The sequence below is a fragment of the Puntigrus tetrazona genome, chromosome 13, assembly GCF_018831695.1.
Source record: "Puntigrus tetrazona isolate hp1 chromosome 13, ASM1883169v1, whole genome shotgun sequence".
NCBI classification, from domain to species: Eukaryota; Metazoa; Chordata; class Actinopteri; order Cypriniformes; family Cyprinidae; genus Puntigrus; species Puntigrus tetrazona.
The window spans coordinates 1,986,780-2,047,727 of NC_056711.1; the positions used below are offsets into that span (position 1 = coordinate 1,986,780).

The 60,948-nt window shown below is 42.8% G+C and overlaps 4 protein-coding genes and 1 long non-coding RNA gene across 11 annotated transcripts; 3 read left to right on the forward strand and 2 right to left on the reverse strand.

Moving 5' to 3' along the window:
• The first annotated feature begins 4,472 nt into the window (after nt 1-4,472).
• On the forward strand, nt 4,473-10,531 carry lgi1a (leucine-rich, glioma inactivated 1a). The gene is made up of 8 exons (XM_043255184.1): nt 4,473-5,973; nt 6,056-6,127; nt 7,005-7,076; nt 7,156-7,227; nt 7,434-7,505; nt 7,606-7,775; nt 7,854-8,018; nt 8,610-10,531. The coding sequence occupies exons 1-8, from the start codon at nt 5,798-5,800 to the stop codon at nt 9,425-9,427; spliced, it is 1,617 nt and encodes a 538-aa protein (XP_043111119.1). The 5' UTR covers nt 4,473-5,797; the 3' UTR covers nt 9,428-10,531.
• A 44-nt stretch (nt 10,532-10,575) lies between these two features.
• On the reverse strand, nt 10,576-24,615 carry efemp1 (EGF containing fibulin extracellular matrix protein 1). Of its 3 annotated transcripts, none has more exons than XM_043255188.1 (12): nt 24,597-24,615; nt 23,195-23,411; nt 22,693-22,780; nt 22,556-22,601; nt 22,180-22,428; nt 18,523-18,645; nt 17,794-17,913; nt 14,962-15,081; nt 14,353-14,472; nt 13,756-13,879; nt 13,491-13,683; nt 10,576-12,444 (listed from the first exon to the last, which is right to left on the reverse strand). In XM_043255188.1, exons 1-12 carry the CDS (start codon nt 24,598-24,600, stop codon nt 12,283-12,285), a joined length of 1,566 nt encoding a protein of 521 aa, XP_043111123.1. In that variant the 5' UTR covers nt 24,601-24,615; the 3' UTR covers nt 10,576-12,282. The 3 variants fall into 3 exon arrangements, with proteins under 3 accessions (XP_043111123.1, XP_043111122.1, XP_043111124.1); XM_043255187.1 differs by having other exon boundaries at nt 22,556-22,604; XM_043255189.1 differs by lacking the exons at nt 23,195-23,411; nt 24,597-24,615 and adding an exon at nt 22,887-23,100 and having other exon boundaries at nt 22,556-22,604.
• LOC122356496 lies at nt 23,417-26,206 on the forward strand. The gene is made up of 2 exons (XR_006252341.1): nt 23,417-24,224; nt 24,407-26,206. It is a non-coding gene; the product is annotated as an uncharacterized LOC122356496 (long non-coding RNA).
• heatr5b (HEAT repeat containing 5B) lies at nt 25,916-50,332 on the reverse strand. Of its 5 annotated transcripts, none has more exons than XM_043255108.1 (36): nt 50,227-50,332; nt 49,942-50,114; nt 48,555-48,766; nt 47,699-47,807; nt 47,108-47,257; nt 46,470-46,641; nt 45,073-45,227; nt 44,744-44,993; nt 43,699-43,854; nt 42,492-42,742; nt 41,034-41,145; nt 40,641-40,793; nt 40,462-40,561; nt 40,024-40,133; nt 39,772-39,935; nt 38,750-38,925; nt 37,748-37,853; nt 37,193-37,383; nt 36,472-36,631; nt 36,107-36,296; nt 35,492-35,661; nt 34,990-35,137; nt 34,474-34,653; nt 33,038-33,297; nt 32,508-32,729; nt 31,696-31,764; nt 31,383-31,562; nt 30,807-31,038; nt 30,404-30,631; nt 30,189-30,316; nt 29,901-30,045; nt 29,026-29,265; nt 28,711-28,929; nt 28,494-28,645; nt 27,451-27,664; nt 25,916-26,759 (listed from the first exon to the last, which is right to left on the reverse strand). In XM_043255108.1, the coding sequence occupies exons 2-36, from the start codon at nt 50,065-50,067 to the stop codon at nt 26,452-26,454; spliced, it is 6,138 nt and encodes a 2,045-aa protein (XP_043111043.1). In that variant the 5' UTR covers nt 50,068-50,114; nt 50,227-50,332; the 3' UTR covers nt 25,916-26,451. The 5 variants fall into 5 exon arrangements, with proteins under 5 accessions (XP_043111043.1, XP_043111044.1, XP_043111042.1 ...); XM_043255109.1 differs by having other exon boundaries at nt 49,942-50,139; nt 50,227-50,320; XM_043255107.1 differs by having other exon boundaries at nt 49,942-50,142; nt 50,227-50,300.
• Nucleotides 50,333-52,702: 2,370 nt separating this feature from the next.
• Nucleotides 52,703-59,491, forward strand: fbxo28 (F-box protein 28). The gene is made up of 5 exons (XM_043255204.1): nt 52,703-52,937; nt 53,944-54,053; nt 54,873-55,011; nt 57,781-57,976; nt 58,306-59,491. The coding sequence occupies exons 1-5, from the start codon at nt 52,749-52,751 to the stop codon at nt 58,716-58,718; spliced, it is 1,047 nt and encodes a 348-aa protein (XP_043111139.1). The 5' UTR covers nt 52,703-52,748; the 3' UTR covers nt 58,719-59,491.
• The last annotated feature ends 1,457 nt before the right edge of the window (nt 59,492-60,948 follow it).

Below are 60,948 nucleotides of genomic sequence, written 5' to 3' on the forward strand. Positions count from 1 at the left end.
AATGGCTCCACTTTGAACCTTGTGGAGGATGAGCGCGCAAAAAATGCTTGTTGAGCCTACTACGGCTCTGCTCATTCTTTACCTTGGCTGGCCAATCAATATTTAATTTAGCTATAGCATGAGAAACCACCTCCAAGAGCTCCTCATACTAAGGCGATGACAGGGGGCATAAAGGTAGGTAGACAACACCAGAGGAGTTTCAAACAGAGCCTGTTATGAGTTCATGTTAAGTGTCTATGATAGACTGCCCTCTTGTGTGTGTTATATGTATACCATGTTGCACCACGAGGCATGCCAGACTTTGTGCTATGACTCCAGAGAAGCTGAGATTAACTTTTGTATCTTGTCTCCTTCAGGGAGCTGCGAATGACCGATTAGTCTCATCTTACAAGGCACAGACCCAATGCACCACACTGAGCGAGAGAGAGAGACAGCACATCAGCACCGGGACACAGTTGGACATTTACACCCATTTTATTTCACTCATTGTAAATAAACCCGCAATGAGAGTTCATTGTTTGAACTCTCCTTGTCGTGTGATTCTTCACCCCGTCACACTAGTGGAGAATGCAGGCATTTTTTTTTTGTGTTCTCCGTTTCTCAGTTTTCTGCAGCACAATGACGCGCTCCTCCCCTGAGATAAAGGAGGTACTACAGCGGCTCACCGAGGTCAGCATCTGCCAACAACAGATTGTGGTGCATCTGACCACCCAGCAGGGCGAGATAAAGTTGGAGCTCAGCATGCTCTGTTGCCTGACCACCAAGTTGATGCTGCCGAAAATGTCCGCCCATGATGACATCGAGGCATATTTGCAAATGTTTGAGTCAATGGCCCAAGCGGAAGGATGGCACCCGGATGACTGTATGACTTCTCCCTCCTGCGTGAAGCTGTGGAGAAATACCTGGAGGTATGGAGGGAGATTCTCGCTCGTCTGGGCCTTTCCTTCATCTCTGCAGGCCAACTATTCTATGACTGGCAGTACCAGCCCCATGTCCCAGCCCGTGCCCAAGTGGTCGAACTAACACACCCGACGCAACATTGGCTGCTAGAGGGGGATCCATCAGCCAGTCAGGTAGCGGAGCGCGTCATGGTTGATCAGTTTCTGCGAGTCCTTCCCTGAACACACCGGCAAGCGGTAAGGATGCGAGGATGCCCTGGAGCTCGTCGAGTTGGTGGATGCGGCCCAACATTGGGAGCCTCAGGAGAGAGCGCCGCCGTTTACCCAGAGGGTGGTTCAGGAGTAACACATGCTGGAGGGCCCCCAGCGACCAACAATCAGGCCGGCAGCTCAGCCGCCCACACCCACTGAGGAGCCCCGTGCTTCCAGCAAAGACCTGGCTGGCAAGCTGCACTGTCCATCACGACCCACCAGCTGGAGCCCCTGAAGCCAAGGTAAGAATCAACAGAAAATCGATACTGTCAGTACTGTAAGCTTTGTATGGCCAAATGTCCTTGCCTGTGTGCACAGTGACACACAACAAGTGGCCCCCCGGAGGGTGAACATCTCTGCTGTTTCCGGTTTCTGGACGATGGAGGTGGGGATTCTGAAAGATCTGCCGGTGCCAGTGTTGATCGGAAGGGACTGGCCGGGGTTAGAACGCCTCATGTCCACCGCTATGCATCCTGCCAGCCCCAGAGGGAGCCGCCGCTGACGACCACAACAAAGCCCAACTCTGCTGCCCTCTGATAGCAAGAGAAATGGTGAGTCCCCCTCCCAAAACTCAAACTTGTACTAAGATGAGATTCAACAGGTCACAGGAGGGGGGTCTTTTGCCAAAGAGCAGAAAGAAGATGACCAACTGGAACACTGTTGGGGAAAGATGTTGAGGGGAAAGATGTGATTCTCTCGTGTTCTGATCCCTGCCATCTTGGACACGGTTTGTACCCTGTTTGGATTGACCCTATTAGTCCATATTAGTCCTTAAGTAAAAGCTGTAGCGTTACTGTAGAACTACTTCGTCCTGCATTACTTCCTGTATAGTTACCTATTAATAACGGACCCTTATTCTAAAGTGTTACCCGCCAGCCTTGTCTTTACTCCACTATACTTTAAAGCTATACCATGTGTCATTGAGTTAAAAGTTTATACCTGGATATTCAATCTGTGTTTATGTTTAACTTTGTTGGTTTTCTGCTTGTGAAGTGGATCCGTCAGATTTTTGTTGTTCCACAGTCTGTGACAGCTTTTCAGCATTTAAGTACAGGCCTGGTACTGGGAAAAGGGGAGGTGTGGTTTTCAACCTCTTGCTGGATACGGTCCTATGGTTGAGATAAAAGAGTAAATTATTATATTCATTTAAATTAATATTAGAACTTCAAAGTATGTTTTTTTTGCATACAGCCAAAGTATTTGCAAACTTTTTAATTATAATTAATTTTTAGCATTGTGCTTGATTCTGAATACTATGTTATTACCTCCAAATACTCTAAATATTTAATCTGCATTTCACGCATTCATGTGCACATAAGTCTGACTTTCTAACCGTTACACCACAACTGCCCCATATTTGAACAATCTTATGTCTGCTGAAAGAAATTCTTGTAAGATTCGATGGTTGAACTGTGAGAATAATTCTACCTAATTATACCCCATTTTTAAACCACGTCACTGATTATTTACAGTTAAACACAAGTTACTCCCATTATTTAAAATACAATATTAATGATGTAATTGGTAATTGTAATTAATCACTTTTTGAAAGTAACTTAACCAACACTGACTGCTGCTAGGTTGGTATTTAAACTGAATGGCTAATTTTGTTCAAATAATTCTATACTAAAAATATATAATACACATACATGGACACTCAAATTCTCCTCTCTACATTCAACTAGATTAATGTTATTCAAATATGAACAGGCTATAAAACACTTTTAATGTCCCTTGGAGTATTTTTTTTTTTAAAATGTACAATTGGAGTTCATAAAGATGTAGTGTGTTAAACCTTATGTTCTGTTGAGAATGTTGACTGCATGTGAGTGAGAGAGACAGACTGAGTGTGTGTGAAAGAAGGGATTGTGTGTGTGTGAGAGTGTGATAAAGAGGGGTGATACAAATATCAAGATACAAATAAAAACATAAATTAGAATTCTTTCACCGGCCAAATAGCATTTTATTTGTTTTAATTCAAATCAAGCTACATTTATGCAGTTTTGCTGATAAGGTGAACATAACTGTTATTTTAGTGGAAACAGATAGGCCTATATTTATCGCAGTGAAAAATAATCTGAAAAAACAGATAATGCCCCTCCAAGTCTCTTGTATTCTTAAAGGGACCTTACTATCCCAATGTCTTTAGCCAATATACTACAGCCATTTCAAAATGTTCGTCACTGCTGTCTCATCATAGACTTGTTTCTTGTTGGCTCTTGTGAAAGTACTTACGTAATCATAGTCATCATCATCCCAAACATGTTTGATATGATCTTGGCAGCCCTTGATTTGTTGCTCAAACAGATCTGGATGTGCAAAGTTGCGTAAACTTACTTGGGGAAAATGGCATTTTAATCTACCTGAACTAAAATAAGAGTAATTATTTTTAAGAACATACATATTGTGTTTGATTACAGAGGGTCAGTGACTTTGTAAAATCAACATTCAGAAACAAGTATTAACCCCTTTTTTACATAAAATACAGCACATTATGTCATGGGGACTCAAATGGCAACTGAATAGAAGGAATGATCCTCATGTAATATAAAAGTACATAGGATGAAGATGTTTCTCATGTACAGTGTTCAATCCATTCACTTCATTTCGTTCACTCCTTTCTGATGTAGTCTACTCAACTGCTAGACGTTATGTTTTATTAACAAAGTTCAGGAGGAGCATGTTGAGGACCACAGTCAGAAATCAGCCTAATTACCAAAGATGGACTGTGATGTTGCGTCTCCTTTGTCCCTGTTAGGTTTTCCTGTCTCTGTCCTCGTTTAGTCATTATTAGTTAATTAGTTCCCACTCTTGTCCATTCACCTGTTTAATTTCCCTCGATTGTTTCCATGCCTTTATATTCATTCAGTAACCCTCGTGTCTCTGTCGTGGATTAATGTTGTAACTCTCACTCGTGTTGAAGCCTTTTTTTTTAACTTTTGTATGTTCCTGCGTTGAGCTATTTACTGCTAGCATGGCTCTCCTAGGACAGCACGCCATACACACGTAAACCATTACTCTGCATTTCATCTGAACTCGAGCTTTCGGACACACACAGCTAATAACTTCATACACGGCGCACTTTCAGAAGGAGAACTTTGCGGGTGTTTTCATTCACTGCAATTATTGTGTGACTGAATACAGCTCCAGCACCCACAGAAAGCAGCAGAAAGATCTGAACGCTAATCCTTTTATATTTGACTGAATTTTCATTTCCTCACATCATGTTACGCATGCCCAGCCTAACAAATTCGGTAGTTTTATAATGTCATAATCATAAAAACAATTATAATATTGAAGTATACAGTGTTACTGTGAGGCTAATATTGAGGCTATTGTCAGCTAGCTAACTTCCAACTGAAAAAAAATTGAATGTTTATTATATTAACCTAAGAGTATTAGTAGATTTAGGTAGGGTAGGTAGAACATTCACATATTTCTAAGGTATCCTATACTCAGTATGTCTGTTGAGAAACCATCAAAACAAAGTGTTAGCATGTATTTAGCGACACACTGCTAATACTCTGATGAAGGCTAGCTGACATGTAGTTAAGAGTTACTTATCAACAGCTGTCTAAAGGGTACCATAAAAATGATAAAACTGATATTATATATAAAACATTAAAATTAAAAATCAAAGCAAATGTGTCACACATTCATCTGATGTGATATCTGATCTTATTGCTGTTTAAGGGGGGACATTTTTTATAATAGTATAGTTATTATTATTACTTATAAGTGGTATTTGACCACTTCAGGTAAAGTAACATAAGTAAAATGGCAAGATATGAGAAATATAATCCATTAACTTAAGTGGATAAATGATCATACTATAATCACAAATAAGTAAATATTATAACACATTAAAACCATCCAAGAGATTATACATTCATTATACATGCATTATAAAGCCTTAAGAAACCCCTCATAATGTAAAAATACGTTTCATAGAAAGTGTCACCCCAAGTTCATTCGAAATAGAAAAGAAAGAAATCTTTGTACCACATCTAAGTGTTATGAGTAGACGTGTTCCTGTCAGAGGATTTCTCTCCAGGTGGCGCTGAGGCTCAAGAAGCAGCTCCTCCACCGATTCACATCCAGATCTTTCATTTGCAAGTATAAATTAAAACTTAAAACGTTCAAAATGGCCATTTGATGTGCTTGTTCCTTCCCCTGGAGATCTGCGTCGCAATCATATATTTAATTATTGATTAAAAAGCTCTCGTCGGTAATCAAACGAAGGTTAGTGGTTCGTTCTGCTCAGCGCTGAGGAAAGTAACACGACCCACGTGACTCTGGACGCGCGCTGCTTCACACGTAGCCATGAGAAATAGCTTGATGTCACGGGCAAATTTCACTAGACGATACAATTTAAGGTACACGGCGAGTAAATAAAAATAAATGGAAATCCGCCGTGTCTGACCAGTTTGAAACAAGTGGATGGGCTAAGCCCCGCCCATTCCCCGACTGTGATGCTGATCGCCTTTCTCTGCGCGGAGCGTGTTTTTGTGGATTCTACCTGCTTGTGCGGTTAACACAGTTTTAGACAAACAACGACATCAGCAACACCTTGTCATTCGGTGGATTCCTCTCCGTTATGAGCTCGTTGCTCGCACCGCGTCGGTGAAGGCTCGGGTTCGGTGAAGATGGGTCTCAGGAGGACCGCGCTGCTCTTCTTCTTGTGCTCGCTGACGCTGGTTCTTCACGGCAGCCGCAGGAGACACGCGCGCTGCCCCGCGTCATGCACGTGCAGCAAAGATAACGCCTTGTGCGCCAGCACCGGATCGATACCGAGGAGCTTCCCGCCGGATGTCATCTCACTGTAAGACGAGCGACCACGACATGCTTGTGTGCAGGCTGCCTGGCTTATTCGTTTTGATAAATGTGTTCGTTTGTTTTTACAGATCATTCGTCAAGTCCGGCTTTAATGAAATCCCTAAAGAGAGTTTCATTCACACGCCAGCCCTCCATCTTCTGTAAGACTCATCAACATCCCTACATCTAAATGACACACACACACACACACACACACACACACACACACACACACACACACACACACACACACAAAGAGCGAGAGCGCGCAGATATCATCCCATGATCACACGAAGCGTCTATATATATATAAAATGGGATACAAAACATAATCCCTTGTAAATTATTATATAGTATGAAAGTGAAAGGGCAGTTGTTACCTTACAAGAATCATCCAGATTTTGTTTTTTACTGTGCAATCAAATGTAGTCAAACCTTTTTAAATCATTTTTTATTAAAAGCAATAATAGTCAGACATTCTCATTCAAGCATTATCTAACATTTTAGAGTTGTTGATGTTGTTGTTGTCCAAAATCTCTTTTTTCATCCACATTTAAACTGTTTTACCACATACTGTGGTGTTTTGTCTCAAGCTGTGGTTATGTGGTTATGGTGGTTAGGCCAATTTTAATTATTAGCATTGTTTCAAAATATATTCCCCACACAATGTTGTTTAAATCGCTAAACCTTCACTAAGACTTTCTGGGTCTCGCTAAACTTATTAATAAGAGAACAGCTAGTTCTTGGAATAGATCATTGAAAATATATTCTGTAAAGTATATAATGGAATAATAGTATTTATGTTCACTCCCCTCTGTTAAAATGACATTGGCGTCCCAGTTAGCTAAGAATGCTGTACATTATCCTAAGACGGCCAATAAAGCGTGTGTTTGAAGCACAGCCGTCTGAATGTGGTGACACCTCCTGAAATGAAGTAGAACGCTTCTGTGTGTGACCTCTTACTTTCAGATCAACGTGATTCACAAACCTATAAAGACATACCTCTCATCTGTGTTCACCCTGTATTATATCTCCTAGACTTTTCACAGCAAACAACTTTGATTCCATAAATGAAGATGCGTTCCTCGGTCTTCCTCACCTGGAGTATCTGTAAGTGTCTCTGATGTGTGACGACCGCAGTCTTTTGCATTGTGCATCGAGTTGACTTTGCTGCTTGTTTTTCTTCCAGTTTCATTGAAAATAACCAAATCAAGTCCATATCGCCGTTTGCCTTCAGAGGACTCAAGTCCTTAATACATTTGTGAGTATTTTGTCGATCAGTTCATCCACGTCATCTGTTGTTTGCAAGTGAAACATTGCAGTCATAACAGGAAGATTTTATTCATGTTATTTTACTAATAAATTGAAATCCAGTTTGCATTCTTCATGAGATCTTTGCACGGTGTAAGAATTGGTCATTTCTCGTTACTGATGAAAGCGTTTGGTTCTTTACGAATGTCATTGCAGAAGTTTGGCGTACAATAATTTGGAGACACTACCGAAAGATCTTTTCAAAGGGATGGAAGCTTTGACTAAAGTGTATGTATGCAAGTGTACGACGGTTTAGCAGTGCGACACCATTTCAATAACTAAGCTCTTGATGACACTGTCTAGACATGAACTCTTTGCGTTTGTCCAGGGATCTGAGAGGGAATCTTTTCAGCTGTGACTGTAAGTTAAAGTGGTTAGTCGACTGGATGTTTCACACAAATGCAACTGTAGATCAGATCTTCTGCAATGGCCCTGAAGCTTACCAGGGCAAGAAGATCAATGACCTTGTGGCACAGTCATTTGATTGCATAACAACAGGTTGGTAATTACGGACCGATTGCGCTCCCTTGACTTTAAATGGAAAGAAGGCTTAACATTTGTCTGTTTGATTTACAGATTTTTCATTGCTGAAGTCTCTTGACTTTCAGTCCATTTCCGTCGAGGCCTTTGGGTTTGGCGGAGACCAGTTTGTTGTCTTCGCCCAGCCTTTCATCGGCAGGTGTAGTTTCATGGAATGGGATCACGTACAAATGGAGTTCAGGAACTTTGATAATATCACAAGTAAGCAAACAGCAGTGGAAATGTTGTGTGCATGTTTTTTAGCTCTTTTAGTTGCTTTGGTTTCATTAAACTGTTGTTCAGGAAATCATTTTTGAGGGCTGGCCTGGATTTGTCTGATTCACTAATTAGTCAACTAAATCACAGCTATCTCCGCAGTCAACATCTCCACAGTTAATCTGAAAATATTTCTTTTCCATTTAAAACACAGTTTTGGTTCTTTTTTCCTTTTTTTTGAGGCATATGAGTGTAAGCTATTAGACACATTTGATCTGTCAGAGCAAAAATGACTAAAAACACTTCAGCATCACACCGTTTTCTTGGTTAATGTTAATGTTAGAGAGTTTTACAAATTTTAGATGATAAGCCACGTTTGAGGTCAGCGATTGAAATGAACATTTATGTCCTGACAGATGTACTGTCATGAACACTTTTTTTTCTTCAACAACGTGACTAACAAAATTTTGTTCGACTAAGCCTCTTCTTGTCGACTATTTGGGGGCAGCCCTAATTTCTTTACAGCATAATAAAATATACTGGTACCCCATGGTTTTGCTGGTTTCACACAGCTTTCCTCGAATCTTTCCTCCGTAGGCACCTCCACCGTCATCTGCAAACCTCTAGTCATCGACGGTCAGCTCTTCATTATAGTAGCCCAACTGTTTGGAGGCTCACACATCTTCAAGCGAGATGTCTCCGCAAACAAATTTATCAAAATCCAAGACATCGACATTCTGAAAGTCCGAAAGCCAAATGATGTGGAAATCTTCCACGTCGACGAAGAGTCTTTCTTCATCATAGCCGACAGCTCCAAGGCCGGCTCGACAACTATTTATAAGTGGAACGGCAACGGCTTCTACTCCCATCAGTCTTTGCACCCCTGGCACCGTGACACTGATGTGGAGTATCTGGAGATTTCTGGGAAGCCTCATCTGATCTTGTCCAGCAGCTCTCAGAGGCCGGTCATCTACCAGTGGAACAAGAGCACCAAGCAGTTTGAACGGCGCACGGATATTCCAGAGATGGAGGACGTGTACGCGGTCAAACACTTCACCGTGAAGAGCGAGCTCTACATATGCCTGACCCGCTTCATCGGTGACTCCAAGGTGATGAAATGGGATGGCAACATGTTCACTGAGATCCAGACCATGGCCTCTCGTGGCTCCATGGTCTTCCAGCCGTTCTCGATAGCCAGCTGGCAGTACGCCATCCTAGGCAGCGACTACGCCTTTACTCGGGTCTATCGCTGGGACGCAAAGAAAAGACAGTTCATTCACTTCCAGGAACTGAACATTCAGGCACCCAGGGCTTTTTCTCTGGTGTTTATTGACAACAGGGAGTTCCTTCTTGGCTCTAGTTTTAAGGGGCAGACACGTATATATGAACACCTGGTCCTTGACTTGAGTAGCTGATTTGCTTCATCGGGACGGTTGAGGACTCAGTGGATCTCGCAAAGAACCTGTCCAAAACACGCCCAGGTCATGTTTACTATTGTTTAAAGTAAATGAAGCCTGTTTTAGGCTCTCTATAGTGTTACCTTCTTTTTTGTACTGTACTGCTTAGTGTTCAGGTGAAATATTATCACCATGCCTAAAACTCATAGCTGCCCTAAATGGGCTTCATTTTCTTTCTGCAAAACACTTTTTCCCCTTTTGATTTTGGAGTGAAATATGACTAAGACGTTTTCATCAGATTGACCCTCCTCTTCTCAGCATGAAGACTCTTTGCATGATGGTGCCGTTAAGTAGGTACCGCCATTGAAATTATACAAGGGTTTGGTTTTTTTACATTATGTTCTCATTGCACTCATTCATTTCTGTTGGTGTTTTTACTCTGTGACTACTGTATTTTCATTGAAATACTTGCTATCCTATTTATTAATGTTTATCTCGACTGAAACGGACAACTTGTTTACTGCTTTCTGTGTGGCAGCTGGGTGAAATAATTGATATGCAGATTGGAAATTTGAAATACACAAACAGTTTGACCCTGAGTAGTGTGTAGTGTTACCATTGTTTTTTAGCATTTGCCTGTTTGTTTGAATCTTATTAACTACTAACCAGTGTCAGTACTTTTTTCAACAAGATGAAAATATTTGTAAAGAGATGAAGAGATTCTATATCCCGACATAATGAAACTGATGTTGTTTTACTGGATACGTTTATGCATGCAGTTTCATGCCTACATTTGAGACACTGATAGTAACTTTAAATAAAGACTTTCCAGAATGTTAAATGTTGTATATTGTCAAACTGCGAGAGGTCATTTTTCAGTGATTCAGGATGAAATTACTTTCTTTCCACTTGGAAAAAGAAATTTTGTGGGCTGTTGTTCTGAAAAAAGTTCATGACCATTCAATAATGTGTGTCACTGCCATTAGACACATTTGGCATTAGTTGTAATCCAACACAGCTAAGCCAGCGAAGACTGGAGACTCCAGGAAGGTGTGTTTAACCCGCACCCTGGTTTTTAGATCACCAGGAAGTGATCATAACATTATATGACTATTTGAATGATCAGAAAAAGCTTGAATAAATATATGAAGAATAATAAAAAGTAATTGATGTATTTTCCTTTATTTTCAACTGTTTTTGTTCAGTGTACAAATAATAATGGTCAACTATTACAAAATTTTCATTAAAGTCCAGAAAGTTCTATAACAGGACATTAATGTCATTTTTATCCTTTGTTAAAGGCTCAGAGTGGTTTATATGGATATTTGTGTTTCAGCTAGTAAATAATGTCAGGCTGAACTCTATTTATTTAAAAGCAGATGAATTATGTTGAAATGCAAAGCCAGAATCAGGTTACATTCATGTCATCGGTGCAAAACAGGATAGCAATGTTATAAAACCAACATTCAATACCTATACCAGAGGTTGGAAAACTTTTAACTTGCCGGAGGTCATCACTTTCACTTTCTACAGTATATTTACAGACAAAATACACATTTGAAAGATCTAAAAAGTGTGCTCCAACACGTGACCACTCTTTTATGTCTACTAGTGACCAAACTTTGTTTGTTAGGGTTTGAAAGTAAGGACTTAAAAAAATTAAGTAGATGTAACTCAATATTCACTACTGTCTGCAAACAGTTCAACAGTGAGCATGTGCAGGAACATTACATAAAGACATGGCACTGAAGTAAATGCCTTTTCTTAAAGTCTCTGAACGGGAAGATTGCTTCCATATGGTTACATACTTCCAAGAGAAACAGAATGAGGACATGGTTTTTTCTGCTGTGAACTGATTGGATGTATTAAAGTAGGCGTTTTATTGAGAAACGAACACTGACAGAGGGGCATGGTTAATGATGTCAGGCCCATCACTTCAGAAGGAAGGAGTGTTAACAATTGCAGTTTTATTTTTCTGAAAACTGCAGAATCAGACTTACTAATGTTTGCTAATGCACTCCCATTTAAGAGCTGAGCTACAAACCATCTGACGTCATTTCACTCTAAATAGACCAGACGCCATTATTACTGACATCATAAAAAAAAAAATCTGTTGGTCAGATTGTACATTTAAGCAATTGTTACATAATGTTGATTACAAATGAAAGATTACAATGGAAGTAAAAAGGGGTGGAGTTTAAAAATTCTAATTTTCTGTGAAGCGGTTTGATGAAATTTGCAGATGTGTTGTCAAATTCCTGCATTAAATAATTTTATTATACTCCTAATTTATATTTGATATGAAAAGGCTGCACAACACAACACTGGCAGCTTTTAGTAATGGTTATAGTTTAGTAAAGAAAGTGTCATTTATATTGAAGCACTGCACCAGTGGTGTTACTCCAGTTTATAATGTTGAGGCTGTCCAAGTGTTTGAGAGGTTTGTTCTCAAACCGATTGTTCGCCTAGCACTCTGAAGGAAAACGGTTGTAAAAACTCACGGTTAGATGACACTTCTGTAAGCGTGCTGTACTACCTGTGTGTGACCCATCCATCCTTCATATACTGTAGATGTTCATTCCAAAGCATCCATCAAACTAAATATCCTCTCTAGACCCTCCGCCCTGCTCACGACCCCTCTGCAACTTGGTCTCAGACAATGACGAAATATGACAAAGCAATAAAGTGTTTCGATTTCATACAATTTAAATTTTTTGTCACATTAGCAATCATTTAAGTGTCAGCCGTGAGCCCTGATATAGGAGTCAGCTTATGAAGACACATTAGAACAGTTCGTAACATCTCACCTTTGCTGCGTCTAACTGTAATGCAAGCAGTCTGGATGTGTATAAACGTGAGAAGCAGCAGTATTGTTAGAAGGGGTAGGGTCCCACGATGATGGTGAGCCGTAGTAAAGAGTTTGAGCGATAGTTCATTGCTGTGTGCTGAGTGATCATCTCCAGATCAATGATCAGCTCCTGTGGACCCTCCAGGGACTTGTTCAAGACCAGCATCGCACCAACGCTGCTGAACCGCTAAAGACAAATACACGGACATCAGATGTACTGCTGAATGGATAAAGATCACATTTCCTCGTTGGTTTCCTCCCATAATAACCCCTGGGTGGAACTGGATACAAGATAGCACTCAACGTCAAATGCAGAAATGTTAATTAATGCATTTATGACCTTGAGGTTAGACTATTGTAATGCTTTATTGGGTGCTTGTTCTAGCAACATATCAATCGATCAGCTCTAAATGCGTTGATTAGGACCCTCTGATTGTGTTCTGCTATAAACCAAACTATTTCAGCTGAAAGAAGCCTTTGCAGTAATGCTAAGCAAGGCATGTTACTTAAATGACTTCAGTGTTGTAATTTCAACTATGACCTAATCCTGGCTTAGGCTTAGCCTCGTCTACGAAACCGGTTATACAAGTATTGTGCTTTTAATTTTAATATTTAAAGAAAGCCTGTGCAATTAAGCATCAACTAAACAGATTTTCTCCCATCCTTTTCCCAATGGTTTCCCATCTTCCTCCAGAAATTATTTAAAAGGTGACAGTGACACTGTTTTAAAGTTTATTCAAATCACAGCACTGGCACAAAAATGTATTGAAAAAAAAGAGAAATAAAATAATATTTCTTCACAATGATAAATGTGCTGTCAAATACCCCGGTCTGTGCTTTGGAGAGAGCTTGGGGAAATTATCAGGGTGGATCTCCTGACTAATGTTTTCCTATTTAAATCTGATTATGGGATACCAGAGAGAGCAAAACTGAATTACATGTGTGCTGCACAAACCAGGTGTTATCTTGCCTTACAAGAAACTGTGTTAAAACTGAATGTCTCTAATGACTTGCTATCTACTATCATCACTACAGCCTGAATCTACTAGTGCAGCTCAGTCGTCAAACCACAGAGGTCTGATGTTTTCTTTGTGCTAAAAAAAAAGACATCACTTTAAACATGTTGACCATTGACAGATCATATTTTTGGCAAAGAAATATCAAAAGAAATGGCTTTAACGGATTACTTTCATTCAGCTGTTAAATGCAAAAACACATGGTTCGGTTACTCACCCTAAGGAAGAACTCTCCTCCATCATTGCCAGCTTTAATCCTGAAGGTGTAGTGTGCACTGGAGAAGATGTTTGTGGCTTGAATCTGGAAGATGTCTGCCGGTACGGTGCGCTCTGAATGAATGCTCATGTATTTGTAAACGATAGACTGCGGCAGGCCTCGACACGCTCCCGCAGACTGACACGAACACCGGCTAGGAGAGCAAGGACAGGCTTCAGTGTTAAATCAAAGCGTGTGTCTGTAGTGATGTCTGAGTCTGACTCACTTCTCCGACGTCAGCACGTAAGGCTCCTCGCACGGGTTCTGAGGGTAACAGCGATGACCTCCGTAATAGTTCCAGCACATCTCATCTTCCCTGCAATCGTGGCTCGTGTCACACTCATTGATGTCTACGGCGCCAGAGAAAAGACTTCGATTAGAAATGAGTTACATTTATCTTATAAAGAGCATACAGGCCTTCCAACAAGTCAAGTCACTTGCAAGTGCACAAAGGTTTTCATTTCAGTTGGAAGGGCGTCGAATTACAGAAGTAATATTCTTTCCTATATGTTCAGGAACAGATAAAAAGGAAGGTAACACTTTATTTTTACAGTATTCTTGTTACATGCACTTTAGTAAATCATGCGTGATTACATTCACCTAACCATAAACCTATAGTAAATACATGCTGTTAATTCATTTTAAATGTATAATTACAATGGCAACAAGCGTAACCCATTTGAGCTCTTTCATTGTTTCCATTAGCAAGTGCTTGGGAATTCATGGCCCATCTTGCTCTGATGTGAAATATATGGGTGTGGATGGATAGAGCGGAGGCCAGGCAATGACTAGTGTTATATTTTATGAAGGAGGAGGCTGATACCTTGACACATTCTTGTTCTATGCAGCTGATATCCCTCTGGGCAGATGCAGGAATATCCACCCGGGCTGTTAACACACACATACTGGCACATGTAGCTGGAGAACGTGCACTCGTCGATGTCTAGACACACAGCAGAATGATTACATTCAGGGCCGTCCAATTAAAGATTGAATTTTGTATGAAAAAGCGAGAAATGCAATAACCATGCATTTTACTCTGTTTGACGCTTGGCATGTTTGTCAATGAGTGTTGATAATCTGGAGCGCCAACCCACCCAAACACATCACATACATATAAAAAAACGTCAAGTAATCGATGTGCTCTTTCCGTAAGAGTGCAATGAAGTACAGCTATTAAACAACTAACATGAAGACTTCAGACACTTTATTGTAATACTCTATTCACAAAAGGACCGTTTTTAAATGTTTGTATTTAGTTGTTTTGTGGCTGTGGTTTTCACTTATTTTTATCTGAAACTTTTTTTTTAAATCTGAATGTCATTCCCGCACCCTTCTGATGGCATGTTAAGCACTGAACATGCACAAACTAAAACACTTGGCAACTAGTAAGTGCACTCCAAACAACCACAGGAACAGCATTAGCACGTACCCACACAAGAGACTGAATCCGGCGCAAGTTCATAACCCTGATCACACTGACAGATGTATGAGCCCAGGAGGTTGAAACACTGATGTTGGCACGGCTGAGTCAGATCACACTCGTTCACATCTGAAACAAGCCATACACATACACAATTACACACCTAGCTATCAACAGATCATTTAAAGTTATATTTAGCACAGTTATGCTCTTTACCAATGACAATATTTAAATGGACAGTTTATAATTGTGAAAATATCCAAAACGAGGCAAAGCATCAAGTAGCGGTGTTTAATATCAACTGTCTACAACATGTAATTGTTACTTTTATTATAAGCTGATTAAGCAAGATGTCAGTAACATTACAAAACCCTGACTAAAACATGTCGATAGTGCATGCTTTCACCATCACGACAGTAACAAAGGTATAAAAACAAAAGTATATTTATATCAAAAAAAGAGACGACTTCTTCCCCTGAAAAAGGCTGCAGAACCTCTTTCTGTAGTGGGACACATTGTCATGTCCCCAAAGGCAATGGCGCTCACTGCAACTTCTCCAGAGGTGGCGGGGTGTGCTGCAGAACCTTCCAAGGCAGAGTGGTGGCACCCAGCAACACATTTTTAGGAGGTCATATCACAGCCAAAGGAATGTTAATGAACCCTACACCTGTTCTGTTAGGGAAAATGTTGCTGAACTCTCCCTATATACTGATGGTACTACTGTAGATCCTCCTGAGGTGGCAGCACCCGCTGCAGAGGTATCCACTTATGAACTCTCGTCCTGTCCTGTCCAAACCAAGGAGGCCATCTGTGAACTCTCTGCCTTAATTTGACCTGGCCATGGATGCCAATTATGAACTATTGTCCTGTCCCGACCCAACAAAGGAGGCTGACTTTAGACTCTCAGCCTTATCTGTCACTGCTGAGGAGGCTGTTGTGAACACCTCTGTCTTTTCTGTCCCAGTTATTAAATCTAAACATGAACTCTCTAGATGTGTTGTCTCCACAATGTCTCCATATGTCTACAGAATCATCTGTCTGGCCCATCCTAGTCAGTGAGTTAAATTACAATGTTGTCATTTTAAGTGTGTCAACTGTTGAGCTGTCAGTCTTTTCAGAGTGTCTGATACCAAATCCTCTGCTATACCAGCTTCAGTCAGTGAACTTACTTTTAAACTGTCTGTCTAGCCAATCCAGTTTCAATTGGTGCACGTGACTCTGAATTGTGTGTGAATATGTCTCAGGATGAGGTTTCTGTCTGCCAAAGACCCTGCATGTAAACTGCTAGTCCTTCCAGTTTCAGATTTTGTTTATTAAAAGTCTACTAGTTCAGTTCCAGTCAGTGACCCTAATGTTTGTTACTTCACTGATTCGTCTCTTTAGTCTTGACCACCCAAACCGTGTCTAACTCTGAATCAGCTGTTCCATCGGTTTCAGTGATTCGAATTTTGAGTTCTCTTTTTGTTGAGTTCTGAAGTTAGAGTTTGAACCATCTGCTTCACCAGTGCTAATCAGTGAGTTTAATGGTAAAATGTCTACCTGCCCAGTTTTTCTGTGTGCCTGATTATGAACAGTTTGGACTGTTTTTGTACTCGTCTTGTGGTTTTCCACATGATCGGTGCTTGTGCTTCCGTACTCTGGTCCCATCCACTGGCCTTCTTCACTCGATGGAAAAACTCTTCAATTGTTTATGCAAAGCAGTTTACAGATGAGGAACATCACATGCTGAGATATGATACACAAACCTTAGCACTCTTTTCGCGTCAGTATTAGCAAGAGGCCAAGCACTAATGTTGGGTAAGTGGATCAACTTTTTGGTATGAACTATGCTTTAAACACAACAGGACTTATATTTTGGACAAAAGGATACTACTAAAAACTGATTAAAGAAGAGAAATTTAAATGGTCCAGCATTAAAATCTGAATTTCTTAAATAGAAGTGAATATCCATATATGCTGTAAATATGCAGCTGTTCTGTATCTCTCTATCTTTTGGTTATAGTTGGGCACCGCGTGTGTCAGTTGAGCTGCCTCTAAAAGAAACATTCTTTTGTTCATCATGAGACTTAATAAAATCCTTCCCCGCAGACAGACGTTCAGGAACTTGGACACATATTTGTTGTGCTTGTACCGGTCCTAAGAGCAGTTCTTATCAGTATGTTCTTCAATTTCCAAAGAGTGCATGTGTAAAAATACTTTTACAGGAAACCTTCCTCTCTGAGGAATTCTTTATCATGTTGATCATATTTTATTGGCAACGATCTTCAAGTTTTGATTCAGAAGTCAGGTATTAGGCTAAAGCTTCACATTCCTTACTATCCTCAAAACAGCTGAACAATGTGGAGCTGCAAACCACACCTTTGAAAGACCCCCTTATATCAGCATGTAAGTGGGCACTGCATTCGCCCGTTCCACTGAGCTCTGGGAAATATGAAGCCCTTTTGAAATATGTAGTGATAGCAGATTCACCTTTAATTTGAAGCTCCTCTTACTTCTGTCCACCCTATGAGATGTTATAAATCTTTTATTAAATATTTGAAATCTAATTCTTGGCAGAATTGTGAAGCATGCTAATATGATTATCTATCAGCTAGGCCTTCTTGCCCTTGCACTTCAATTTTTTCAGATTAACTCCAACAATCCCCTTCAACACCTTGCAGTTTTTTAAATTACTGACTTAATATGACATGCTGTTTTCAAAGAGAGAGGTGTAAATTGCTGACCACCAGAGGGTGAGAGCCAATGCAAAGCAGAAGTCTCGAGAGATACTAAAGGATATCTTGAATTCCATTGAAGACACATTCTTGTGCAGATAGAAAGCAGGCTAGGTCTTAGACTCACCTACACAGCTGTGGTTGTTGTTGGCGAGCTGGTAGCCATCTTTACACTCACAGTAATAAGAGCCAGCGGTGTTCACACATCTGTGCATGCAGTAGTGTGACAGCACACACTCATTTCGGTCTGCAAACAGGTTCACACACACACAGTACTTGAATAAGCTAGTATAGTATTCTTAACTATGCAAATACGTAATTGAGAAAATTGGCTTTAAAATTTCTAAATGATTTTTTTAGCAATGCATATCATTAATCAGAAAATACATTTTTCTATATTTATAGTAAGAAATGTACAAAATATCTTCATGGATCCAAATGATTTTTGGCATAAAATATGTATTGTTTTGAACAATGCAATGCATTTTTAGCTCTTGCTAATGTCTGTTTTGAATGCAATGGGAGATTTTTCATATTCTCGGCTGAGAACTTTTTTTTAAACCAACACTTATATCCAGTAAATGTCCAGTAAATCTTTTTTTTTTAATTTTTGGTCAAAAACCCTAATTTCTGTGCCTGATCATTTAGATTTAAAGCCAATTATCATCCATATATACGTTTTGGGGTTTTTTTCACCATTTTCTAGGTTCACCAGCTAAGTTTTGCTTTCTGTAACAACCCAAAACTGTGCTAACTAGGACTTACCAGCATAATTATATATACTTATATACACATAGGATATAATACTTATTGTATATCCGGTAGGCTTGATGACTAAAGTTGAGTGTAAACGTACCCACACACTGTTCTCCACGTTTCTGGTATCCAGGATGACACTGACAGGAGTAGGAGCCTCTTGTGTTGTAGCAGGTCTGATCTGCACTGCAGGTGTGTAGGCCTTGAGAGCATTCATCTACATCTGCCCAAACATACACAATCACACAGACTGATCAATGCAAGGACCATTCACCACTATCAGGAAAGTAAATAACACGAAGCCAGAAACAGAAGCAATCCGATCCTGATCGGTGCCGTGTCACTGATGTGTGACGGTGTACTGCAGATATAGCTATGAAGGATGCCAGTGGGAAAACAACAGCTTGGATTCTGCTCTTCAGCATGTGCCCCGTGTCAAACTCTCTGTCCTGTTGTTAAGTGTCATAGTAAAAAGAAGAAAAAAAAAAATGAAATTGAAATGGTAAGTGCAAAGCAGTCTAGATCTATAGATCTCCTTGCCTGTGCTACATCGTGGGTGGGACACACATCTGTTTGCACATTACTTGTGAGCAGCTTCCAATCAAAATCTTCTGATTCTGGCCTAGGGGTGTCTCGATGTACCGGTACTGACCGTGATATTTTTAAATCATGAAACATCGACACTGCGTTCATTTAGGTTGTGACGATATAACGGTTTTGGCGATAACCATGATATTTTAAATTAGCAGGACTCTTATGATAACACAACACGTAAATTATCAAGAGCTTTGAACTGAACATATACATTTGCTTCAAACTGGAATATCCTGATGTCCACTTCACAGGGAACTTACATTTTGAATAGAACAAACATTTGAAGTGATAAGAGAAAACGTGCAGAGCGGAGGCACACGAGGACTGCCCTTTTACCCACCTCTATGTCTGTCACCCCAGAGATTAGACCGTTTTACAGAAAGTTGTGATTAATTTACTAATCATGGAATGGGAAATGTTACATTAACCCTTTCTCGGCTCTCTCCCATGTGCAACTAAAAATGCATCATTTGTTCATTTATGTGCTCTAACACTTGGGATCCAGGTGTTTGGGATCCAGAAGCCTGCTCCAAGGATTCCAGAATGAGAGCCTAATGAGAGTACTGTTCTCCAATCACTTCTATAGTCTGGAAAAAATACTATAGCAATCGATGAGATCATCAACTGTTTGGTTATGGACCTTCTTTAAAATATCTTCTTTGGTGTTCAACAAGAAATAAATTCAGAATTACAGAATTCACAGCAATCAACTACTGACGTCCCTAATCTCAATGATGATGTACATGATATAAACACCCTTGGAATGCCACCCACTCAATCAACTCAGGCAGCATAGCTGCGTAAATCTAATAGGAAAACTATTACTATTGACATGACAGCGAACTGAGCTTAAATGCAAGTTATTTAGCTGGTCTGGTGTTGGCTTAAAGGTTGTGCAAGGTCAAAAATGCATATATTTACAAACACATTTAAAAAAGTATAACATTTATTCAATAGTAAATGCATTAATGACACCTCTGAGCCACATTAAACAGTCTGCTTAAATGCATCAAAAATAAATGCCCCTTAAAATACAGCTTCTCTGCCATCTCTGGTTTTATTAACTGTAAATGAGTGAGTAGCACTGGTTAAGTATTAATGAAGCAAAGCAATATTGGAGAATGAAGATGTTTACTGTTTCTGCAGATGGAGAGGGAGATTGTGGAACGCACACTGTTCTTCAGGATGAAGACCTGGATGAGCAGATGCATGTGGAGGACATCGGAATCACAGGGAGCATACTGGAAGTAATTGCAAAGGAATAATCGCACAAGAAAACTCTGCTGGTAAGTGGTCTGTACACCAACTAGTAGACCAGACAATGAGCTTGGGAGTGTGTGCTTATGTACATGAAATGATGAAGGTGCTGGTGATCTGTATTCAGGTAACTGGGAATAGAGTGAGGGAGTGACGGTGAAGCCAGGTGATAGTGTGACAGCACCATGGCCCATGAGGGCCGAGGACCCTAATGTTGTGCTGGCCGACCTCTGCTCCTGGATTTAGGACAGTCTGGGTGGGACACATAGAAGTATTAAGGATCAAGCATATCATATCAGGGGACTTAGGATCTTCAGGACCAGATCCACTCTTAGTTCCCTAGATATTTATTTTCACCAGACTGTGTTTGTGTCTCCCAATGCTGTGATGTCACTTGTTTGTTTTTATTTAACCATGAATGCTCCAGGATGATGCCAATGGTGGATTCCTCAAGAACCAGAAAATTCAAGGATTCTTGATTGAGTTGGCCAAGCTGGATAGGTCCCATAGTGATCTTCCGGTTACCAGTTTGACTTGATATGAAGTGTATGTGTATCCCTCCGTCTACAATGATTCCATTATTCTGGAGATTAATTAATTTATTGTAGGCAGACATCCAGCTGCAGCTTGACAGCTCCAGTACAGATGAATCACCAATTGGTCTTCCAAATGCTTCTTGGAAATGAGCTATGAAGCTATTGAACGACCGGGTGAATGGGCTATCCTGGTTCCAAATGATTTCCTTGAACTGGAGCGCTCACACTGAAAACAAAGCGTTGTAAAAAGAAATCTATTGCAGCTTTCCTCCAAACCAGAGTATGGTGCCAAGTTGGCCCTGAGGGACTAACCACATGAAGAGAGGCTGAAGGAGTGACTGGTGTGGTGATCGTTGTTGTTGTGGATGCGAAGGCCAGCCACAGAGAATCCACAACCTTCTAAAATGGGTTCAAATTATGTGGTGATGTTTTGTCTGGTCCACTGTTATGGAAATACCAGAGTCAGAGGCAAGATTAGCAAGCAATACACACATTGATATTATTAACAGAGAAAATGCGCAAGTAACAATGGGTAAGTAGTAAGCGAGCAATGCAGTACTGGAGAACGAAGAGGTTTACTATCTCAGCAGATATAGAGGGAATTTGTGGATTTGCTGGAGCGCACACACTTTTCAGGGATGAAGACTTGGAAGAGAATACCGGAGGATGTTGGAGACAATGGGGAATTTGAGGTAATTGTAGGAAAGAATCGCAGGTGGTAAGTAGGCAGGAAAGTGGAAAGTGGTCCATATACCAACAAGTAGACCACGCAATGAGCTGAGGAGAAGTGTGTGCTTCTATACAGGAGCTGATGAAGATGCTGCTCAGGTGCAAGCAAAGTCATAATAATGAGTCTTTAAGTGTTCATAAAGCTTGCCACAGCATACCAGCAGATATAATGATTATGATCTTTCATGCAGTTTGAGTGCTACTGTTCAGCTTCCACACTCTGCACACTAACACTTTAATAATGCACATTTTCTAGGCTAGCATTAAAGTGAGCAGTCATGTAATTCAAATGATTAGCCACATTTAGGGTTGATGCTTGAATCCTGACCGATGTACTGGAATTACCACTTGGACCAGCTTTTAATGATCTGTCTGTCAGACTGTGCGGCTTTTTGTGAATAATCAGTAATTAGTCAACTTTTGATGGTTGAACATCTATTAGGGGGCAGCCCTACTATATTTTTAGAAATAAAACGGATACCCTTTTTACGCATTTTTAATTTTCTGAAATGTTTCATGACTCAAAATAACTTTAGAACAGTTTCAAATAAAATCTGAAAAAATTTGCCCCAACTGCATCCTTTAATGAAAATCAATGATGGGGAGAAAGTTCATAAATGAGACTAAGAACAATATCTTACCTTGGCAGTAGTTCTGCTCATCCAGTGTAAAACCCAGCAGGCACTGTGAGGCTGCAGCTGCTCGAGGGGTCTGTGGGTTAGCGGGGTTCAGGGGGGTTTGGGGAATAGGGTCTGTGGCCTGGGAGGATTGGTCTTCATGCGTGACAAATATCTGGGCATTCTGAGGGAAGCAGAGGTAGCCTCCGTAGTGGTTCACGCACTTCATGCCTCCTTTGCAGGCATCAGAGACAAGAACACACTCATCAATATCTGTTCATGAACACGGAGAGAAAACTGGCGTTATACTTTAGAATCGCTTTCTCACAAACGTGAAGAGGAAAAAGAAATAACTGTTGGTCAGAGAGAGTGTACTATGGCAGCAATAGTATTTTATTACCTTTGCATACCTCTTTAATTGGATCATATTCATAGCCTTCTGTGCACTGCTGTGAGGAGGAAAAAACATTGTATAAGAACATTTTACAACCTGCTCAGTAATATGCATTATTTATAGTTTCATGTAAATACACTTGCTGTATAAGATACAGGCTCTTCCGCCTCCTGAGAAACAGCACCGGCAGCAACTGTGATCACCAGGTAGATTCCCAACATCATGATGCTTCTACACGGGTGAACACAGAACACCTGTACTTACATCACTGCTCAACATGGGACAACATTTCATCTTGCTTTCATTGGCTCAACTCCAGCCAGAGCGCTGCATTCACCTTCCTCTTTGAAAATGTAAACTTTTAAAACGCAAATCACAAGTAGCCCTCAAACACCGCTTCAGTTCGATCCAGCAGCCCACATATACTTGAGGGAAACCCACACGAGCACCGAAATATAACGCGTATGATTGCGCGGCTTTTAATCGCATTAATTGTGGCGTTCTTGTAAAACGTCACGGGTGAGCAAAACAAAACGAACAGCTCATTTCAAATCATTTCATCAAACACATCAGTAAAAAAAAAAAAAAAAACTAATATTCACGCAGCGCAGAGAGCGAAAAAGCGGAGCGCGAAAGTCGCCTCACCTGCGGCAGAGGACGCGTCGGAGTCTCGCGCGCGCTCCGGCGGATGACGAGGGTTTGATGAGCGATGACGCCATCGCCGCCGCGGGAATGTGGGAGCGGCGGACAGGTTGTTTCCCGCCGCTGGAGTTTGATGGGTTTGTTTTGAGGGCTCGAGGAAGGGCAGGATGTGGCTCCCCCCACAGGTTGTTTAATAAAGTCGTTGATGCCAGGCATTGTGCTTTTATTTAAAAAAATAAGGCCAGGTTGTAAAGTCAACGTCCAGCAGTATATACTTTAGCAAGATTCTGGAACACTCCCTTCACAGCATTTCCTCAGTTTCTGTGTCTGTACTCTGAGCTGCGGGGAAGGAGCGGATGTCAACAAGTCTACAATGAAGGTGACTGATTTCCCATTTGGATTTGATGTAATAAAGAAACCTGCAATTAAGGTTTTGTGATGCATGATGCAAAGCACAAGCAATGTTTTTACTAACAGCCTCATCCTGTGTTTGCTCAACTAGGTTTTGGGTTACATTCTGGAAAAAAACCTTATAATATAAAACCCCTTTACTGTTGAAAAAGGGTTATATAATTACATGCATTTGAATGTATTCATCACATACATACACCTGTAATATCCAAGCAAAAAATATAAAAAGTTTAACTCCAAAAAGAACTAGTTTTAAACCCTAAGAGCAGCCCAAAAAAAAACAGGCAACCAAATCCAAAAAAATGTAGCTTAATCAAACAAACACAAGAACGGGCCATAATCAAACATACAATACCTGGAAACACAGGAAACGCAGCTCAGCTAATGAGACTTATCAGCGAGGGAATGAACGGCCTGCTCATTTGGACATGCAAACAGGACATGAAGCACAGGTGATGGAAATGAGAGCGTGAGAACAAACACTGACTCCTGACACTGAAAACTATTTACTGCGTTCTCCTCTCTCCCCCTCCACCGCTGCCTCCAAAATGGGTCAATCTGAAAATGCAGCTTTCACTCTGTATGAAAACAGCGGTATTCTGAAATGATGACGCATATTACAGTACGTCAAGATGCACATTGTACTCACACTCATTTATGCTGTTCATTTTATTGCTTTATGTCTGATCTCATCAACATCTACACATGTTTCAAGCATTCCTGTTGTCGATTATATTTAAGACCATTTCTGACATCTTCTGACAAGTTCAACTGCCAGAGTTTACAGACAAGTTTCTATTACAGCAACTTCAGGATAAGCCTCAAAGAACCAAACAACAAGACTTGAAGAATAAGGCTTTTCTCTTCTTCCAAGGAAAACTGCACTGCTCCATAGTAGACCCCTAGCAATGGGACATCATTCCCAGAATGCAGTCAGAGCAACGCACTGCAGCAAGCCGTCAACACAGCAGAATGACCTCCCTCCTGAACTTACCCATGTTATCCAAGCTGTCTTGTGTTTTTCTTTCTTTAGTTGCAAAGAAATGACCTTTTTTGAGGAAAAATTCCAGGATTTTTCACCGTTTAGTGACTTCTATGGTGGCCAATGCCTACTTGGATGATTCACTCAGAGGCATTGAAAGATCATCTTGAGCGTCTGCGGAGGGTGCTTTTGGAGCTCCAGAGGGCTGCTCTCACTGACAACCCCCTCAAATGCCATCTTGCCATGTCGGAAGGGGCCTCATCTGGTCCCAAAAGAAGGTGGAAGCGGTGTAGAAGGCTTAGATACCTCACAAAAACCCAGGTACAGGCTTTCTTGGGGTTGGCGGGTTACTATCGCTTCTTTAGGCCCAACTTCTCATCGTTAGCTGCCTCCCTGAAAGATCTGACCAGGAAGGGGTAGCCAGAGAAGATCGGTGGATGACGAGCGTCCCGAGGGATCATCAGCATCGCCCTGGTAGTTCACGAGGAGCACCTGGCTGCCGTACCCATCAGAAGCTGATTGGTCACAGATGCTGCTCCTCATCAAGAACCCTACAAAAGCCCAGAAGACACACCGGTGAATGAGCAATGCCTCCACTACTGACTGCAGCTAATGTTTTCTGTCTTGTTTCCAGCAGACAGCAGCGTGTGACCAATCCGCCTGATTCACTACAGCACCGGGACACAGTTTGGACTCTTTTCACCTGTTTATTTCTTTGTTAATAAATCAACCCTCCGGGGATTTTCACTGAGCTCTACTTGTCGTGTGATTCTTCACCCAGTCACACCTTTTTCAGGTATATAAAGGACCCAGAATTTACTCTGCATTTTCAGGACAAAGCTCAAACCATGAAGTCCAAGGAACTTCCCTTTGATCTCAGAAATTGAGGCAAGTTATAGATGGGCATACAATTATTTTCAAGATTTAGAACCCAGTGGTCATTCTGAAAGATATCTAAAAGTCTTTAGCAGAGATGAAAGAACCTGTTGGACAAAAAAAAACATTAGGCGTTTATGGCAGAGTGGCCTGACATATAAAAAGTATATAACAACTTGCTTAGAGTTTGCTAAACTGCAACACTACCATCTCAGTTGGAAGTTTGCGGGGGTTCATCATTTAAAAGATTAAAAGGAAAAGGAAGCAGAATTTCCCCAGGCATATCAAATGTTTGAGATTATATGCACTTCTGGTTGGATGCTAATTCAGTACTTTTTCCTCTTTCACTAGCCACTTTAAACCGGTTAGTTTACTGCTCAAGCTCATCAAAAAACATGCAGTCTGTTATGGAAAGTTTTTGAAATATTAATACATTATTTGTGGAAAGACAAAGGTTATGTATCATACGGTTTTACTTTAGGAATACACAGCAAAATACAGACACTGCGATGAAATGATTAAAAAGCTCAAACGAAACCTAAAATATACAACATACCTACAGACTGCAAAACATTAAAAACTTCTGATAAGTTCTGTATACACTGACATCCACAGCACAAGTCAAGTAGTTTACACCTTCAATAATCTAGACAGTAGTTTAAAACAATGCTCATCAGTTACCAAAATCACAAGCACAATCTTTGAAAAAGTTGATTTAAATTATAATTAAAAAACAAACAAACACACAACATTGCAGAACATGAACAAAAAACATGGGAATGTGATCAATTAAATATTCAGGTAAATGGGAATTTAGTCATTTTCCACCTGTGTTATGTGAGCTTTGAAAAAGAAGTTCTTCATTTAGATTTTACGTGTATTTAAGGTGCATTTCAAAAGTGCCCAAAAAACAAAGAAGATGCACTAAAGCTTGTAACAGACCCGAAGCCTACGACAATGTCTCTTTAACCTTTACTGACTGAAGCAGCGGCTAGAAGAAGCTGGTCTTGAGTTTGATGGTGGGAGCCGCTTGGACAGTCGGCTGTGTTTGTCTGGCTGCAGTCTTGGCTTTACTGTTGGCTTGTCTGGATCGGATGGCCGCCTCGAGACGCGTCTTGAGTTCAGGTGCCGCTCCGATAACCGTCTTGAAGGCAGCAGGGTACAAGGGACCAGTGTGCATCAGGCTCTGAAGGGCAAACTCATGCAGGCCTTTAGAGGAGCTGGAGGCCGTGGAGAAGGTGGTGTCCTCCAGCAGGTACGAGATGAGGGTCGGGACCAGCAGAGCCAGCAACTGAACTCCTGTTTGAGAAGAGGAAGAAGATGGATCACAAGTCAACATGAATGATTCTGTAGAAATGGTGTTATAGTGGGGTTTTTTTGAGTGAAAATTCATTAGTAAAAAGACTGCATGACTTAGCTTTTAGCTAAAAATTCGGAATATGTGTGTTTGTAATGAACCTTCAGACAAAAAAAAAAACATTTTGAATGCGTTTTGCTGCACATCAAATCATATGCGGCATGATATAGTGAATATAACAGCTCGATTTTATTCAGAGATTCAAGAACATGATTGATGGAGAATCAAGTAAAGCTGAGCTGCTTCAAAAAAGGAAGAGTTCATCTGAAATATGACTGAAATATTCTGACATTTAATTGATGAAAATCAGTCCAGACTTGACACGAGAAGCAGCCACTGAAGCTGGATGTTTCTGCAAAGACACTCAAAGAGCTTTACAAACTATCAGTCAGACGACTGAGGACATGGAGGAGATTGTGTGTGACAGCTTTAACATCATGTTGAACACTTACTTGTCAAAGTGTCACTGTAGCTTTTTACAGCGTGTCTACACAACTATAAAGATTCCAGCAACAAGCAGTTTGTCTCCACACTAGACAATTATCACAGCCAATCAGAAGCGCGAGTGGGCGGGGCCTCTCTGGGAGCATACCGTGTGTAGTTAGGATAAGGTGTAAGGGTAAAAGCTCTTACGGTTCTGTTCTTCTCCCATGGCCACGAGGCCCTCCAACACTTTAACTCCTTCCTGCACAGCCTGTAGTTCAGCAGGAGCGGACGGACGGTTGTGCTCGACGGCCTTCAGCTTCTCCACCAGCACCGGAGCCAGCGAGTGGATGTAGGGGGTGGAGAGACTGCGACACGAGTGCTGGAAGACGGACAGCAGCAGCTGATAACAGCGGGCCTGAGTCTGAAACACACATTTCATTTTTCCAATAATTTTTAAAACACTGTTAAGGTCTGGGTGGGGGCTAGGGTTGGCCACCCCACTCACAACCGCTGCGTCGGACTTTTTTCTTGACTGGAATGGCGTTTGTTTAGATGCTGAGGGTCTGTTAAAGAGGAGACGTCTCTCTCCAGCTTCACCTCAAACAAGACTGTGCTCATAGTGCATGCTCTTTCATTACCGCTGGTACCCCCAACAAACAATTGTCAGCTACACATGTTCTCACACAGTGAAAAATACACTGCAGAGCAAAGAGGAGACATGGCAGCACACCAACAAACACAACATCAAAAGTTATTTCTGATATTAAACAAGGTCTCAGGACTCTCAGCTTTCAAATTTTTTAAGACATTCAAACAACAAAAAGCATTTTGTGGCTCTTTGATGTGTCATGACAGATCACTGTATTGTTCAAACACGTCAACTAATCTTTTCATATGCATTCCAAAAAAGCTAAATAAACATTAATAAACTTAATGAACAGATTTTATTTCAATGGAGGAACACGCCAACTGTCTTTATGCTGTTTCCACATTCATTTGAAGATTAAATGTGAAATTACTGTAATATAAAATATATTTTGAAAACGTAAATTAGTTGGGATTAATCCAGATTAACATCAGTTTAAAATGTGTGCAATTTTTTTTTTTTTTTTTTTTTTTTTGACTGACAGCACTAATTTGCTACTAATCAACGCAAAAGCGCTCTATAATGATTGAAAAGTGCCGCACAAATCCAGACACTGAACTGATCAGATGAGGAGAATGTGATAGCGCATCTGAATAGGTCTCACCCAGGGGTCAGCAGAGTCCAGTCCGTGTCTGAAGCGCTCGATGCAGCCTTTCTGCAGGACGGAGACGCCGAGCAGCTCACTGCTGGCCGACAGCAGGAACAACGTGATGGCCGTCAGCAGACTGACCTCATCCACGCCGGCCCCGCGCGCGTCTGCAGGACACAGAGGGTCAGAAAGCGCCGCTCGCTGATGCTACACACAGACAGAGGCGTCTCACCTGGCTGAGAGTGCTCCAGGACGGTGGCCAGACTGCTCCTGACCAGCGCGCTCCACTGCGTCTGGCTCCTGGGGGCCAGCGGAGAGCTCAAGATGGTTTTGATGGCCTGCAGAGCCGCAGACACGGGCACAGGGACTGAGCAATCAGACGTCTTCACCGCCGTCTCTCTCAGCACACCAGTGATCAGGAAGAGCACCGTGGGCAGGATGGTCATGCTCCCTACAGCAAGAGATGAAGCTTACTTTAGGATCATTTAATCACTCACACTTCTTAGCACTTCTATATCGCTGCTCTTTTGCAAAGCAGTGTGTGTACCTGCAGGAGAGCAGAGCGCTGGCAGCTCGGCGAGGGCCGTGATCGTGGCTGCTACCAGACGGTTGCTGTCGTCAGACAGGTGCTGAGGAGCTCGTCTAACGCCGTCTGCGTCCTTAGCTTTTAGATGAGGCAGGTGACGCACCAAGATAAAAACCAGCAGCTCCATCGCAGCAAACACCAGAGATTTCCCTGGAAGCAGCTCTCCGGTTTCTCCTCCTTCCCCGACACACTCCTCATCAGCTGCCACAACACACACACACAAATGCACACGTACAGATAAACTGCCAGTAGAACACGTGACCGAATTATCAATGTATGCAAATTCAAGCATTATTTGTGGTAGTCTGCAATTATTATAAAATTGCATTTTAATTATAGGCCCCTTTTCTTGACACTCAGGGTCACCGTACATGATTATCAAGACAAACAAAACAGTTGTGATCAAAGGGAGGGTGGGAGTTTGGAGCTGGGTTTGGTAAAAAGGTAGAGCTGGGTGAAAGATAAACAGCATGGGCCCCAAGACAGAGCCCTGAGGCACACCTGAGGTGACAGGGACTGCGTGAGAGTTTAACAACACACATACAACAAACTTATACACATAAACTGACAAAAAAATGGTCAAAGGTTTTTAATAATTAAGATTGTAATGTTTTTAAAACAAGTCTATAATGCTCACCAATGCTACGTTTATTTGATCACAAATACAGTAATTACTGTTATATACTTTTTATAATCTATTACAATTTCAAATAACAGTATTCTACATTCCTTTGACCCATGCACTGTATTTGTTGGTTATTACTACAAGTATAGCTTTCTTTCTTACGCCTGCCTTTGTGCTTCAGGGTTATATAACTGTGTGAATTTCTACTCACTCTTGCTGCTCCTGATATGCTCCAGATGCTCTTGGGCAGCGCGAATGGTTTTCTGCACAAGTGTGGTCACCTGCAGCTGGACGCTGGGAGGGTCACGTGTTAACAGCAGCCGGTGAAGCACATTGAGCAGCTCCACAGCCAGCAACTGACACACAAACAACAGTTCAATGAACAGGAATTTAGACATTTTAGACACCAATGCATTTGTAATTGCAGGTTAAATGCATTCATTTCCTGCATTAAACATGCATCTAGATGTCTTTCCAGTTGTTGAGCAGCTGCTCTGACCTGGTCCTCTGCGATGTGTGTCCGAGCACTAGGAGAGTCCAGCAGTGTGCAGAGGGCAAACAGACACGACATCACATCCTCGATGGGCTCCTCGGCCCGAGGGAAACACAGGAACTCAATACTGATGCCTGAAACAATGCCAGTCACATCAGAGCCCTTTACAAGCCTCAAGAGGAACTGTCAAAATGTCCAAACGAGTCACGCAGACAACTTACCCAAGAGAAGGTGCAGTCTGTCCTTCACTAGGTCATCTGTGTTTTTGCCGGGAGCAGAAGTCACTACAGTTCCTGTGACGGGAGCAGTCTTGCCCTCAACAGAGTCTTCAGCCGAACCGAAGCCTGTGCTGCTGAGCCACAAGGCCTCCGCGTGGAGCACAGACGCCCAGGAGTTACGGTAATGAAGCCTCGCCGTGTCTATGGTCTCGGGAGTGTAGAAAGCCCCTCCTGATCGACACACCATCCATATTAACTGGTGCCACTGGTCCTTTCGTCACTTTTGTTATTTTGGGGCATCAATCTATTTAATTACTTAGTATATAAAACCAGGACCACCAGACCCGGCTGGTGATAAATGTAAAATAAAAGTGCAAGCCAAACCGATTTCTCTTTTGCAGTTTACCTTCAGGCGGCAGCTGACTGGAGAACTCCGCAGGCAGAGTGAGCAGAGCGTAGTCGCTCAACACGGCCAGCCACAGACGGCTGAGAGACGGCAGCTCCGGCTGAACTAACGTCATCAGGCTGTCCGGAGGAAGAGCGTCTCCTTCGTCCCCCACATCCTCATCCTCACCCTTCGGAGGACGCGCCGGCATGGACTGAGACTCCTTCTTTATGTTCATGGCCACGACGAACACCTGAAACCAGACATCCATGCACAGGGACTGATACCACGCATCTATGTCATGCCTCAAGTAAGCACCTTATTCTGGCACGGTTCATATTTTCACGCGATGTCCTTCTATGCATTACCACCAAAGCATGCTCTCTCGTTCGAACTCAGGACTCAGTAACAAGTAGCGACGAGGATCATGTGTAATCAAATTACTTTAAGTAACCAGTAAAGTAACAAATTACTTTTTATGAAGGCACTGATAATCATTTCATAATGATCTGAATTAATTTAAGTAGTAAGCAGTAGCAGTAAGTATTTCCAAAGGTCATTGTTCTTTGTACATGTCGGTGCTGGAGGGTCACTGACCTCGGCCCAAGCTTTCAGCACAGCCAGTTTCTCCATGGTAGTGGCGCTCTCGCTGTACAGCTGGCTGGACTGGCCCTTGCCCGCCTGGACTTTATCCAGAGAGGAGACCAAGAGGTTGTGGACGCGCCGCAGGTCATTGAGGTCGCTGACCACACCGCTGCCTATCCACGCACTGCACACCTGTACAGGGATATATGAGAGGAGCCACTGACGGATCCTTTAACAGCAACTCACCATACGGTGACCAGCGGGTGAGCACAGTAACGTTTGGCATTATCTGATTTAAGACTGGTGTGGATGGGTTGAGGTTTACCTGGCAGGCTTTGGCAGTGATGTCTGAGGGGGTATCTGGAGAAAAGGCAGGTCGGAGCGCAGCGCCAACCTGTGGTTTAAGAAAATACAATAATTATCAGCATGGAAACGGATTGAAAACTCACCCTCATCGATCACCGGTGAAGACACTACACCACTCATTCAGTGCACTTAAACCTGCCTCGAAAAACTCATGTTCATCCTACAGCTCATTGTTTCTCTGGAGAACGCAAACGCAAAAATGAAACGATAGCAAAACAAAATATCAAGAGGACATGGGTTGATGCAGGAGGGGTTCCAGTGATAATATCTACAGCGTCTTTCATTTTAAACCTTTTAACATTTCACTTGAAACAGCAAATGCTAACAAGGGGAAGTCAAGAATTGAAAACAAAAAAAACTTTAAACGTGCTGCATTTGAGGAGGTTCGTTTAAGGCGTGCTTGTGTGTGCCTGCATTAACATTAAAAAAAGTTATTAATGACTAGTTACTAATCACATCTTCAAAAGTGTAATTAGATCGCTGTACAAATAACTAAGTATTTAATTGCTTGCTACCAATTACTTTCAAAATCCAACACCAACCTAGAGTTAATGATACGATGAAATAAAGTATGAATGAACAGGCAACATCCCAATGATTTTCATAGTAATAACCCAGACGTTAACAGTGAGAACTGGACACTAACATGCTACCAATAGACGTATTACCTCAAAGTATGTAAAGTGGGAAAGGTACAGAAAAAGTAATTTAACAAATATAAGAACTTTTTTTAATGAAAAGTACTTGATGCCTTAGTAACTAATTACTGACATTGGCCTGGTACTGCTCCAGGATCACGTGGCCCGGGAACTCGGGCTCCGGCACGGCGGCGAACTTCTTGATGATGTCCTCGAGGGCCTGCAGACCAGCCATGCGCAGCTGGTTACTGTGGTCTGTGGCAGCCATGAAGGCCATGCGGATCAGATCACACAAGTGCAGCACCAGGAAGTCCCCTGCAGACGACACTCTCGTCACGTACAGGCCAATCACACGCTACACTCAAGACATGCATTCAGTGCGTTTCAACTAGGGCTGGGAGACATAGCTAAAAATATATAGGTTTCATATCATTCGATATCGATAATTATGGCATTTTATTGCATTAACAATCATGAACAAAACAGTGTCATGCATAGCTTAACAAAAACGGCCAAAGTAATGAATCTTTTGTGTGCGACGGATATCATGAATATCAAAAAAGCATTCTGTATGAACGCCTTGCTTTGGATAATAGCAGTCAGAAAATATGTGGGGTGTCCACTCTTCCCCCACAGGGAACAACGATCTTTCAGGTTTTGTACCTTGGGGGTTGTTGGCTTGGCGAGGCGCGCAGCGGCCAGGTCAAAGTGGGCCTTGTCTGCGTTCTCACAGAGATGAATGATGCGGCACAGACAGTCGGCGGCAAACACCCGCGTGACCCAGCGAGGAGCCACGGACGGCTTGGACTTGTCATCCTGACCCAGTGACGTGAACATGATGTCATCATCCATCTCGTCCTTCTTCTCGGAGTCTTCCTCCTCTTCCTTCCTTCTGCCACCGGACGCCACGGTCCCACCGACCTCTGCCACAGAAACAAATGAGAAAACACTGCAGATCACAGTAAAGAGGGCTCCGTTTCTAAAACCCAACCAATCAAAACAAAACTCGGTCTGCTTGTGAGACTACAGCCATTATGTCTCTGCACTGAAGTGGATTAAGTCCCTTCTCTCCGACTGCAGGCAGTTCTTGGTGTCCCCCAGGGTTCAGTTTTGGGCCCTTTACTTTTAAGTATTTATATTTCTCCTCTAGGCCAACTTTTACACAAACGGTGTCTTACTTTCACGTGGATGACACTCAGATTTATATACATTCAAAACCTGACGTCTCTTTTTTTTCCCCTCAATGTTTTACTGAGATTAATTAACGTCTCAAATGTTTCTGTTTAAACAGTGACGAGACTAATTGGTTCACCTCTGTTCAGTCTGTAACCTTAGGTCTGGATGGCTCTGCTTACAGTTTCAGACTAACTAAAAAACTGGTGATATTTAACGTCAACTTCAGATCCGCGTGTTTGTTATACAAAGCACCTTTTTTTTTCATCTTAGAAACACAGACAAATTATGTCCCATGTTGACTTTTTCTGTGGCTGAAAAGTTAATCAACACTTTAGTGTTATCAAATTGATTCTTGTAATGCTTTTCTGACTGCAGTTTCAAAAGCTACACAAAAGCTCCAGTAAATTAAAGTTGGTACAAAATTGAGCTGCTAGAAAACTGACTGGGACCAGAGCGAGGGAACACATAAAGCAGTCTTTTATTTTTATCTTTGTGTCTGTAAAATTGCCAAAAGAATGGCAGAACTGCCAAAAGTTTAAAAGCCAAAGTAAAACACACGCACACACTTACAAGCTATTTAAAACTAAAGGAAAGCGAGGAAAAGACCCACCCGACCACAGAGCTAGCGGTCTTACCGGTGTTACCACACACTGATGAACCCGTGAGGACATTTCCTCTCCGTCACAAGCCAACTATTAAAAAAGAAAGACTTACTTCTAAATAGCCCCTAACACTAGTATTCTTTTGACCTTTCTATCTCTGTTAAAATAAGACACTAACATTCTCTGTCCTTTCTCTATCGTATCTGCTTTTCTTATTTATTATTTAAAAAAAACAAAAAAATCATGATAATCCTTGCTACCTGTGCTGCGTCAGGCTACCTGAGGCTTGTCATAGCACTTACAGGAGAAACACGTCTGTACCTGTGCTAGCCGCCAGCACGTCTTTACAGAGCTTGAGCCAGTGAGGGAGTTTCTCCACAGCCAGAGACGAGAGCATGTGACCCAACGTGTCGTGAATGTCCGAGCACAGCTTCCTGTCCGTCTCGCGGTCCAGCATCCCAAACAGAACCCCTTCCAAACCGGTCTCGGTGATGTTCAGATCTGAAAAATGTGAGTATATGGGTAGAATTACAGCAACAGACAAAAATACTGTATCCATAATCTTTAGGGTAAGACCACGAATGAAGATGAATTCTAACTTAACTTACTTCATTACCCTTATGACTGTGCTCACAGCTTCCTGTGTTAGGTCTTCATTATTATAACACACTTAAGAAATGCTGTTCTGTAATATCTTTGGTCTTAAACGTGGTCCTAACTGAAACTAGCATGGTAAGAGATAAGAGGAGATTTAACGTTGTGCCCTCTCTGTAATGAGTCAGGTGTGTGTGTGTGTGTGTGTGTGTGTGTGTGTTCAGAGGAAGGCAGGTTACGCACTGATGCTGGTGTTGTCTTTGCCGTCTCCGGCCCTCCTGGCCAGACTCATGGCGTATTCACAGACCTCTGCCGCCTCGCGCTGAGCCAGCTGCCGGAGACACGCCACCGCGGCCCGCCGTAACAGCAGGTGAGAGCTGCACAGGTGCACCTGAGACACACACACACACACACACCAGGATCACACAACACTGCTAATACTCACCCACATCAATCACACATTCATCATCATCATCATCATTATTATTATAATATGAGCAGAGCTGGTAGATTCAGCTGATCTCGGGGTCTGTAGTAGCACTTTTAGCACAGCTTAGCATAAATCATTGAATCTTATTAGACCGTTAGCATCTTGCTGAAAAATGAACAAAGGCTTTTTTTCTTACTTAAAACTTGACTCTTGTATAGTTACATAGTGGACTAAGACCGGTGAAAAATAAAAGGCTATTCTAGGCTGCTATGATTTGGTCCCCAGCATTAAAAGAGGAGGAAGCGGTGGTCTTACACAGAGGCTGGGCACCAGGCCGGACAGGTTGACGTGTCGCGGAGCAAACATGTGCAGCTGCTGCAGACAGGAGATGGCCGCGGCCTGCACCAGAGAGTCGGAGTGGTCCTGCATGATAGCACAGCCCACCAGACACGACGAGCGGATCGTAGAGATGCTGCCGCCGGTCCCTGACAGACACACACATCTCCTGGTCAATCTCAGCTAACACCGACACTCGGCACTCTTTGGTTGTTTAGACTGCTTCTATTGCCATCACTTTTAAATCACTTTGGATAAAAGTGTCTGCTAAATGACTAAATGTAAATTCTACTTTCTTTTTGAAGGTGATCTTGTTTCATGTTACTATTATTATAATAACAACAAATTATGCATAATTGCATGCAAGCAATCCTAAACCACACCCTAACTATATAGTAAGGGCATGTAGATAATTAATATTACTCAGTTCTTCAGTGTGTAATTACATTGTAACAAGAACAAACTAAAGTGTATTTGTTCATGATAATTAAAGTAATGTCAGCTAATGAAACACTTTACTGACAGTGGCCCAAAACCTAAAGATCTGTTATGCACTGATGAGAAGTCCCCGGGGACCCTGCCGTGTGCGGTTACCCTGCAGCTCCGGGCCCACGGTGGTGATGAGCGCTCCGAGGCAGCGGCCCAGGCACTGATGCACCTCGGTGTGAGACGGAGGCACGGTCAGCAGCAGCGTCAGCACCAGAGACAGCGTGGGCTCCACGTAACCCCGGTACATGGGCCCGCTGGAGTCCACGATCAGAGCCAGCGAGTGCAGAGCCCACGTCTGAAAACACCAGGACAGATCACTAACCTCCGCACGACACGTGTGAACATTTCATTGGTTTTACTTTAGACGTGCTTTCCTTTACTCCGCTCGCAGCGCAGCACATCCCCCTGCTTCTATTAAAATACACAGAACTGAGCGTTGAAAGCGATCGTGATCACACGCCTGAGCTCACCTGGACCTCGTGACACGTGGCGTCCTGAGCCAGGGCCAGCAGGATGCTAACGCTGGTCTTCAGGTGCTGGCCCGAGCCGATGCCGCCCACATAGCGGTGCAGGCAGCCCAGAGCCAGAGAGTGACCCGTCCTGGACACCACGTCCCGCGCCGACTTCAGCCTGGGAGGACGATTCAAGACAGAAGAGGTCAGGATCCTCCACATGCTCCTTTCTCCGTGACATGGCAGAAGGTTTCCTGTCTCTCAGTGGATGCGTATGAATTAGTCATTAATGCCCTTATTGCAATAAATACCAGAAAATATCACCATCCCTAGTTGCTAAAGACCTGAGATATGAAAGAGTTTTTTTGCATATCCGATGACTCAATGTGTGCAATGCCTCTTCATCATTCGGTGCACAAAGATGACGTGATGTTTCCCTCATGAGACGAAAGAAGATGGCTTTAATGCGGAGAAATAACTAAAATATGCATTTAAAGGTGGACATGGTGAATAAGCTGCCGAAATACCTGAATATGAAGCCATTGAAAATGACTGTTTGGAGAATATGAATATGGGTTAGATGGAACCTTCTAAGGTTTCAAAAGCTACTGTACTGTTCTTAAAAATGAAAATATATATTTTTAGAGATCCGTCTGTGCTGGAGTCTCTACAGAGCCGAATATGTATAAAGACTGGCTAAACATTCATGCATTTACGGGTTGAATGTGATGAATCCTACTTGTCAAAGCTGTGCTGTGCCATCCTGGCGATGAAGGACGCTTCTCCCACAACCTGTGCCATCCGGCCCAGAGCCTCTCCAGCAGCGCAGCGCAGGATGGGGTTGGGGTTGTCCAGCGCACCCATCACCAGAGCTAGGGCTGACTTACGCACCTCCTCCGGGCCCAGACTGCTCTTGTTCTCAGCCAGACCCTGCTCACAGACAGACACCACACAACACCGTTAACAACGTATCAACCGTATCAACGTTTCTGATCGCCAGTACAGTGACATCAATTATGACTGTTTTACGGATTATACACCAAAACAATAATATTATCAACTTGCCGTGGCCAGTGATTTCCCAGAGTTACTAGCCACTAAATTACACTTTCTATGACTTAAGACTGCACACAGAAGTCATTCGACCTATTTAAAGGGCATTAAAATATTTAATGCATGCATAAACAGATCGGTTCTGCACACATGTGGCTCGTCTCAATCAAGCCTGTCACAGGTTCAATCAAGCTGAAGATATCACTAGACGTTGACGTGCACAGAGCAGATGAGCGGTCACCTTGAGAGCGCTCAGCACCGCGGTGAAGATGTTCAGCTGCACGGCCTGCTGGCGGACGCCTTTAGCTTGTTTGATGCATTCGGCAAAGTGATCCAGCATTTGCAACCTGGAAGAGACCGAAATCACACGAACCTGTCAGACTAATTCATTTCTTCTTTACTTACCAATCTAAGCCTACGAGGAAATAGATTAGGGTTAATAAGTCTTTGTAATGTTTTGAAAGTAGTGCCTTTCGCTCAAAGGCTGTATTTATTGATTAAAAACTAATTTTTAAATAGTTTTTGAGCAGTTATAAACAGTGTTGGGGAAAGGTACTTTTAAAAGTAATGCATTACAATATTGCGCTACTCTCTTACATTACTTGGCTACTTCTTATGGAAAGTAATGTGTTAGGTTACTTTCTCATTACTTTTTAAATATGAGCAGGGCTTTACTGCTTATTATTAATATAAGAGGTTTTATTTATAGCAAATATAACACTCTTTAACACCAGAAAGTAAGAAAGAAACCTTCGGCTGAATACAGTTTAATACTCTTCAGCCTTTTTTGCTTTATTAGTATTGTTAGACATTGGTAAAGAAAATAGGATTAGATGTGTTTTATTAATATTTAATTATCACAGGTGTGCATCATTTCTTGCATTACACTGTTTTAATCCATTTTGATGAAAATAATGGGAAAATAAAAGTTACTTTTTGGAAAAGGTTACTTTTCTTGTCAAATTAAAAAGTAATGCGTTACTTTAACAGATACCTGAAAAAAGTCATCTGATTACGTAACTTTCATTGCTTTAATGCGTTTCCCCCAACACTGGTCATAACCATATCAATAAGACTGGTGACAGGAACGGACGAGAGGGGCGGGGTCTGCAGTAGCTCATTAGCATTTAAAGGGACATGCACTGAAACAGCTCGCCGTCAAGAGAGCTGTCAAGGTGAAAAGGGTTTTGTTTTACACTAATATACATTAATATACAGATGGATCCCAAGCAAGCAGAAGTACCTGTGTTTGAAGGAGACATGGGGAAAGACGACTCCAAACAGAGCGACGGAGGCATCGATCACAGACACTCCGAGCGGCAGCGGTCCGGGCACGGCCTCGGCGGCGGGGATACGCAGGTAAATGGAGGACGGGTCGTGTTCCAGAGCGCCACTGCCGGACGCACTGTTGGGCTGCAGCTGAGGAACACAAACCGTCATGAACCGATCCTGCTCAGGAGTACTGAATAATCTGAGATGTGAAATGCACGGTTGTCAGAACTGGTGCTCCACAGCGACTCTGAAGAGGACCACTGAGGAGCCAGCACTGAGGAGCCAGCATCTCATGATGCAGGGTAACAACCCCATAACTGCAGCTGTGCCCGGAGTTTTTGCCTGATAGTGATATCACCCCAGCAGCGAGAGCAATATCACAGCAGTGTTGTTTGTGACAAAGATTGCAGATGTTATTTCATACAATATTTTGTTATATTTTAAACAAAATAATGTCTGTTTTTGCTCAGCATTATCAACAACAATACTTTTTAAACCACAGCAGAAGTGTTGTGAGTCGTGAACCGTTTCTGAATGAATCAGTGTTTTGAACAAATCGTATGAATCAGTAATTCAAAGAGAGCTGATTAAACATTTCGATACGTTTCGGCAAACTTTTTTGGGCTGTTTTAAGGCCAGTAATAATTTCACCATCACGACTAAGTTTAATTATTATTATTATTATTCATAATTAATACACTTCTATTAATAGAAATGCTACAGTAATTTCTCTTAAAACTTAATTTCTAACGACCCTTAACCACGGTTTTATCACAGTAAACCACTTAAAGTGATTCCTGAATATAAAAATCAATCAGAAAACTGTATGAAAAGTATCATAGCCATATGTCACTATAGCTGTAATTCTTTACATTTATATTACATTAAAGTTCTATTTTGGTGTTTGTTTTTACTCCCATAGTATTAGAAGAAAGGCGCTCCAGTAGAAGCAATCCTTCACCTCTCTGCAGGGGGTCAAAACTATCAGCCTACCTGATCTTCAATAGACTTATGATCTGTTTCCTGAAGCCAGGAGCCCATCAGCACGCTGTCGTCGTAATGGCAGAGCGAGCGCAGCAGAGACGTGGTGGTGTTGGCCGAGTTATCAGTGAGCGTGAACTCTGCCACCAGCTCCCTCAGGAGAGCGTTAAAGCTGCCTGTCAACGGTGGACAAATCAGAATCATAATCAGCTCTCAGGTCACCAGGGCTGACAGCGGCAGAGCGCCGCTCCGCGAGGGACTTGCCTTCGTAGGTCTTGGGCGGCAGCAGAGCCAGTATGTCGTAGAGCCTGAGTCGGACCATGGCAGCGCTGGCCTTCAGATGAGCTCCGTGAACCTTGATCACCGCAGGAACACTGCACGCCAAAAACACAGGGCTGTGACCCAAAGAAGAAGCACTGCCGCAGCACAAAACATCTCCAAAAATCTAGCTAAAGATATTAAGATCATATTCCATCAAGATATTTAGCACATCTCTTACTGTAAACATAGGAAAACTAAATGTTTGATTAGTAATATTCATTGCTAAGAACTTCATTTGGACAACTTTAAAGGTGGTTTTCTCAGCATTTAGATGTTTATGAATCCTCAGATTGATTTAGTCAGACTGGTTTCATGGTCTAGGGTCACAGATGTGATGATGTCATACACCAGACACTTCTCAGTCCCTAACGCGTCACTCACTGAGACATCATGGTCATGGCACACTCGATGGGCGTCATCAGTCTGCGGATCACGTCCTCCGTCAGCAGCTCGGGACAGTGAGCCACGAAACTGCGCATGGCTGCGAGGAACAGGCATTGTGAGTTTTTCAGGAAGCAGAGCGAAAGGCACAGCAGAGGAGGTGATCTGAGGTGTTTTACCACACAGGGCTCCGGCGCGGCCCTCCAGCATCACCTGCCAGCTGAAGGAGTCTCCTCTGGCCTTCTCGGCCTCCAGCTCCTTCTGAGAGCGAGGGAAGACGTTACGCCACAGCAGCAGCATCTTCGGCAGGTGGTAGCGCACCAGAGACGGCCCTGAGAAATCACACAGTACTTAAAACACAACGCTATGGTGAGTTGACACACGCTACGATTCACTCATCACGTGCTGTAGAGAAGAGGCCGAATATTCAACATTAAGAGGACATTTGAATGGAATGACGTTTATGGATTAGATCGTGCAGTAAAGTAGAAAACAGTCAGTAAGGTGCATTAGCTCTGTAGTTCATCGTACAAGGTGTTTTATCTTCCAGAGGTTCGCGGCTGGAGTCTCACCTAAGGTCATGAGGGCTCCTAGGAGCAGCCAGCCGGCTTGAGTTCTCTGTAGAGACAGACGGCTGTTCTGAGCGGCGGAGCGCAGCAGATCTTCGGCTATACTCACCACCATCTGAAACACATCACAGCTCACTACAGACTACTTTCTTTTGAGTTGAACAGAGTTATAAAGTCAGAACTAGGAAATGTAAAAATAGGTGAATATTATGGAGACCTATTGTTTAAATGAAAGTAGAGCAGGCAGAACTAATTTCTGGCATTATTATTAGTAAATGTGTGTCACATTACTATTTAAGAGAAGAAATATTGTGTTATGGTCTGTTTTCGTATGATGGTGATGATGATACAATATTTTTACTGAATAAAAGGTAAAAAATACATCTATATACAGTGCCTTGCGAAAGTATTCATACATGTTGTTGTTGTTGTTTTCTTAAGTTGCTGCCTTATGTTAAACTGCTTTAAATGACTTTCTTCCACATCAATCTACACTCCATACACCATAACTAGAAAAAAAAGGGGGTTGTAACATAATAAATAAAATGCAAATTTTAAAAAGTGCACTGCATATGTATTCACACCCTAAACTAAATGTCCAAAAACAGCACTTTACTTTTGAGACGTACTCTGCAGGTCACGAGCAGAGCTGTTTCCTTCAAACATGATGAATGAGGTTAATCCAAACAGAGGATCTTTAGGGGCTTTTCTGCACATTTCAAGTGTGTTATCATGTGTCTTCACTGAGGAGAGGATCGAGTCTTTCTGTAGATTTCTTCTACCTCCACATATGACCATGAAGCTCTACTAGAGCGACCGTCAGGTTCTTGGTCACCTCTCTAAACCAAAGCCCTTCTTCATCAGCCGCTCAGTCTGGTCAGGAGACTAGATCAAGGAAGAGTCCTGGTTGTTTCAGACTTCTTTTATTAACGTTAACAGAGACTGCATGCTTCTGTGACCCTTCAGTGAAGCAGTCTTTCACAGATGTGCGGCACAAACCTGCTTCTCAGTTCTTCAGGTAGTTTCTGCTCACATTAATGTATCTTCTTTTTTTTTGCTCTGAAATGCTGTATCAGCGGTTAGACCTTTTATTTATAAATTCAGTTGAATTTGCCACAGGTTCACGTCACCCTAAGTGTAGTAACATCTACAAGCAGTATGAATGCTGCGGAGCTACATTTCAACGGTCCCAAATAGATGCAATGGAATCGGTTTAGGTTTTTATTTGTAATATGTTTCTTTATAGTTATGGTGTATGGAGTGTAGATCGAAGGGGTGTGAATACTTTTGCCAGGCACTGTATAATATGTCAGTTTACTTTATTCTGATATCCTCTATAGCGTACATGATATCTGGTGTCTGAAGAAGTTTTTGACTGTATTTATTCTCTCAAATCAGTTCTACTAATTCGCAAGGCATGAAGCCCCACTGACGGGGTGCCCGGTGTTTAGTGGATCAGACCTTGCCCTTGGAGTGCGGGACGCCCAGAGGACACTGATGTACTCCTCCCAGCAGAGCAGCCATGGCGAAGCTGTAGCCGCTCACCGCCTCGGGAGAGTTCTTCAGGTTGTTGATGCACTCGGCGCAGCGCTCCAGCAGAGGCGTGAGCTGATGAGGAAGAGCCACGGCGACGCAGCGCAGACACCAGGCCGCCGCCAGACGAGCAGCCATGCTGGGGTGAAGCAGCACCGAGCTGACCGTCTCCAACAGACCTGACCACAATTATACACCGTTCTTTAAGGCCAAAAATCATTAGGATATGAAGTAAAAATATCAGGTTTTCAACTAGTTGTTTCTCAGCCAGTTATCATGCTATCCTAACAAACCAGACAGACACATCCAGACGATGTGACCCTTATGTGCAGTATTACAACATGTACTTTTTTTGGACTGGCTTTGTGGCCCGGGGTCACAAATGATATTTTTAAAGCAGAGGGTTTCTGTCTCTCTCTACAAGCTCATAAGGACACGGTCAAATCCGTATCAAACACGGTAAACAGAAGCTCAAAAGAGGATTTGGATTAAAGCTGCTTGATTCGTATGTGTTTTGGAAGTATCAGACTTTAGGATTAAATTAATAAAGTCTTATGCGTTTGGAACAATCCCTTCAAATGAGTGCAATGTGTGTGAAAAAACTAAATGTTATTTTATATATAATAATTTATGCAGTTAAACTACAGACAAGCTGATTCAGAAACAGGAAGCTGCTGAGAAAACCAGGCCAATTACTGTAAATCTACAGCAAAACACCTATTTTACAGCGTAATATTAACATCATAAAAAGGTTTAGCCTACGCATTCATCATTCTTACTAGATTTAATATGAAGATCATTATGAATAAATAAAAAATGCATTGAAAGCACATTGAATAGATTAAACAAGAGAACCAATGAATGAGTCTGTGAAAGTTTCTTTCGGTCGAAACAGCTCAGGCTTACATTTTAGTCTGGGTCTAAGCTTAAAACGTTTCAGCAAAACACACTTTCAGCAGAGGGACGGAAATGTTTTAAAACATCTTTCTTTGTGATCTGAAGACCTTACAGTGTTGGGATAAGAGAGAGAGTAAATATAGCTTTTGTTTTGCGTGTGCTTTAATATGGTCATTTAATATCACTTCCTGGTTTTGAGAGACATTCAGCAGGTTAGTGTGTGTGAGTGCTCTCCTACCGACAGACGGCTCCTGGATCAGAGGAGAAGCGGTGGCGCTCAGACTCTGGACCAAACTGCCCAGCTCTTTCAGAGCACACACCATCACGTGCTGACTGGCCGACACGTCTGCGGCCCCGGCCCGGCCCTCGCTGGCGGGGTCGTTCACCACAGCCTCTGAGAGACCACACACACACACACACACACACACACACACGTTACAGCAGACCTAAGAGATCCCTCACGAGTCTGTAGATCACTGCTGTTCACATCACGTGTACTTACTATCTATGAAGCAACCCTAAACCAAGACCCTAAACTATAGTAAGTGTAAGAAGACTCTTCTTTGATTTAAAGTAGTTTTACTATTTAAAATACCGTTCCTATATGACTATAGATGTAGTGTATACCTGTGATGTTCCCAGCATCATTCTTCCAGTCACATGATCCATCAGAAATCATTCGAATTTATTAATATTCTATTTTAAAAAACTGTTATTGAACCTTTCATTGTTAAAAACAGCTGAGTTTTTCAGGTGTCTTTGATAAATAGAAAGTTCAGAAGATGATCTAGATTTACTTTTCTGAAACAAAAATCTTCCGTAACGTTATGAATGCGGTTGACGTCGCTTTTAACAAATTTAAAGCATCCTTTCTATAGAAAATGATTCATTTCTACAATTTCTTTCAAACATTTCACCAAATATATAAACAGTATAGTGTATATAAGGTTATAGGATATTAATCTGAGATAAATGCTGATCTTTGGATCGTTCTATTCATCAAAAAATCCTGCTACTACTAATAATAATAATAATAATAATAATAATAATAATAATTCCTTGAATGAATCATTAGAATCATGTGACACTGAAGACTGGAGTAATGAAGAAGAAATAAATAACAGTTTAAAATATACTCAAACAGAAGGCGGTTATTTTAGTACAGATATCTGTGATGTACTGTACAGTAATGCGCTAAATATCTTACTGTTCGTAATCTTTAGAGTGTAGTGTAGTGAGAAGTTAAGCCAGCGTGAGCGAGCGCCCCTGAACCTAGACCTTACCCACGGCTTTCATCTGTTTGCCGATGGCCAGGCAGATTTCCTTGGCAGCGGCTATCTGAGCTTTCTCCCCCAGCAGACCGCCCAGAGTCGCCCTCAAGGCGAAGGACACGCAGCGGCGGGAATACACGGCCTCCACGTGAGTCTGCGTGGCCCGGGGGTGAGCCACCAGCTCCAGCAGGTGAGACAGAAACACGGCGAAGTTACGCTCCAGCCACTGACCGCCCAGAGCCGTGACGAACACCACATACGCCTGAGCAGAGAGACACGAACAGACACGGGGTCACCGGCTGCTCAGAGGGAGTTATTTTAGCAGTGTTTTTGTTACTCACCTGGGTGACGCCCACCCGCACCTCTCGGCTGACCGAGGCTCCTTTCAGCATCTCTCCTCCGCTCTTCAGGAAGCCTGAGCCTCCTCGCAGGAAGCCTGTGGCCATCAGCTCCAGAACCTCCTCCAGAGTCGCCCGCTTCACGTTCTGACGCATGACTGACACACACACACACCGCGCACACACACACACACACACGCACACACACACACACACACACACACACACACACACACACACACACGCACACACACACACACACACACACACACACACACACACACACACACACAAACACACACACCGCACACACACACACACACCGCGCACACACACACACACCGCGCACGCACACACACACACACACACACACACACACACACACACACACACACCGCACGCGCACACACACACCGCACGCACACACACACACCGCACACACACACACACACACACACACACACACACACCGCACACACACACACACACGCACACACACACACACACACACACACACACACACACACACACCGCACACACACCGCACACACACCGCACACACACACCGCACACCGCACACACCACACACACGCCACACCGCACACACACACACACACACACACACACACACACACCGCACCGCACACACCGCACACACACACCGCACACACACCGCACACACACACACACACCGCACACACACACACACACGCACACGCACACACCGCACACACACCGCACACACCACACACCGCACACGCACACACCGCACACCGCACACACACCACACCGCACACCGCACACACCGCACACACCGCACACACACCGCACCGCACACACGCACACACCGCACACCGCACACACACACACACACACCACACACACGCACACCACACCACACACACACACGCACACACACACACACACACACACACACACACACACACACACACACACACACCGCACACACACACACCGCACACACACACACCGCACACACACACACACACACACACACACCGCACACACACACACACACACACACACACACACACCGCACACACACACACACACAAAGATTATGTGTGTGCAAAAATTGAAGAAGCAACTATAAAACAATACTCTACAATGTACTTGTGAAAGAAAATGCTTTTTCTGCGTGCATTTTATAAAAGTATGTCCTTTGTCTCACGACATTAAATATTAAACATAAGATCTCAGGGTTATGCATCATGTTTAGAAAACTCTCAGTCTCATATTGTCCTCTCCTAAGAGCCCATCATACATGATTGACCTCAGGTTCAGAACAACTAAACTGTCCCTTGTGACTGGTTCTGTGCCGCAGGAATCAGAGGCATGCTGTGTGATGCAGAAGCAGTATGAAGATGAAGACCGCTGACCTGTGGCCTGCTTGGGCATGAGCGCGGTGGCCATGGCGGTTCCCAGCAGCGTGGACACAGACACACGGACGCTGTACGTAGAGCCTTCCAGAGCCTTAAAACACAGCGTGGCCACGTTCTCCAGCTCCGTGGTCCAGATGAACACGGCCTCGTTCTGCAGCTCTAACAAACACTGGCCAACCACAGGAACAATCATCATCATCATCCTCATCCTCATCATCACGCTCAGACCTGTGCATACGCTAGCGCTCAAGAGGGCTGGGTTTAAAGAGGTCTTAAACACAGTAAAACTGTGAAATGCTTTCTACGTGAATATTTTAGTTATGGCAGTTATGAATCTATTTCTACACAGAATTCCACACAGTACATCCTTTTACATGTTAGCATCTGTCAAGTCAAGCCATTAGAATAACGCATTAACTTCAAGCTTAAAATAAATCATGTTTCTCATCCCTTTCTGTTTCCTGCACTAGCTTTAGATGCATTTCATCCACAGTAACCTGTTACTCAGCGCTGAGGTTTAGTCTGGTCTGCCAGCGGTGTGCAATAATGAGAGTCGTCGTCAGTTACTTTCATCACTGATCATAATGGACTAGTTGTTGTAGACCTAGCATACAGAGAAGAGCGGCGTGGCTCACCTTAGCGACGGCGCAGCGCACGGCCATGGAGCGGTCGGTCAGCATGGAGCGGGCGTTCTTGTAGATGTCTCTGTGGCAGGAGGCCGCCGCTCCTCCCAGACCGCTGAGCACCTTCTGAAGACTGAGCAGGATCTCACCTCGACCCTGAGACTGACACCAGCACAAAACACCAGCTACATGCACGTGTGCCGAACATTTGACTGGAAAAGAACCTCAGGAATTATCCTGCCCAAAGAAGCGACTTTAATTGACGCCAGCGGGCCTTTTAAATACACACATATGAGAGCATGGAACATCTCAGTGTTATCACTTCTATAAAAATAAATACCATTTTTGGTATGTACTCTCAGCTGAACAGGAAGCGTATGATGACCAATCACATGATCTTTTAATAAACAGTGTTTAGTCGGGATGTGCTGAATGTTCGGCAACCGAAATTATTCAAATGAAAATAGCAAAAAAAGGTGTCTGTAGCTGACTGAATGATCAGTAAATAAAGCGCAGAGCGTCATGAGAGCCTGTGGACCAGTGCTTTTCTTTTTGCTTCAACGTGAGCACATCTCTAGTGATCATCAGGTGAAAGACGTGTACCTCTGCGCTCTTCAGAGCCTTCAGGAGGTTGTTGATGGTTTCAGGAAAAGAGCTGCCCAGCATTCGGCCCATCCGCTCATAGAACGCCCCGACACACGCCACCGCTGCCCTGCACTGACACACACACACACACACACACAGCTCAACCCTCCAGCACTGTAATAAGTGACGTTTGGCTTATTGTTTGTCAGCGTGGTGTGAACTGCCCTTAAAACCTGAACGAGCACACAGACTGTATTCACTGTAACCGTGAACGAGATCAGAAAGATCACTAAGATCCACAGTGAACGAAAGAAACCCACGACTGAGAGCAGAACTCCTGAGCAGCCCTTCAGAGAGAGAGGAGGACCTCTAGGGGTCACTCTGCAGCATCACACACACAACAGATGACTAACCTTTTATATAGCATTTCTCCATTAACTAAAAAATATAAATGTAACCAAATTATTAATAATATTAATAGTGATAATAATAAATCCTAAGACTTTATCTGGGTCCATCTTATAAAACGAGTCTTTAAAAAGGCACCATATGTAGGATTTTCATAATAAAATATCCAAAAACTAAAGTACTTAAAGTACTAGTGTGATATAAAACATGTATAAACGGCTTTGAGTTTTGAGAGTGCTTGATCTGGCACTAGACTCAGGTTATAATGCTCTGTGTGTTTTTGGCTCAGGTGATCTTAGGTCCTCTGTGGATGTCCTCCTTCACAGCGTGATTTGAAAATACTACCTTCAACAGATAGTCCTGATAATAACCAACAGGAAAGACTGGTCTAAAAGCAGGCGTCTCACGGTGAAGAGCTTTCGCCGTGTCCACACACACACACTCACACACTCACACACACACTCACAGTTTGGTGGGCAGGTACGCAGCGGTGTCATCCTTGCTCTTGATGATGTCGTTGCACTTGTCGAGCGTCTGGAAGACGGTGAAGGTGTCTCCGATGCTGTAGAGCACCGCCAGGTTCTTGGCCAGCAGTTTCCTGGTGGGAGGCCCGGGAGAGCTGCTGATCAAACCTGTGAGCTGCTCCACCAGCTTCTTCTGCTTCTCCTTCACATCCACCTGCAGACGAGCAGCAGACCGACAGGTCACACACACACACACACACACACACACACACACACACACACACACACACACACACACACACACACACACACACACACACACACAGGCGCAGCTAATACACGACTGGACTGCTGCGCTAGCCACGGACTGAAGAATAACTTTTGAACCAACCAGTGAACACATAAACACTCATCAAGTGTACTGTACTGGTGTAATAGTCACAGACAACACACACACACTCAGACACACACACACAGACACACACACACACACAGACACACACACACACAGACACACACACACACACACACACACAGACACACACACACACACACACACACACACACACACAGACAGACACACACACACACACACACACACACACACACACACACACACACACACACACACACACACACACACACACACACACACACACACACACACAGACACACACACACACACAGACACAGACACACACAGACAGACAGACACACACAGACAGACAGACAGACACACACACACACACAGACACACACACACACACACACACACACACAGACAGACAGACAGACACACACACACACACAGACAGACACACACACACACACACACACACACACACACACACACACACACACACACACACACAGACAGACAGACACACACACACACACAGACAGACACACACACACACACACACACACAGAGACAGACACACACACACAGACACAAACAGACAGATAGACACACACACACACACACACACACAGATAGACACACACACACACAGAGACAGACAGATAGACACACACACACACACACAGACAGACAGACAGACAGATAGACACACACACACACACACACACACACACACACACACACAGACACACACACACACACACACACACACACACACACACACACACACACACACACACACACACACACACACACACACACACAGACAGATAGACACACACACTTCACTGCATGCTCAAGACCAGCAGAGGTCATTAGCGACAGTCAGAAAGCTCGACGAGGTTAATAAACCGAGTGGAAACTCATGTTGACGTGAGCCGGGAATAAAAGCTCGTTTAAGCCGGCCTCGGATCTCAAGACACTGAGCCTGGTTCTTAAACGTGTACCGTTCTCCGGGGGTTTCTTACCTTGTTGGCGGCTATGAGCACTTTATCCAGGAAGCGGAGCCACTCGAAGATGAAGACGGCTCTCTTGGCCTCGGTGATGTGAGCCAGAGCCTCTTCGTTCAGCAGCAAACTGTGCGCCAGCTCCATCCCGACAGACAGCTCTCTTCTGAGGTCAGCACTCCAGCGGCAGAGAGCTAACAGAGCGCGTTTACACCTCAACTACTTCAGAACAACGACACCCGTGTGAAGGGCGGGACACTAGAGCCTACACACTAGATGTAGCTCGTGAAATAAACCTTATCTTACCTGCTCTCCGTGTAGTGTTTGTATTGAGATCGGCGGAAGGGTGACGGCGCGTCGCTTCCGCTTCTACAGCCAATGAACGGAGAGAACGTCGTCACGCCGGTCGAAGTGGGCGTTGACTTCCACCAGAGGTCTTCTATTAAACTGCAGTCAAGTCTAGAGACGGAACGCTAAATGTTTATTGAGCGAAACACGTGTATTACGAAGGTTCTTGTGTGTAAAACTCTTCCAGCAATAACTGTGTAGTTTTTGGTCCCACCCACCAGCGCTGAGAAAAGGAACGGGTATCACGTGACTGCGTGGGCGTCTCCTGACGTGGTTCTTCACGAAAAGAGAAAAAAGGAATAAATAAATAAATAAATAAATAAATGAAATAAAACGAGGGTACATAAAGATCCGTTTACAGGCAAATATATAAAATACATTACCAATATACAATGCAAATTAAATACAGACAATACACTTTGCAGGCACCATTCCTTTTTTATTTGATTTTAATATTTTTTTATGTGAAAATGGAGGAGGAGGAGCATGTATTTTTCGTTTTCATTAGGAAGAGTTCTTCTGGAAAAACTTGGAAGTAAACTGAAGGTAACTTTTATACTTTTTAAGCAATTTGCTTAATGCTGAAGAAAATGTACATAAAGAATATAATATTTTCCTAATACAATTAATACATTTCCTATATATTCTATATGTCTCCAATTAGTAAAATAACAGAATATATCAGACACAGTTAATCAACGATTAAATTGAATTTTGAAGCAAGGACATTCATGTTAACACGTACACTATTACCTCTTTTTTAACATGAAAACCCAAAACAATATTATTCATCCACTAATTGAACAGAAACTCAGGGCAAACCTCCTCAAAAATAAACCCTCAAATGATGCAAGTAAAAAACACACGACTCAAAGAAAGGTGTAAAGTCTGTTACATCTGTCTTCAGTATTTCTTCAAAATATTTCTGATAATCAGGACTTTGTGTAGTATTTTAAATGGTATGAGGCCAGGACATGCACAAATTGAACTAGAACGTGTTCTGTCCATGACTTCCACCAATCCTCTTCAAAGCGTTCAGTCAGCTCTGTTAACTCTGTCCCAAGAGCAGACGTCTAGACTTCTATCATGCCCCTTTTCACAGGATGTAAAATAAGTGTAAAATATGTTGTTTTGCACACAGGCATTATTTCATAAACAACATAGTCGTGAGATGCTGTAAAACTTTAGGCTCGCCCATAACTATAAAAGACGATACTTTATTAAACCTCTTCTGATAAGAAGTGTGCAAACTAAAGCGGTTTTGACGGTCGTTTCTGTCCAGTTCACACATTTCATAGCGTTTAACCAGAGCTGTCCTCTGTTTTTTGTTAGGCAGTAACATCGGCATGGAGGTGAGATTTGGTGCATGTATATCCAGCTCAACATCATTTACAGTATATGTGGTGTGCCTCAATCAATCAATCAATCAATCAATCAATCAATCATTTTTATTTTTATAGTGCTTTTAACAGCACAGGTTGCATCAAAGCACTGTACAGTATAAAGTAGAAAGGTTCTCAAGGTTCTATTCCGGCCCCCACACTTTTTTCACTGAGCATGCATCTTTGGAAAAGTATGACATGGCATCCCACTACTGCACGGAGGATTTGCCAATATATTTACCTAGTTTAGAGCCCTTTGGCGTGCCTCTCCGATCTAAAAACATGGCTGATGAGAAGAAGACACAAGTTGTAGTTTTTTTTTCATTTGAGAAATCTGGTTGAAATCACGTTTGACGTTTAAGAGTCTTGAAATTGCAAATCATCATCTCCACTTGATTACAATATGATTACTTGATTACTTGGCTTTAAAGGGTATTAGTTAAGCATCTATCCTAAGACCGCAGAAGGTTGAAAATGAATATTAAAAAACGTAAACACACCCCTCTGTTGTTGATTTATGTCCACTGGCTTCCAGTATAGAATAGGGTTGAGTTTAACAGTGTGTAAGTCCTTGCACGGTCCTGCATCAGAGTGGAAGAACTTTGAGATCAACTACTCAATATGTACTTAAAATTCAACGGACAAAGTTTGGATGCTAATACTTTGGAATAGTTTTCCTTTACAGTTCAGGGACGATGATTTTGTTATGATAATGATAGGGTTAATGATATTTTCATTATTATCATTCTTTTAGGTGATGTGTTGTATGTTATAATTTGTGTATTGAGATGACGTAAAGCACACCGATCAACATGTGTTGTTCAAATAGTGCTATATAAATAAAGTTGAGTTGAAGTTTGTTTTTTGAGGAAAACATTCTGTTAGTGAATGAATAGAGTGCAAGTCTAAAACGGACACTTTTTTTGAAAGAATATAGAGAGGGCTTTTCCTCGCAGAACCTATTTAAATCAAATTAAACACTTCTTATTTTATTACAACATTTTTAGGGGATTAATCAATAAGTCGAGCTCTGCGTCACTTCCGCCCGCTAGGCCGCACGGCGTGTCGTCACGTCCGGTGGTATCGAGCTCGGAGAAGATGGCGGCTGTAGTAGTGAGCGCTGATGGAGGCGTCGCGCCGCTGGATCCGGACTCCGTGTCGCCGCGGATCCCGTCTCCGGCGCCGGAGCAGCCGCTCCAGAACAACGCGCTGCTGGGACTCCCGATCGTGGCCATCGAGAACATCCTCAACTTCCTGTCCTACGACGAGATCAGCCTGCTGCGACTGGTGAGAAAACAACGAGCCGCTCGGCGCCGTCGCTCGAGGCCGCGGCGGTCCGGAGGCTCTCCGAGGTCGGCCGTTTAGAGCGGCCTTTAGCGGCGACCGAGCGCGTTATAGCGGGCTAGGCTTCGAGGGCGGTCTTGGTGTGCAGCACACCCGCGTTCAGACACACCCCGCGTGACCATTACAGCGCGCGAGTCCCCGCAGTCTGTCCGTTAGCTGCTAGCTGCGTCTCTGAGCTCATCCAGGTGTAGCTCGTCTCTCAGGGCTTCGCGCCTCGTCCGGCTGCTCTCTCTCGGTGTCCCTCACGATGTTTGCTGGAGCTTGTGTGTTACTGAGGTCTCATACTGCAGGTCTGGGCCCGTGTTTGCCAATTACTCACAAGAAGCCTGTTAAGAGTGGACTTGAGTGGAAACATCTGCTGCTGCAGCGGTCCTCGAGTCTAAGTGGTAGTTTAAGATAAGTATAGGATTAAACCTTACAGGAACACTACACAGTTTATGAAAATAGGCTCATTTCCCAACTCCCCTAGAGGTATGCAGTTGAGTATAATAGCACTGTAATAGCACTTTTAAATCTAGCTTAGCATAGATCATTCAATCTGATTAGACCGTTAGCATCTTGCTCATAAATGTCCAGATAGTTCTGATATTTTTCCTTTTTAAAGCTTGACGCCTATAGTTACATTTCGTACTAAAACAGAATGAGTTTTCTAGGCAGATACGGCTACGAACGGGGCTTTAGAGATGATTCTCAACACCGCCGAGCCACAAACTGGGTTCTGGATGAAGACGTCGTCACTAAACAGATTTCCTGGTTTATACATGTCCTCACAATAATTTACACCGAATGGTGAATATCCTATAAGAGGAGTTTGCACTCAACAATGAAGATTAAGACGATACAATACGAAATTCACATTAGAAACGAAAGATAAACCGAGTGCCGTGTATAGCCCAGACTTTAAGAGGTGATCGGGGCTCGGCTCACCGGGGTTTCCTCTGTGTTGCAGGTGTGTAAACGCATGGATATGATTTGCCAGCGCATGCTCAATCAAGGCTTCCTGAAGGTGGAGCGCTATCACAGCCTGTGCCAGAAACAGGTCAAAGCCCAGCTGCCCAGGTGAGTTCTTTACCCGCTTAAAACCGCCGAGAGCTACGCTTTTGCGCCTCCATTAAGGTTAGTTCACCCAAAAAGGAGAATTAGCCTGTTTTACCGCATCCTAGTCGCCCTAGACTTTCATCTTTCAGAGAATCCCGGTCGGAGTTGTGTTAAAAACAGGGATGCCGTGATGAACCGCAAGCTGCTTTACAATCAGTTCAAGCCTGTCTGTCAGTGCGTCTCTGAGGGGAAGTTCACGTGGCTTTATATCAAATGATAGTTCATCGGCACAGCTCTGCTCTGATTTCTGTTCATAAGCGAATCTGCTGCTGATTCGTTCAGGTGTGTGTTTGATGTATTATAGTTTCACACACTGAAGTCCAAATAAGAGTATCATTTAGATTAAGATGTGCTCACGCTGCATCACGCCTCTCATTTTTAATGGACAGAGCACAAAGCCGTCGTTTGTTTATGAAGAGGTTGCTTTCAGTCGTGTTACTTGCTCATTGGATTAAGGGTTTGTTTTAAAAATGTCGTTTCACTTTCACAAAGAAACATGCAGCATTAATAGCCTGTTAAAAGGACCCCCTTTCATTTACTCGTTTTGTCAAAAAATAAATAGTGCAATTAAAAATCTTAAGTTGAGTGACGCGTTTTATCCCTAAATAAGAAGCATTAGAGCAAGAGTAGGTGGGTGTTTGTTCAGTCTGAAACCATCACCAGCACATGCGTCTTTTGGGGAATAAAGGCCTATAGCGGAGAGGTTTCTTGACCTGACTGGTCCCTACGGCTTCAGAGACCCATGAAATGTTCAGACTGCTGTGTTGTGCTGGTCCTCAGGCGGGAGTCGGAGCGGAGGAACCACTCGTTAGCGCGGCACGCAGACATACTGGCAGCGGTGGAGACGCGTCTGTCGCTGCTCAACATGACCTTCATGAAATACGTGGACTCGAACCTCTGCTGCTTCATTCCTGGAAAGGTAGAGTGTCGTTTCATCACTGGAAGCGTTTCTGTCTTTCAATTCATCAGAAATGTTTACCTGAAAGACAACCCATGAGTGGATGAAATTACAGTCGTCTTAATAATCTTTTGATCAGCTGCAATCATTAGTTCTCTGCCTCCAGTTTTGCTGATGAAGTGTAATTAGTGTAATATGTAGGGTTTTTCTCAGCGGTTGAGTTGTTGGGAGGCACTTGCACTGAATATTGATGTTTTCGAGAAAGAAGCGCTGATATGTGGTTATGAACGTGTAACCACTGATCAGTTTTATTGGACAGTTGATGCATGGCTTGTGGGAAGGACTTTATTCATTTGGATCATTGCTAGTCTTCTACACAACACTGAAAAACCATACATTAATAAATGTTCTTCACGTTCCAGGAAACCACTTTCTACTACCTTTTTAATATATAAAACACAACTGATACCAGTGCCTCAATCCTCATTAATGACAGCGTTAACAGAGTCCGTATTTGTGCTCCTGTACGTTTAAGAATATGTTTTAGCACTGGCATGTAAACATCTGCTGCCCGTATAGTAGCTCATTCACTCACTCAAAAACATTGGATTGTGATAATTACACTGATCCACTGGAACTTTAAATGTTGATGATAGTATTGCAGCAATCATCCTATCTTCTGCTCTTGTGAGAAGAAATGATCCAATATTATTTTCAGTAAATCAAACGTAAAGTCAGTGTGTTTTCTACATCTCCTCACCATGGCTAACACCTTTCTCATTCTATACACTCTATTCTCAATATACTGCTTTGACCCTACGTTTATCAAGGGTGATACCCAATAGTTTAGCTTCATTAACTGTTTGATTAATGTCAGTTAAGCTGTAATAATAACTCGCACCACATACTAAACTCATACTAAACTCATACTAAACGCACCACTGTTTTAGATGTTTAGTATCAACCTGCTTTCTGAAACCCACCTTTCTATACTCTCTTAAAAATAGCCATCAATCTAACAGATGTCTTGTGCATTCATTATTCATTTAGCACTTTGTGAAAATGCAACAGTGATCCTAAACGGGTCCCTTGTGGGACGCCACACTTCATTGATGCAAGCATTTTTTACTTTTCAGTGTTGTTTTATCAGCTTCAGGGCAAACAGAGAATAGTCTGTAAATATTTTTGAGGTCACTGTATCGTTTACATAATTTTTCCCCAGAGGACAGTATTTGCAAGGATAATGCATATTTAGATAATGCTCTGAATCGATGGGTTTTCACTGCAACCACACAAACGGCATCACCAAGTTAAAAAATAAAAATCTGGTAAAACGTCCTGGAGCACCCTGCCACCGGCTGAATCGATTCAGAGTCTGCATGAGAACAATCCAGGCCTGGCTTGCTTAGAGCTTAAAGAACCCAGTCTTCCCAGTCACGCGTTCATCTGTGTATTTTATAATCATAAGAGAATTGGCGCCCAGTCTCCATTTTAAGATTTCTACGTTTAGTTAGGTTAGGTTTTGAAATGCTTATATATTATAGTTATGTCGTTTTTAATGCAAAGAGGAAAACCTCCCTCATATCCATATGAAGGGTCATCTGTTTACATCAGTAGTATTTTTAGTAATCTAAAAGTAATCCAAGTAATACAGAGTTAGTCTTGTATTGTGTGTCGTAGCTTCTTGAGGAAATGCAAAAGCTCAGAAGGGATTATGCAAACATGCATATAAAGCATTGCTGGGCTTCAAGGCCTGCAGCAGTCGATGCAAATCACCGGTGTTTGTCATTAGTGTGACAGAAGAGCGATGATGGGATGTGCTGCCGGAGGGGTTACATTTAAAACCAAAACCATTAAAAAAAAGCAGCATCCTCTGGATGTTTAAGCAGTATGACCTATACATGCTTATCTCCTCATACTTCAGACGCAATCATAAAATAACGTCTCTGACAAAATAATCGGTTCTCTGTGCAGGCCTTATAACACAGCAAACCCAACGATTTTGACATTATAAACGTTTCAAAACAGTCTCATGATTAATTCATTAGAAGTCATTTTGTATTAGATTTTAGCACTAATGTTTTCATGAATATTGCATTTTGATTATTTTCTCAACCCTAATCAGTCAGTCGTACGGAAACGCATGAAGACATTAACTCTTCAGCAGAATGAGTAATACTCCCAGCACCGTACGTGTTCGCTTGGCTTCGGGTGTGTGTGTGTGTGTGTGTGTGTGTGTGTGTGTGTGTGTGTGTGAAGGAGAGTTTAGTCACAACCAAATTATACATGCAAATTGGCATTCATGTTTAATGAGTAAGAACTAGCTCAATTGAACAAAAGAAACTCCAGTCTGCTGTAGTCGTGACATTGGAAGGTCACTCTTGTGTTTCTGGTAAATGTCCAGTGGTTATTTTTCAGAAAGGCTCTTTATTAATCAGACATTATACCATGCATTTAAGATCACTCAACTGCAAAGATCTATTTTTGTCTTGCTGGGAGAACACAGCGTGGGCATCGATTTAGACTTATCTCAAAAAATTGGATATCATCAAAAACCAAATTTAAAAAAATTATAACAAGAGAGCAGGAGATACCCAGAATATATTTTAGAGATGGTTACAAAAAAACAGTTTTTCATGTACCTGTGTGTTGAATGAGGGTATCGTGTGGTCCTGGGAGGTAGATGGATGTAATAAAGCGTGTGACTAATTGCTGTATGTTTTCTGTTCTGACCAAGAAAAGAGTGAAAAGCCCAAGTGGTTTGACGGTGTTGTCGTGTGCGTCCCGCAGGTGATCGATGAGATTTATCGTGTTTTGCGTTATGTGAACTCCACACGCGCGCCGCAGAGAGCTCACGAGGTGCTGCAGGAGCTGCGAGACATTTCCTCCATGGCCATGGAGTACTTCGACGAGAAGATCGTCCCCATCCTGAAGAAAAGGCTTCCCGGCGCGGATCTCTCCGGACGGCTGATCGGATCTGCTCCAGGTACGAGTGTCACTAAATCTGTGTGGTTCAGGTTTACTTTTTGTTTCATTTCTTGTGGTCCTTCTGATATTAATTGCCAGCATTTTGTTTGTGCAGGTAAAGTTCATGAACTGCATTTTTTATTACTTTATCTTCGTAGTCCACCTTAGACATTCATTTTGGACGACTGCCTTCAATGTCAGCTGTTTTTAGACCTAATGACAACGTTTTGAGTTCTGAAGCTTACGTGATGTTTTTATAGCACGAAAGATGAAGGGAAGTTCGTGATCCCTTGTCTTTCCTGAGTGGTGGTGAATCTGACGGCTCTGTCTCGTCCCTCTGTCTCGCAGTGGCCGGCCCCTCTACCTCTCTGACCACCATGTCCCTGCTGGCCAAGAACACTCCGTCGCGCTCGGAGATGACCAAGGTGCAGCAGCAGGTGAAGGTGAACGGCGCGTCGATGACGGCGCTGCGGCGCGAGATGCAGGAGGTGCGGGTCAAGCAGCTGGAGCAGCAGAAGCAGCTGCAGGACCAGGAGCAGAAGCTGCTGGAGCAGTCGCAGGTGATCGGGGAGCAGAACGCCCGGCTGGCCGAGCTGGAGCACAAGCTCAGGGAACTGATGGACAGCGCGGTGGCCTCCACCTCCTCCGGCTCTTCCGGCTCCTCCGCAGCCGCCGAGGGCGAGAGCAGCCTGTGTCTCAAACGGCCCCGCAAGTGCTCGGACCTCCCGCGTCACTCCAAACGCCTGCGTAGCAAGAAATAGAGGGACCTTTCTCCGTACCTTTCCGGTTTTCTTTTGCTTCCTTAAAGCTATATCATTTTTCCACTTATGTCAAACGATGCCGCGAGCATCACGCGGAGGGAAGTCATAACGAGAGAGGAATCGTATTGTTTTATCATGTGTCGCGCGTCCCTCATATCAGACACGTATTAATATACACTAATATGCTTGAGCCCCGTCGCTTGACTTCTGTTTCTAAAGGTTTGGCATCTGTCTTGAGCAACATTTTGTCTTTCACGTTCCTTCATGCCAATGAGCTCGAGGAAACCATGCAAAGAAGCTTTAGTCAATCAACGGCAAGAATGAGGAAGACGTGGACTCAGACCTGGCGCTTCTGAAGGCGCCGCCGCTTCTTCGCGCTCCGCAGTAGTTTCCACCATAAATAGGTTCGACTCTGTACGAAGTTTTCAAGTTAAAACTTAGACCCCCTTCTGGAAGTGGAGAACACGAGGTGTTCGTCACCCGACTACTAAGTTATATTGTTATATAAATGGTAAATATCAGCTTTGTTCTATGTTCTAAGAGTGAAATATTTCATCTGAGATGTGCCTCGACAGTATGAGCAAGTCAGTGGTCTTGCAGACGTCTGCAGCTGTAGCATACATGATTATATTGTTTGTCTAAAGATCGTCCATCACTGAGGATAGTGTCTTGTAGGTGTCAATGCCATGTCGTACCTGCCACTGTTTGTAGGTGTATAATTTACTGCAAATAGATCTGTGTCAGTGCAATAAAAATTGTGGAAAGCCTTGTTACTAGGAAAGTAAATCATTGACGTTCAAGTTGGGGTTTTTTTTGCCCGTGAGGCAAATTTTTTAGTCATTTGACACTGATGTTTTTGTCATTCCGCACAAATATGTAGGAAAGGTTTCATTAGCTTTTCAAGTGCAATGTCACCTTTTATTCATAACCAGAGAGATCGGTTCTTCAGAGTCAGGATGATAATTCAGCTGACCGGACTCGCATGGAGGACAAACTTGGGGCCCGTAACAACTGAGGGGTAGAGTAGCTCTTTTTTTGCACATCATCGTTTCATTCAAGACACTGGTCTGAAGCTCAACTCCTGGAGGTCCACAGCTCCGCAGTCACCGCTGATCAAGAGGTAAACTGAGCAGAGCTGCAGCTCTCAAGGAATTCGTTTCCACCGGTCCTATCGTTAATGTACTGTCAATACTTTTTGCGGTTGTGATTGCAAACATGCTTAAACCCCGCCCCTTTAATCTGTAATGTTAAAGTGACCTTGTGGACTTCTGAACAGTGGGGAGAAAAAGGTCCACATCAGCTTTGATGACACTATACCACATTTTCCAGAGTATGATGTTTGGCAAGGTGCCCTTCTGCATGGGTCTGCAAGAAAAAGAACGTTTCGCCTGATATATTTCGGTTTGAGGAGAAGCTGCAGCAGTAATCTCAAAATCCCATTATAACAGTGTTCGAAATTGCCATAGCTATACATTTTCTCAGTGGAGTGCCACCAAAACAAGTGCACTGCTTTTTTTAAGTTTAAAACAAACTATGACCCTCCATGATTTCTATACATTTTAGTCACGTAAACATCCAGAGATGAGCAGCTGTCCTGCAAAAAAGAGAAGCTCCATCCTCGTCCTGCTAATTAAATCATGTATTATTACACTGGGATATCTTATTCTCCTACAAGTTGTAAAAGTAGTCATTATACACCACCACTGGTGACTTTGCACGAAGGGACGGGATAACAAGACAACGATTTTGTTGCGCTGCATCTGTATGTTGTTTTGGTCTATAAGAGCAAAGTTTGTCTAATGATTTCTGTGTAATTATCTTACACGACTGCATTCTAAAACACAAGTGTCCACCTCAGAAAACAATGACTGTTTCCACTGCGTGGCATTTATCAAACAAGAAAATCATTATATACAGTGGCTTCTCCTAGTTTTCTTGGAGACATTTAGTACTAGCTTATCAGGAACTGCTTTATTTGTCAGTTTTTTTTAATTGTGATAATCCAGTTTGCATACAAGTTAAATTTGCGTCTTTGGTTGGAGACACTGCGCCTGTCACTGAGGTCAACCAGTCTTAAAGACCCCGCCCACATCCGCTCCTCGAGTCTCTAATGAACACTTCACGACGCTAGTGCTCGTAAAGGGAACACCCGCATGTTTTCCCATTTATGTTGCAGCCTTATGTTACTGTAAACTGTTTTAAATTTGTGAAAGATAAAAACTTAAATGAG

What these genes read in the sequence shown, in the direction of transcription:
- fbxo28 (XM_043255204.1), top strand. Translation starts at nt 52,749, where the DNA reads ATGGCGGCTGTAGTAGTGAGCGCTGATGGAGGCGTCGCGCCGCTGGAT. An exon ending in GTCAAAGCCCAGCTGCCCAG is followed by an intron (nt 54,054 to 54,872) that starts GTGAGTTCTTTA and finishes GCTGGTCCTCAG; the next exon opens with GCGGGAGTCGGAGCGGAGGA. An exon ending in GCTGCTTCATTCCTGGAAAG is followed by an intron (nt 55,012 to 57,780) that starts GTAGAGTGTCGT and finishes TGCGTCCCGCAG; the next exon opens with GTGATCGATGAGATTTATCG.
- lgi1a (XM_043255184.1), top strand. Translation starts at nt 5,798, where the DNA reads ATGGGTCTCAGGAGGACCGCGCTGCTCTTCTTCTTGTGCTCGCTGACG. An exon ending in CTCAAGTCCTTAATACATTT is followed by an intron (nt 7,228 to 7,433) that starts GTGAGTATTTTG and finishes ATGTCATTGCAG; the next exon opens with AAGTTTGGCGTACAATAATT. An exon ending in GAACTTTGATAATATCACAA is followed by an intron (nt 8,019 to 8,609) that starts GTAAGCAAACAG and finishes TTTCCTCCGTAG; the next exon opens with GCACCTCCACCGTCATCTGC.
- heatr5b (XM_043255108.1), bottom strand. Translation starts at nt 50,067, where the DNA reads ATGGAGCTGGCGCACAGTTTGCTGCTGAACGAAGAGGCTCTGGCTCAC. An exon ending in TGGACTCTGCTGACCCCTGG is followed by an intron (nt 27,665 to 28,493) that starts GTGAGACCTATT and finishes TGTGTGTTTCAG; the next exon opens with ACTCAGGCCCGCTGTTATCA. An exon ending in CATGGGAGAAGAACAGAACC is followed by an intron (nt 26,760 to 27,450) that starts GTAAGAGCTTTT and finishes CTTCTCAAACAG; the next exon opens with GAGTTCAGTTGCTGGCTCTG.
- efemp1 (XM_043255187.1), bottom strand. An exon ending in CGACGCGTCCTCTGCCGCAG is followed by an intron (nt 22,781 to 23,194) that starts GTGAGGCGACTT and finishes TCACCCGTGTAG; the next exon opens with AAGCATCATGATGTTGGGAA. An exon ending in AATTAAAGAGGTATGCAAAG is followed by an intron (nt 22,429 to 22,555) that starts GTAATAAAATAC and finishes GTTCATGAACAG; the next exon opens with ATATTGATGAGTGTGTTCTT.